This window comes from Neopsephotus bourkii, unplaced genomic scaffold (assembly GCF_033783945.1).
Source record: "Neopsephotus bourkii isolate Nb327-2 ecotype Australia unplaced genomic scaffold, CSIRO-AGI_Nbou_v1 NB_256, whole genome shotgun sequence".
Lineage (NCBI taxonomy): Eukaryota > Metazoa > Chordata > Aves > Psittaciformes > Psittacidae > Neopsephotus > Neopsephotus bourkii.
The window spans coordinates 508,474-580,562 of record NW_026900765.1 but is presented as its reverse complement, the minus strand read 5'-3'; positions in this window follow the sequence as shown (position 1 = coordinate 580,562).

The window sequence follows — 72,089 nt, the reverse complement described above, 5'->3', positions numbered from 1 at the left end:
AGGACTGACTCTGAACTGTGCTCAAAGAATTCTGCCCACCAGTGCATCGACTGCTTCAGAGACAAAGGAGCTGTTCCTTCACCCCAGCTTCATCTGTGCCCTTGCAACCATCTGTACCATGCTGTGCTATTGTGCAACATCAAGAGGTGCCGATTCCAATAAAGGTCATGTTGTTAATGGGGGCGGGAAGTGCGCTCTCTGCAAAAACTGCATATTAAACCTGTGATGTTTAATCTGATCCTGCTAAACTTGAGCTGCCAGGGGCAGTCCCAAATGCCATGCAATGTGGGACTTAATGCCATTAGGAGAAAATAGCAATCGAACCTCCACCCCAACACCTCTGCAAAGAACAAAACCCAGGGCATAAGCCACTTGAGTGCCAACTCCTTGCAGCAGTTCCTGTGAGCCAGCATGTTATAATACAAAAATGGGTGCTGAAATGTTTCTGTCATATAAGAAGGTGTAAGAGTACTTCTAGCTGAAATAAAACAAAGCCAAAAGAGACCTTTGAAAAGGCACGTAGCTACATGGGAACACCCCTTACTATCTGTTCAGATCTTGGTTCTTGCTGAAGGAAAGGGAAGCTACAGTAGGTGTAGGTGTGGTACAACACCCTGGAAACCTCTGGTGCCATGCTGATTTACATCTGCTGGGGATTCAATATATGCAAACTCCATTTTAAATTTACCTAACACTCAAAATGATGGTATTTAAATAAATAAAAACTTACCCTCCAGCCAGCTGAATTCCCGAACTTATCTGTAGAAGTTAAAACCATAGTAAACCTGTGGATCTGTTGTCAGCAGGCTGTTTAGACTAAACCTGCTCCCTGTAAACATAAAGTAGCTGATATGTTTGTTGTGCAAGTAACAAGGTCACTGACTGTTCAGCTGTAGGAACAAACTCAATTAAGACTTGTGATAATCTTTTGAAGGATAGTAATTTATCTCCATTTGAAGAGTATTATCTTTGTTCTACAACTATCAGAGAATAAGGTTAACAGATATACCATGATAAATTTTTGAAAGCTGTAGTCAGATCTTGTACATTTAAGCCTTTCTAAACAGCTGTCAAAGGCAAGGAAACAAAGTGTCAAATTTTTACACAGACTTACTTAATGGCCTTTATCTCAGAAAGTGATTTATGATTTATACAGTCTCTACCTTTACTTAAACAATTTCTCTTTTGCTTCGCAGTGGAGGCAATCTGCTAGCATTACTCACATGGGAGAGATTAGCCCTAAAGACTAATCTTACTGAAAGAAGAGATTCAAAACATACAGAGACAGGGTGCAAACTGTATAATCAGCTTTTATTACTAATTGCTTGTGAATTGTCAGTTGACTTTGTTTGGTTATAAAAGCTTTTAAGTGTGTTCTGTATTGAAAGCAATTCTACTTATAAAATGTTTTCTCCTTAACTTTCAAGTAAACTGTCACCTTCAGTGACATTGTATAAATCTGAAAAGAAGTGCATCTATTCTATCCTTGAAATAACACTAGCAGCATAGGTAGGTAAGAGTTCCACATCACATACAAATTCATGGAGCTCCTACTTTCAAGACAAAGACAGAAGAAATGACTCCTGTGTATGCATAGTATGTATATTTTTTTAGAGAATTGGTTCTTGTATTCTTTTTCTGGGGGTCTTTTGCTACACATAGGATAGCTAGCTAGATAACAGAAATAAGTCACATATCTATTTATGCATATAAATTGTGGGTATGGGCATCGGTATAGGCATGTATATATACACACACATGATATATGCCATAATATATATCATATGATATGCATCCATATCTTTATCTGCAGACATGGTGTTTATTTAATTATAAGGCCTTTAATTTTAGGAATACATCATAATGGAAATGTAGAACAAATGGGTCAAGACTATTTGTTTCTTTTCACATATTCATACTGGTGAAATTCCTGTGCAATTTTTCTGTGATTGAATGCTCTCAGCTGGCTAGGTCATGTGATAGATTCTACTGGCTTGGGTGAAAAATATTTTGGGACTACTTAGGCATAAAGATAAAATTTTAACCATACATTCTAAATTGAGAGTTTGCACCTGAAATTTAAACAAGAGCCTTGATAAGTTAGTGCCAGCTGATCTGAGAAGTTGTACTCTTCTGTTTTTCTCAGGACCTAGCTGTGAGAATGTTGATAACAAGTTTTTAGCTATGTCAACTGCCTAACTGTCTTTCTCTTGAGCTCTATTGCCAGCTGTTTCAGCAGCTTTGCAGTTGGTATTTGGTCTGAAAATTAGCAGTGTTGAAAGTGTGCCAAGGCCACCTTGTAATTTAAGACAATGTTTTCATCTGGCTCTTGTTTGGTTGTCAGTTCTATTGCAGATATCTCATGGAATTGCTAGAGACGGTTATAGACATGAGGAAAAATATTAGTGACCTACAGTAAAAATCAGGAGAAGAAAACAGGACTGAGCCAGCCAGACCTGTAGCAGGGGATATGGGACACTTCCCAGAACTTGCGAATTGCAGGAATGCATAAATATGTGGTTTGGACAATATTTATAGCCAGCCTTCTGTAACAGGATGCACCATACCTACAAGATAGATGACCAATCACTGAAAAAAAATCATGTGAAGACAGGCACAGTGAGGCACTTACCATGCATGCAGCCTCTAATCTATTAGAGAAATGTCCAAAACTGACAGTTAGAGGATGACAAATGAGAATTTTGGCCAAGGGAAGCACTACAACAGCTTTTCAAATCTGAACCTCATGATAGCTCAAGCTAAAAATCATATAATCTGAATGTCAGGACATTAAATAAGTACACAGTTCATTGTTTTAAGTGCTCACACCCCCATGCTCCCTGAACATGGAGTAATATACCAGTGAGTGTCTAGGAAAGGAAAAAAAAAAGTTATAACACAATTTTCCATTTCCATACCTTTATAAAGTTTTGCTTGATTAAGGCCCCGTCCAACCTGTCCTATATTTGTGATGCAGCTTTTTTTTTTTTTTTCTGGGTACTTCGGGGCATTCCTGGGCATACATTATTCATTAGCATATTGATTGATGGCTTGGCTTCATGAGCGAAGACTTTGGAAGAGCTTTACCCACGCTTACTACAAGCACAATGACCAAGGGCATGTGGGATATGCAAATTTGGTTGGAAGAAAAGAGTGCTTAGGCAACCAGGAAGTGTCCGACCAGGACTCTCAACTGCTGGGGCAATCTTGAGCGACTCATGTGCTGGTCTGCCTGCATGCAAGGTTGGATCTGCAGCTTCCCATGCACCTTGTCACCTACCATTTTGACCCTCGCCTGTCCATACAGACAAGTGAGAGTAAGCCCTTCCAGCCTGCACAGTGGATTTTTTAGGTGAGGCACAGTTTGCATGGAATTGGCCCCACCCTTTACACCTGAGGTTTAACCACCACAGCCTAGTTAGCTAGGATGGTGACAGCAAAGTCCACAGGTCATAGGTTTTGTAAGTGTCCTTCTTTGATGGAAGACCTTACCAGGCTAGATGAGCCCCATCAGCCCGGGTTTGAAGATAGGAGTTTTCCTTCTCCTATGAGGAAGGCCTGTCTTCACAGAAGGGCTTTAATCCACGCATTCTGAACAAGGTTGTCATCGCCTGGATCGATCTCGAGTGACCGATGATGCAACAGCACAACATTGTTCACCCAGTAATAGGGAGTGTGAGCTGGGTTTAGACCGTCTTGAGAGAGGTTAGTTTTACCCTACTGATGATGTGTTGTTGCAATAGTAATCCTGCTCAGTACAAGAGGAACCACAGATTCAGACCCCTGGCTCGTGCGCTTGGCTGAGGAGCCACTGGCGCAAGGCTCCCATCTGCGGGCTTATTACTGAATGCCTCTAAGTCAGAATCCCGCCTAGACGCATCAGCATATAAGGTTCACAGAAATATCAGGAAAGAGCAGCCTCGCTACTGGACCATGCTGAAGTGAACTGAACCAAATTTCATGCAATCTTGTTGCACAGAGATGTCACGGGTGCCCATCCCTGGCAGTGTTCAAGGTCAGGTTGGATGGGGCTTGTATCAACCTGGTCTAGTGGAAGGTGCCCCTGTCCATGGCAGGAGAGTTGAAGCTGGATAAGCTTTAAGGTCCCTTCCTACCCAAACTATTCTCGTATTCTATGATTCTGTGTTTCAATCTCTGGATTATTTATTTGTGGGAGTACTCATATGGGTTTATCTGTTGTACGGACTTCTTATGACATGTAAGACACTTTGTTGTTAATAACTGTATTTTCCAATAACACGAGCTATCAACATTCAGTGCTAAACGAAAATAGATTTTCTGAAGTGTTTGCTGTTCACACTCATGTAGTGGTATTTTGAGGCATCAAAATATAGAAGAGTTAATCTGGGAACAATGGAGTCATTCGTTATTAAAATTATATTCTGTTTGGCTTCCTTTTTCCTTCTTTATCCAATAAAACCGTCCTCTCTACTGTCATCTACTAATTCTGATCTTATGTTTTTTATTCTATAGTCTAGAAGGCTGGAACAGGAAGAGACCCATTTTGTGTATTTAGAGAATCCTACAGCATCCATTATCAATCTAATTCCCATTAAACAAGAATGGTTGGAGAAGTCTGGTCACCACTACTCCAAAATAAACATGGAAGTCCCCTGTAAGAATCAGCCATGGCTGTTTCAAGGAATGGCACTTTGTAACTCACCTTCTACACAGCCAGTGGAAACTGGTTATAGTACAAGAAATAAGACATCTTAAACACTGTTTGAGAGGCTAGACTTTTTTAACTTAACTAAAACATCTAGAAACAATGGAAAATGAAACTAATATGTCAGTGTTGTCAAGAAATATCAGCCCTGGCAAAATAAATTCCTCCTTCACCTATTTTATCTTATTTACAGCCTTTTCTGTTGCTTTCATCTCCAAATTACCTACAGCCTTCATAGACACCAGTAAGTTTAGCGTCAAGACAGCACCTGGGAGACCAGAAAGATTAGTGTCTTCATTTTTCAGATTAGAAAATGGAGTTAAACCTTGCAGAAGTGGTTTCTTCCAGATCACAGAGGACACAAGCTGAATAGAAATTGATCACCATGGCAATATGAGTTGAATTTCAGGTGCTCTACTTCTCAATTCAAAACCTTCATCTTAGCATTCTCTTTTTTTGGAGGTGGTTGACACATACAGCCAACATAAATTGATTTGGTTCAACAGCATTTGAAATAGGTGTAGCAAATATATAAAACCCTGCTAACAGCGAGGAGAAAAAGTAAAAGAAAGCAATGTAACATGTATTTTAATATTTTTAGAAATGTAGTACAAAAATTAACATTTATATTCTCTGTTTAGTGTTCCATGACAGAAGTTAGTAGTTCCAAATTGCTCAAATGTGAATTAAACAGACTCTTAATCTCTACCTATTTTGAAGCATCCATTATAACACATTTATCATGATGCTTCCATTTTCTTTCTCTATTTTTGTGGTAAACTTAGATCTTATTTATTCTCTGCTACTCTGAACTTATTCTACTGTGGACTATGCTTTTTTAATAAGATGAAAGGAAACTAATGACCTGAAATTTTAAATATGTGTATGTAAGGCCTAACCAATAGCTCTAGTCAAACAAATTCCTCTGGCTTTATAAAATGCCTATGAAAAGGAGAGAATTAAAAATTATCCATCATTATTTAGATGAGGAGAAAGACAAATAATAAATTAGTGTTAACTATTTTGCTTATGACATACAAGCTTCGTTCCATGTCACCCAGCAAATACAGTAATCCCGGCAAATTATTCATTAGGAATTAATCAGTGCCATTGTTGGGAGGCAAGATTTTAATGGCCAGTTGGTTTAAAGAAGGATTCTCTGAAAGGAATTGGTCAGCTGCCAGAAGCTGTTTGCAATGACAAATTGCTTACAATGAATTGTTTAGAGAGAAAACACTACTTTTTTCTTTATGAAACAAATCTGCATGCCCGTCAGTGGAGCTTGGATGTGAAGGATGTTTGGTATAAGGTCATGAATGCAACATTGGTTTGCTTTTCTTAGTATGTGCTGTTTATTTCTCTTGAAGCTGTAACTGCTAAATATCAGTAAAAAGTAGTTAGCAGCTCCAGAACTGGGTCCATTATCATAATGGAGAAAGGCTGCCTGGCAGTCTTTTCATATCCATTTCTTTTCCTCATTGCCAATCCTCCTGTGTTCAAGGAGGATCTGGAAATATCTGTGTTCAGTGACTTGTGGACATTTTCAGTAATTCTAATGATTGTGCTGGATTGTTTAAATTCAGTAACCTATCTATCTTCCAAAGCTGCAAAGCCTCTCTGAGTGTTTCATTCAAATCATCTAGGCCCTGTGAAGAAGCAATAGGATTGCCAGTGCTCCCTTAGAACTGCTACGAAGTAACCATTAAAATTTGCTTTCAACAGTATTTCTTACAGCACAGTAATCTAATAAGATACATGTTGTTTGCAGACATTGCAGAGGTTGATTGTACACTAGCCAGTAAGTACAATCAGATTAATGGTTTTACAGCAAATGTTATTGTAAATGTACTCAGAAGACTGCAATCAATTTTCTGCACAGCATAGAACACAGCCTATGTCCACAATACTGTGTGACATTCTCCTCTTGCCTACACAGAAAAAATTTCCAAAAGACCACACTGCATATCTGGTGCCTTTATCTTTAGACTAGTCTAAACATAATGTAAACCTGACTATTCTTTAAATACAATACTTTCATGTAAGGAATAGCCTTTGTGCAAGTAAGTTGCTATGGAAATCAAAGATTGCATTTTCTGGCTAAAAAACTTTCTAGATAGCTCCGTGTCATTTCAAACTTTGCATTTCATGCAGTAGCTGCCTACAGTGTGTTAATACATATCTGGTAGGTAAAAGGGATATTTAGCAGAAAAATCAGCTGTCTACTTTTCAGCAGAAAGAAAAAATACTTTCTGCAATCAGTGGGCAGCCTTTCACCAAATGGAATCCTAAACCATGTGCTAGACAGACAAGGGAAATGGAACTCTAATGCAGTCACATGCCTTATGCTACATGAAAAAGAGAAAGACCATCCACTGCTGCTTTGATGGTTGTGATGTGAAACTGTGAGGGCTCTCTCTGCATTTAGCTTTACTGAGCCTGAAGATAGAGCACTATAGCTTTCTAAGCTGTTCCTCTCCCCACAGTCTGGACAGTGATGTGAGCTGAATATTCGTGTATTTGCCAGGCAGTGGGTCTGATCAAGCATTACAAAAAGGTGGAATAAGCAGTCAATTAGCGTAATCAATTCAGCACAAAAGCAGACCAAATCAGTCAGATATTAATCTGCTGTTATCAGTAAGCCAACTATAGAGGTAACTACCGATCAGGAATTGAGTACTTCAGCAAAGAATCCACTGACATTCTGTTTGAAAAGTGTCCAGTCTGCTGTACATCAGAGCAAAAATTACTAGAATTGGTTTAGACATTTGCCTCTCAAATGAAGTCTTTTTATCTTGATATTTACATTTTTAAATACCAGTATACATAAAATTGAGTGTGTATGGAACACAAATCGGTGAAATTCACAAACTGTCATGTTTGCAAGCTTGCAATTCCTATTGCACAAGTTTCTTCATCAGTGAGAGCACCAGGGCAATGACCTGTTTATTTTTACATTTTGTTATACATTTTATATTTTGCTTCCAAGTCAGTCATGTACATTAGTTACCACTACAGGTGCAATTTGATATTTTCAAAAAAAGCACTGATGTAAAGGCAGATCAGACTTAAGAAGATGTTATTTCTCAGTTTTCACCTCTACTCAGCTCCTTGATCCTACTGAAGATAACTAATCAAATGCGTCAGTTCAGTTGTTTGCTCAACCATGTTTTAAGATACAATTGTCCGATAAATATATTTCAGTTAACTATCTTAATTTCATAGAATTAGCATAGGGCACAGTCAAAAAAATAGTTCCTCAATACATTTCAGGTAGTGTAATGGTACAGGTGTGTACTAATCTGGTCTAGACAGTAAAAGACAAAAAAAATCCCTGAAACCCTAAATGGTCAGCCATATTTTGCCATAATTTTTTTTTTCTGATTTAGTTTACACTACTACCTGGAGGCAGTGATGGAAGATGTAGAAGATCCCCCACAAGGAGGCTATTTCTGAGTCCCTTGTGTCATGCAAAACCACTTGTAATTGAAGAAAACCCTCCAAGAACTTAAGACAATTCTCTAGTTTTGTCCACAATAATAATCAGCTTTTAAGTCTTTTGAAAACAGGACTCAAAGCTAGTATCATTTCCTGTGTCACTGGAGAGTAAATACTTTATTTTTTAACTTGTCTGTTATCTTATTCCTTATAAAATATACATCTTGTGCCAAGTTTCAACTGAAAACTACTTGTTTGGTGGTGAGCTCTGACATCTCTAATTTTTATTTCGTTAGAAAGCTTACAGATAATTTTAAAATAGTTGCAGTGTGAACAAACGAAATGGGAAGGCTTCTTTGGTCTTTGAAGTGAAATACCTCCTGAGAGCTTTAGGGTATTTGTCACTGATTATTCTGAACACACATACAATGTATAATAGAGAAAAAAATCATGTGCTTATTTACACATGTAAAGTAATGCTACTGGAGTCAGCAAATCTTCTAAGATCATGACTCTCTTTAATGTTGGGACCCTGTTGCAAACAGAATTAGTACTGAAAATCTGAAACATCATGCAGCTGTGCTGTGACACATTAAAAATATTTATGGAATAAGAGCAAGATCACGTAGAACCCAATAGTGGACAAAAATGATGTGCTGTGAAATGTCCTAATTTTAATCACGATCATTGTATCTGAAGCAGCGTGCAGACAGGAATACCTCTCTTTTTCTGTTTCCTTTCTGGGTTTCACAGGCTTTGTTTGTTTCCCCTCTCCACACCCCCCCCCCCCCCGCAAAAAAAAACAACACAACAACCCAAACCAAACCAAACCAAACCAAAACCGACCAGAGAACTATTCCTTTGCTAGGGAAAAGGAACAAAGACTCCTGCAAGAGTGAACCTGTGCCTGCAAGTATGGACAGCATTTGGAAGAGACCCTTAATTTTGTGAAGCATTGCATTGCCTTGTCAAGTTGAAGTCTGTAGTGACTGTAGAAGTTGAAGAGCTGTGGCTTTCCATTTCAGGTGGTTTTTTTTTTTTCAGGGATTACTAAGTGAGCTGCTTTGTTTTCCCTTCAAGTACTAATCTTTCCCGCAACTAATGGCACAGGAGGAACAGTAAAATGACCTATGTATCTATCCCTGACATAGGCAAATATTAATTGTGCCTTTTTTTAATACTGCTTTTGACATACTCAGTTGTAAACAGTTTTCTGCAGGCTTTCTAATTTAGTCCATCACAACTTCTCAGGAAGTCAAACAGATCTCTGTGACTAGGATACATAAGTATGACAGAGAAAGGGTGTCTATAAACAGAGGCAGGAAAAAACTCAAGTTCACATCTGGGTCAGTGAACAATCGCTCATGTTTGAGAAACAACGTCAGTGAACAGCAACATTTAACACTGCTTTAAAAAATAAAGTGCTCATGATCTGAGCTAACTCTTATTGGAATCAGAGGAAATCATTATCCTGATTATAATGGGAAGTGGAGAGAAATGTAGTCCAAATACCAAGATGATTACATCCTTAATGTATTCCACAAATCTAGCTGTTCATTAGAAACATGGAAAGCTACATAAATCATCATCTGGAAATCAGAGTGCCTTTGGAAAAAATCAAACCAACCAAACAAAAACAAAGGGAAAATGAGGAAAACCAATTTGTCATTGGCAGAATAGCTGAGTGAACTTATTAGTAATCTGTTTATGAGCAGTTGAAGAAACGTTCTAGGGATTCATCTGTTCCTAATTTGCATTAAAATAATTGTATGCAAATTAAAAATAGAACCACACATATACACCAGGGTTTTGAGGTCATTGTAAAGGATAGTTTTGCAATGGCACATAGCTATGAGCACTGAACTGGCAAATATAAGTAAACATTTAAAACTTGCTCATAAAAGTCCTTGTTTGTACCTGGTGGGTGTGTACAAGTGCAGGGCTTTGTAGATGCACTGCCTCTCCTGTTACAGCAGATTTTGGATATAAGGTCTTGTTTCCAAATTTTGAACCACCTTTCAAGGTAAAAGCAGATGAAAATGCTGATTTCACAGGACCATAGAATCATAGAATAGTTAGGGACCTTAAGATCATCAAGTTCCAACCCCCGTGCCATGGGCAGGGACACCTCGCTCTAAACCCTATCACCAAAGGCCTCGTCCAACCTGGCCTTGGACACTGCCAGGGAGGGAGCATTCACAGCCTCCCTGGGGAACCTATTCCAGTGCCTCACCACCCTAACAGGAAAGAATTTCCTCCTTATATCCAAGCTAAACTTCCCCTGTTTAAGTTTTAACCCATTACCCCTTGTCCTATTACTACAGTACCTAATGAAGAGTCCCTCCCCAGCATCCCTATAAGCCCCCTTCAGATACTGGAAGGCTGCTATGAGGTCTCCACGCAGCCTTCTCTTCTCCAGGCTGAACAGCCCCAACTTTCTCAGCCTATCTGCATATGGGAGGTGCTCCAGTCCCCTGATCATTCTCGTGGCCCTCCTCTGGACTTGTTCCAACAGTTCCATGTCCTTTTTATGTTGAGGACAGCAGAACTGCACACAATACTCCAAGTGAGGTCTCACGAGAACAGAATAGAGGGGCAGGATCACCTCCTTCAACCTGCTGGTCACACTCCTTTTAATGCAGCCCAGGATACGGTTGGCTTTCTGGGCTGTGAGTGCACACTGCTGGCTCATGTTTTCTCATCAACCAGCACGCCCCAGTTCTTCTCCAGAGGGCTGCTCTGAATCTCTTCTCTGCCCAATCTGTAGCTGTGCCTGGGATTGCTCCGACCCAGGTGTAGGACCTTGCATTTGGCATGGTTAAACTTCATGAGGTTGGCACCAGCCCACCTCACAAGTGTGTCAAGGTCCCTCTGGATGGCATTCCTTCCCTCCAGCGGATCAACCGAACCACACAGCTTGGTGTAATCGGCAAACTTGCTGAGGGCGCACTCAATCCCACTGTCCATGTCAGCGATGAAGATGTTAAACAAAACCGGTCACAACACTGATCCCTGAGGCACACCACTCGTTACTGGTTTCCAGCTGGACATTGAGCCATTGACCACAACTCTTTGTGTGCGGCCATCCAGCCAGTTCTTTATCCACCAAGTGGTCCACCTATCAAATTGCCATCTCTCCAATTCAGAGACAAGGATGTCGTGTGGGACAATGTCGAACGCTTTACACAAGTCCAGGTAGATGACATCAACTGCTCTACCGCTGTCCATCAGTTCTATAGCCCCATCATAGAAGGCTACCAAATTGGTCAGGCAGGATTTCCCCTTAGTGAAGCCCTGCTGGCTGTCACCAAGCACCTTCTTGATTTTCATGCGCCTTAGCATGCCTTCCAGGAGAATCTGCTCCAAGATTTTGCCAGGCACAGAGGTGAGACTGACTGGTCTGTAATTCCCTGGGTCATCCGTTTTCCCCTTCTTGAAAATGGGGGTTATATTTCCCTTTTTCCAGTCGTTGGGAACTTCACCTGGCTGCCATGATTTTTCAAATATGATGGCCAGCAGCTTAGCACCTTCATTTGCCAGGTCCTTCAGGACCTGTGGATGGATTTCATCAGGTCCCATGGACTTGTGCACGTTCAGATTTTTAAGATGGTCTCAAACCAATTCCTCTCCTACAGTGGGCCCAAGGTGTTCATTCTCACAGTCCCTGCATCTGCCTTCCAAGACTTGGGTGGTGCGGTCAGAGCCTTTGCCAGTGAAGACTGAGGCAAAGAAGTAATTCAGAACTTCAGCCTGCTCCAAACCCAGGGTAGCCAGTTCTCCTGATAGCTTCCTGAGGGGGCCTACATTCTCCCTAGTCTGTTTTTTATTTGCTATGTACCTGTAGAATCCCTTCCTGTTATCCTTAACATTCCTAGCCAAGTTTAATTCTAACTGGGCCTTAGCTTTCCTCACCTGGAACTTAGCTTCCTGGACAACATCCCTGTAGTCTTCTGCCTATAGAGTGCTTCATCCGCAGATTCCTCTTGATCAGGCGGTCTGTAACAGATCCCCACAGTAATGTCTCCCATCGCTGTTTTCCCTTTAACCCTGACCCACAAGCTCTCTGTTATCTGCTCACCTGTCCCCAGACAGAGTTCCATACTCTCCAGCCTATCCCTAACATAAAGGGCAACTCCCCCTCCGCCCCTGCCAGGCCTGTCTCTTCTAAAGAGCCTGTAACCTCCCATTCCAACACTCCAGTCATAGGAGCCTTCCCACCATGTTTCTGCGATGTCTATTATATCAGAGCCACGCAGACGAGCACACATCTCTAATTCCTCGTTTGCTACCCATGCTATGGGCATTTGTGTAGAGGCATTTGAGCCAAGCTCCAAATGAAGCCGGCTCATTGGCTGGAGCAGCTGGAATATCTCTGCACTGCTCCAAGCATTTATTATAGATGCTGGCAACTGACTGGGTGTGTTGGGATGGAATGATGCCCCCATCCCCCAACACATCTAGTTTAAAGACTCCTTGACCAGTCTGGCAAGCCTCCTACCAAAACTGCTAAGACCAGCTCCACCAGCCCCCACTAGACCTGGCCTACAAACTTGGGTCCCATGTTCAAGACACCCAAACCCCTGACTATGACACCACCCTTTTAACCATTTATTAACCTGGCTAATCCTCCTAGCTTTTTTTAGGTCCTCCCCTGTATCCTGGAGAATAAACAAAAAGACTATCTGAGCTCCAGAGCCCTTAACCACCTCTCCCAGGGCTCTGTAGCCCTTCTTTATGTTCCCCAGGCTACTACTATCTGTATCCCTAGCACCCACATGTATCACCAGAAGTGGGTAATAGTCCGTGGGGCTTACTAGAGCAGGCAGCCTCTCTGCCACATCCCTGATCCATGCCCCTAATAGGGAACGCACCTGCCTTGAGACCGGGTCAGGCCGACAGACGAGTGCTTCTGTCCTTGTCAAAGTAGAATCCCCTACTACTATGACCCGCTGCTTTTTCCTGGCAGCACCAGTAGAGATCTTCTTTACCAATGCATCAGCCGGCTGTTTCTGGCCCAAGTGTGTTTCCTCATGAGCCCCTGCAGGACAGCAAAGTGGCTCTGCGTGGGGACAACAGATTTAGGAGGAAGTCCCTTGCTTTTAATTGTCCTTTTCCTCCTTTCTTTTCCTTTTTTTTTTTTTTTTTTGGTTTTTTTTTTGTTTTGGTTTTTGGTTTTTTTGTTTTGTCACCAATCCCCAGCTTCGCAGGTTGATGACCTCCTTTTTTTCCTCCATGAGCTAAAGGAAGCTTGAAGACTCTGCACAGTTTAGGCCGGGAGCAAGCATTCCTGCTTTCTCTCAGCTACCCTGACATCTTGCAGCCTATTAATAGCATCTCGCAGCTCAGCCACCTGCTGCAGGAGAACCTCCACCAGGGAGCACCGAGTGTAGCCCTGCCCATTGTGCGCCTTTCCCTCACCAGAGCAGTGCAGGCGCTTTCTGCGCTCCGAGCTCTGCACTGCAGCCTCCCCTCTCACAGGCTCTGTCTGGGTGCCACCCCGGGGCAGCCAGAGCAGAGCTCCCAGACCGAGCCCTGGTCATACGGCGAGTGCTCACCATTTCGCTCGCCTGCCCCTGCAAACTGCCTCGACCCGCTCTGTTTGCCCGCTCTGTTCTCCGCGCTCCCTGGGGCAGGTTTTTACCCAGTTCAGGGCTGGTGCCGCCCCTCCTGGCTCCGCCCCCTGTGAGTCCCTGCTCGCGTCAGCTGAGCTGCCGGCTCCAGGGCAGGTCCTGTCGAGGACTTGGGGCTCCCTCGGTGGCCCTTGGCGCTCTGAGTTGAGGCTCCTGGACGCTGATCTCCCCCCGCTCTGGTGTTCAGGGTGTCCTCTTTCGAGCTACTCACCTCAGCAATGTGAAGGTACTTCTTCAGGATGTGAAGAAGGAGGAGGTAGAAAGTTGACATCACTTTTGGCTGACAGGGGCTTTTCAAAATTTCTTTGCCAAAAAATCTTCATCTATGTTTAATACTGGAGAAGTCTCCTAGAAGTACCTAGAAATAGCAATTCAACCTGCCTTTGAGTCCAGTGACTAAATTGAAGAAAGGGGGACCCTGGTGATAAGGGAACTGCAAAAGTGGGGCTGCTGTTTGCAGATGTAGGCTGTTGACATCTTTCTGCCTGCACCCAATACTGATTGCTCCAGAGTGTCACTGGTTCATAGAATAGAACACATAGAACAGTTTGGGTTGGAAAGGACCTTAAGATCATCTAGTTCCAACCCCCCTGCCAGGGGCAGGGACACCTCACACTAAACCATGTCACCCAAGGCTCTGTCCAACCTGGCCTTGAACACTGCCAAGGATGGAGCATTCACAACTTCCCTGGGCACATTCCAGTGCCTCACCCCCCTTACAGTAAAGAATTTCTTCCTTACATCCAGTCTAAACTTCCCCTGTTTAAGTTTGAACCCGTTACCCCTTGTTCTGTCACTACAGGCCCTAATGAATAGTTCATCCCCAGCACCCCTATAGCCCCCCTCCAGATACTGGAAGGCTGCTATGAGGTCTCCATGCAGCCTTCTCTTCTCCAGTAATATATATATACTCTTCTCCAATAATATATATGTATATAAAATAAATAGATATATGTTCTCCAATAATATATATATTCATCTATAATGGGGATATTGTTAGATGTGTAAGTCAGCACATCCACACAAAAATTGGCCCCTCGTGTTCCCTGTATGAATCATTTCCTCTTGACATCTAGAACATCTGGTAGACATCAGGCTTTCTTTTGGAGGGGACAACTTCACCCATGGTGTGAAGTGCCTTACTGAGTCTCCCATGAACCATTTGGACATTCAGCCAGTCTATTCTCCCCATTTGGCCACAGACAGATGAAAGAAACCTCCTGCAGCTGATTGTACTATACTGATCGTGCTGCTTTTGGTTTTGCTTCCTTGATGCATCCTTAAATCACACAATTAATGAGCAAACTGCACGCACTGCAGCGGTGAGCCATATGCTCTGGAAGATGAGTCTTTGCAACAATTACATCATTGAACTATTTGATGTTTTCCCCATATTCTATTTTTTCCTGTCACTTTGCTGGCACATAAATTATGAAACTAGTCATTGTGTTACTGATCCTTCTGAAGTTTGATTATTTTGGATGGAAAATAAAAAATTCTTACCCCCCAGGATGTAACCAGGAGCAAATACATTGTGGCTGGAGAAAGTGTAATCAAAAGCATCAGAAAGAGGGATGTCCAAAGATTCGGGAGGAAAACACAAGGACTCTGCTATTTCATACAGACACCAACAAGTGGGCAAATAAAAATACCTAACAATTAATTAAGTGCTCAGGGCTTTTCATCTTAGACTTTAGTTTTTGGATACTCATTCTGACATCTGTACATTGCTCAGAGAATTTGTGCTCTCAGCTATGTTGTCCAGGACTTCTGAAAATTTAAAAATATTTGTTGCTGTATAGAATCTTAAGATGACATTTTCTAAGGTCTCTTTTTAGAAGCTGGAAGTGAAATCAGATAGTAATTGAATATTTCATATGTATTTTAGCCATTTAGATTACTTACTGCCTAATAGGTATACAATTTCTGTTAGGTGATATAGCATAATTAAGATGCTTAAAACTTCTCATTACAGCTTCTTGGTGCATTTAAAATGTAATTAAATTATTGTGAATTTGCAGCCTTCATTAGATTTTTTTTTAAAGAAGTGGAAGAGTATTGCCATATAAACAGCGTATATTCCATGGTAGCTGTTTTGTTCTTTCGCTTAATGAAACGGAGATAAAGCCACATGGAAATGTTTTAATACACCACATTGCAGTCTGTTTCAGAAATTTGTTAACACCACCCCCAACACCATTGTTTTATTCCACATACCTAATTCTAATACAGCTCAAAAATCAGAATGGTTATACTAATAATTTTTAAGATGAAATGTAAATATAAAATGGAATCATGTAATTTCCAAAAAATCAGGTACCACTGATTATCAGATGGCTCTGTAGGTACCTCTTTTAAAAGTTGTTTTCAATATAGTTAACTACTAGATCACCTTTATTTGAATATTGTTTCCCCTTTATATTAACCACTTGAATGTTATTTTCTGAAGTTGTAGTTTGTCCAGAATTGTAAAAAACACTGATATGAAATCTTGGCGTAATTGAAAAAAGTTGGACGTGCCTTGTACTTTCAGAGCACAATTTTCATACAACTCAGAGACTTACTGTGGAAAGCCCATCCTGCCCCATGCTGAGGTCAGTCAACTGACTGTAATGTTGAGAAAGATTTACCTGGTGACAGCTTTGGCAAATCAGGAAGTATGAGAGAAAAAGAGAGAGAAAGAGAAAAGGAAAATATTATGGCAACTCAAATCATATAAATATGGAGCTGCATAAGGACTTTATTTTTTTTTATTAGCCCTAGAATTCTGTTTTGTCAGGCAAAGAGCAATGTGTTTACTACTTTGCTGTCTTCTTTTGAGTAAAAAATTTCAACCATGTAAGGTCTTATTGTAGCTGTCCCAAAAATCTTGCATTTTAAATTTACAGAAATTAAGAACTCAATAGACTGATCAGTTTTGTGGTTTTTTTTCCTCAGTAAAGATTTTTTAATTTTCACAGTTCTTTTTTGTTAAAAATTAAACGATGTAACTGTCTAGCAGTGAATGCTGACATACACCTAAGCTGTATTTTTGTCTGGCTAAAAGGGCAGGCTAACCCATTAATAATCACATGAGGAGGGTGAATAGATTTCCAAGGGTCAGAGTAGGGCCATGAGCAAAACCCAGATTCCCCAGTCCCATGCACATGCTAAGCGTAACAACATCAATTTCTAATACACCTAAAATTCATTGCTGTAACACCAGCTTCTAACATGTGCAGAGCCATCACCACCAGTTCTTGTGGCTTTTTGCAAGGTATTGCAGTTGACTTTTCAAGGGTCGACCCTAAATTACAAAAAAAAAAAAAATATATATACACAGGCAGAAATATTCTGGTCAGAAATGCTCAGTGCAATTTTTTGTTTGCTTTTGTTTTATTTGGAAACAGTACTATTCATCTTGCAAGGTAAGTGAAATAGTTCTCCTACAGGATCTCAGTTTTTTCCTTTCAGATTACTCTTCTGGCTTCTAAATTAAAAAGCAACTTTTTCAATCAGGAAGTAATATCTGGCCGAATGTTTCTTCTTGAGGTTTCTCTTCTAATAATACTGTAGTTTTCTGTTATCATCCCCTCCATGTCTGGCTGTTACTATGCAGCAGTAAAAATAACCAAAACAACAACAAAACAACAAACCAAACCCCAAACCCCAAAACACTAGTGAAGCATCTCTGTGTTACATGGCCATGTTCATGTTGTATTATTGTTTGAAACATGCAATTCAAGTTCAAGTGGGGTTTTGTAACCAGATCGAAATCTCAGAACTAGAAATGAACTCTCTCTAACCCAGAATCTTTCTGCCTGTTGGTTTCTCACTCTTTCTCTCCATTAAGCCCAAAGCCAGATAACACTTTCCTGCTGTGAATTTTTTACAGTCACCCAATAGCTCTGGCAAATGAGAGCTGTCACAGTTTTTGGATGAGAAGATCATCTGTAGCTCACACAGATCTATGAGCTGATAAGAGTTATTTGACAGTTTGCAGATTTCATCTCCAGGCAGAGTTAGAGGGAATGGGGGTGGGGAATGGGAGCCCTGTGGGTTTCATTGGGCAGAGATAAGGCAGGTTTTTATTCAGTGCTCATGGAGAGAACATAATTAACCTTTCAGAACCTTTAAGAGTGATCAAATTGTTATTCATTTTTGCAAATGAGAAAAGAGGGCTTTTTTCTCTGCCAGGAAAATACCACAGCAGATTTCAAGGTCATCAGATGATTTCCTTTGACTGAAAAGATGGAAATTTGAAAAAAAAAGAGGAAAATATGAAGGCTGAGAAATATCATGAAATCCTGCATCATTCATCATGTGAAATGAGCACATGTTTTTTTCTAACATAATATACTTCAGCTAACATTTACTGCATGTTCATATTAGCCTTCTGGACTCTACAGGTGTCAAAGGTTTCCATCATTATTGTAAATAAGAAACTTGGTCCTAGCTGCTGTGCTTTACATTGTTGCTGTATTTATTTATTCTTTTTTTTAAGTCTGTTCTTACAGGAGATAATAAACCATTATAAAAAGTCAGTGGCTTGGTTTTCAAGATGTGTAATAGAATATTTTTGAGCAGTGTATATTCGTGGAATGATTTCATGACTACAGAATAGGAGAACTAAGCATCTGTAAATTAAACATGAGTATACTTCAATTCCCTTTAGACAGCATTATAAAAATCCCTAGCTAATAACGAAGAATTATGATGCCCTAGACACACTTTGATGGAAAAAACACCTCTCACCTTTTTGCTTGTTGACTAGGCAATAGCTTTAAGAAGATACAGACTAATAGCCATGTTTCAGTTTCTGTCTTGTTTCACTTTTCTAGAGCACCTGACACAGGGCACAAGATATTTTGCAAAGTTATAACCTCTTTTCTCCTTATATTATTTCTTGCTAATTTCTAGGACAACAAAAAGAACAGTGTATCTCCCCCAGAAGTATAGATCAGGTTTCTTATGTTGCATAGAAGCAACATGGCAGTCAACAATAAGAAACTATGAACACGAATATCAATAAACACATTTTATCAAACTAAGCTGTAGGTTTTATGACACTCCCTTAATTTCAGTCTTGTAGAATGTCCTTTTGTGTCCACCCCTGCATGGTGACTCTCTCTTCTTCTCCCCCTCGTCGCAGCTATTCCAAGTTTCCAGATCCACAGAGTTTAATAAAAACCCAAAGTGTCACATCCCTTTTTCAAAACTGAAGCTACTTAGCAACCTTCAACAAGCCAAGCTACAGACGTTTTTCTGTTACAATAAATGTATGAACTACTGGTTGTGAGAATACCTCCTGATAGATGGGGTCCTGGCCCCTACACTGTAGCTAATTGCTGTAGGATGCACTCTCTGCCTCTGTTATTTTTTTTCCTGGATGGAGACATGAGTGCCAAATTGTGGAAACTTTTGATGTACGCTTCTAATAAAAACCTTGTAAATAAGTTTACTGCTTAAAGAAATCAGCTTAGGGAATGAGGGATCACAGACTTTGGAAAGAGATTTTAAAAAGTACTTTCCTTTAGCTCACAAAGATTATCTTATCTTGTTTTGCTTAAAGTAAATCCTTATTATTACAGTACATGAGGAAAAGATTGTTTTGGCTCCCTAAAACTCACATATGAGGACAAGACATTCTCGACATGATTTCTATTTATGTTACCTGCTCTTTATTGTGTGTTGTTGTTTTTTGTTTGTTTGTTTTGTTTGTTTGATTTTTTGTTTGGGTTTTTTTTTTTTTTTTTTTTTTTTTTTTTTTGTTTTGTTTTTCTTTCTGAAATGCTATTGTCCCTTTGAATTAGGCAGGCTGGACGGTAAACTGATACCTTTGGTAACTCAAAATGCTGAGACTGTGGCTGTCTTGAGCTACTTCTTCATCCTTAAAACATGATTAAATATGGTAGGATAAAGGACTCACAAATAATTGTTCCTTCTCTTTTGTGGTATGGTCATTACTGTCCTATTGCCTTATTGACAAATAATGCAGAGGGTTAAGCTATGAAAACCTGTTTTTTTCAAGTTTCAGTGATCCAAAATTCATGGCTCTATTCTTCACCCTAGTGAATAGAAAAGCTTTTCTCACTTTACCTTAAAAATCTCTGTACTTTGCATTCCAGTTAGGCACAAACTCTTTCCTAAAATATAAAGCAAGTCATCTTACTGACATGTCAGAGCCTCTGTTAACGGGTGAAAATCATGATGCTCAACCAAGACAAATGTGAGTAGCTTTTCAGCCTGAGTGGCAGTTGAGTCTGTAAGAGGATAATACTTCCGATGAGACTTTAGAACGCTTTTCAGATAAATTATTTCATTGCCATGAATTATTAATACTCAGATCATGGGTACCTGTAAAGAGGAAGACTTTGTGGGTAATATGACACTGCCAGACAGTTCAATGTTTGACTATCTGTTTTAGCCTAAAACTCTGTTTTACAAAAAGTGTCTGTCATATTGGTTTCAAAAAACTAATAATAAGATAGCTTATATTTTTAAACTCGCAGCAAGCCTTTAGGTTTTTCATTCTGAAAAACTTATTTAGTTTTTACAATATGAAAATTATAGACTTTGTGACATTTAAACCTTTGCTTTTCATAGCATTTCACACTTACACCATTTTAAAAGACAGCTATTAACATTTACAAAAATCTTTCAGAAACCAAATGTTCTAACATGCAGAATTCCAATTATACTGTGTGAGAGGTTTATCGACTATTCTTCTACAAGAATACTTTGAAGTGCTTGGTATTAAACCCAGAGCTAAAATGCCGGCTGCACATAGACAATAAATTAAGGTTTATAAAACTGTGAAGATTAATTTAATATTACAATTTTGACCTTTAAACTGCCTTAACTATAGCTTGCTTAAATTTTCCTATCTCTTGCCTTGCTTCTTTATCTGCCTAATCTTACTTGAATGCTAAATAAATATTGTGTTGCCAGTTATGCAAAGTAATGTAAACCATTCATAGTATTAATACTTTTCTCCAACTGTTGTGACACAGTTTCATAAACCATGTTTCATTCTTCAGCTGAGATGTTTTCTGAATTGATCAAGGAGTTCAAAGGGCAGTATTTCCATGGCTGCCAAGACAGAGCTGTTTAATTTTCAGTTTCTTAGTATGAATACCCAAAACTTTCAATGAATTACAAAACTTAAAATACAAATGTAAGTCAGCTCTCATATCCTGTCAGCTGACACTGCACAGGCAAAGTCAAAAGAGAGGTGGCAATAACAGGGACAGAACAGGAACTCAGTGTTGAAGTTAAAAATAATTCTTGCAGAAGACAGGTCTAAGTGAATGCTGTTTTGCAACACATTTCTGCTCACAGTTAAGTAAAATACTACTCTAATAAGGTAGAGAATGAGTTAACCTGACTTTTTTTTGCTAGATTCACACTTAGGAGACTCCCTCTCCCCAGACAAAGAAGCTCCTATGTCAGAAGTTAAGTATCTGAACTATTTTTGTCATTTCCTATATAAGTGGTATTATTGATTAAGAATGACCAGAAAAGTCAGGGAATCAATTAGGGAAGAAAATAAATGCTGAACAAATCATCTTAGCAGCCACCTACCACTGAGAAAGCATGTACTAAAAGGTATAGTAATTGAGTACACCAGTCAAGACTGAGAAATGATCAGAGACCATACATGGAAATTAGAAACTCAGACTAATGCTTTTTTCTTCTCAGAGAAACATGATAGAGCAGAGTTCATACAGAAAACATGCCAGACTTTCACACGTCATGAAAGAAACAGAGGAAGGAAATGTGAAAAAATGCACTGAATCTCTCTATTCTAGATAATATTCTTCTATGAGCTGAGCTGTGAGGCCCAGATGACTGAAAGGGCACACAAAGTGCCAGTACAGAGTCGCCACCTGGGAGTTTTCTTTTTCTTCAGATGTCTCAACTACAGAGATAAGGTTAAAATGTTGAGATTGGCTGGACAAAGATCAGAAAGTAAATTCAACTCCATGTTCATTTCATTTTATCCAGACTGTAGTTTAAAGATACAAAGAGGTCACGGTTATTTTCTGAAATTTGAAGAAAGTCCTTGAGATCAAAATGTTCACTATGTCACAGCATGCTTCTTTCTCTGAAGTTGAGAGGTAAGATGCACTATAAGAGAACACTACATTTCCTAACTCTACCTGACAGCAGCATAACATTTCAGCTTGACCAAAGCCACAACATTGTTTTTGCTAGCTCACCTTGAAAGCAAGGATTTCAAGACAACTTGTTCGGATTTCTTCTAGTTTTCACTGCAGCTGAGTATTGGAATAACTACACAGAACAAGCTAATGCTGCTACAAGATAAAGTATTTTTCCTCCAGTGTGTATGGCAAACTTGAATTACTACTCTTTGTTTTTTTCCTGGTGAGAGCACGCATGACTGCTAGCAGCTGTCTTTCCTCAAAAGCAACACACAACAAAAATCAAATTCTCTGCTCTACTTTGATCTCTGTGAGGAGACTGCTCAGATAGAGCAATCTTGCAGCCTTGAAATCGCGTACCAAATCCTTCTTTTCTAAAACTTACCATCTTCTCAAATTCTTTGTCTCTTTTTTCACCTTCTTTCTCCACTTTTGTGGCTATCCAAGAGAAGGCAGAGCTCAAGCATCACATACGAGTTGTGTTACCTTCTCCCACAAATCTTTCCTTGGCCCACACAAGTCTCTTTTTTAATTTGCTGGCTCACATTCATTTCTGGCTTTCAGCAGGCTGCAGCCTACAGAAAGGTCCCTTTCCTTTCCTCTCCTCTGCAATCCACAGCGGCTGCATTGTTCTACTATCAGATGAATAAATAGCCATCCTGTCAAAAGAAATCTTATATCACTGCAAAGGTTTAGGAATTTGTCCATACAACTGAAGATTTTTTTGTATAACTTTGTGTTCAGGCATTCCCTTATCGTTCTTATCTGTCTCAGTGAGCCCTCCTGTGCAAGCTTTTTGTAATTTGAGGTGAAGCATTCCTAATGTTATGTAAAGTAAAATTAAGACGCAGATCACAAAAATGATCTGAACGAAATAGCTTTCGTAAATTCCATGAAGAGTAATTTTATTCAGCTTGGCACTAAAATTGGTAGCAATTATTTGCAGGATTGAGGTCCTGGAGAGCAATCACCTCAGAACAATACAGTGGTCAACTTTTCCCAGAACAGTGTAGCACCCAGCAGAGAAGCAATATTAGGGAGCTGAAGGAGAGGCAAGAAAGTGAAGAGGTTTATTTTATTGATTGCAGAAAAGAAGCCTCCAGTCACATATCAAATCAATCAGCCACTCTATTTCAATTTAGTACATTATTCATTTGCTACATTATAGTGCCTTTAATTGTTTTGAGCACAGTGAGATTTGCAGACTTCTTGAGAATATCCACAAGATTAAATGTGGAGATCTGAAGGTTAAGTCTTTGTTATCTCCAGTTTTGTGGTTGTGATGTGGTGTTTTTCCTTTTTACTTTTTTTTTTTTCTTTTAATATGGTTTCTCTCTCTCTCCTCCCTCTCCCCCTCCCTTGACAAGTACTATATGAAGGGGGTGAGGGCACTCAATCAACTTTATTGAGCCACAGCAGTTTCCATACATCTCAAGTGTTTGGATTTTATTGGGAAGTCCTCCACTTACAGGGATTTGAATTATGGGCTATGCAGTGTTTTCATGCGTTGTTCCAATTTTTGCTCTGTGGCCACTGAAAATGCAAGCAGATAACTTTAAGGTCCTAAGAAATGTAGTCAAATTCCTGTGATAAAGACCCCGCAGTACATTCCAGAATGGTAGAAATATAACACCAAATGCATAAGAATTGGGATTTAAATACACTGACTTATGGAATGAGTACTACTACTGAGGGTTGTGGGATAAAAGAACTTGAGGATCTTAGTGTCACTTGACATGCATGGTTATTACATGCATTTTAGGATTTTCTCTCATTTACCCTGGTATGCTTAGCTGCATACTGAGCTAAATAAATAAGTGAAAGAAACCATTTTCATCTGAGACATAACTTTCCATTTGCTATGTGCTTCATTGTTTGACATTAAAGGACAGCTCTGTTTCCTGGATACTAATGAGGGTATTGTTTGTTTTAAATGGCACTGCAGTCAGAGATCCTTACAGTTACCATATTCTTAAGACTTTCCTTGTATAATTCCTAAGACTGCAACTCACCAAAACCAGCCAGTAGTACTCCCTATGTCTTTTCAAACTGTATTTGGAATACCTGTACATTACTAGCTAGAAATGTGGGTTGTAAATTAGTTCTAATTCAGATACATAAATTTTTGGCAAAATTCAGTCAGGATTTTCTTGCAGTGATATACAGAGGATGAGGTTAAGTAAATAGAATGAAGGTAGAGTGAAGAAAGTTACGTCAGCAAAAGGCAATTTGTGAGGAGGGAAGTTTCTCTTCATTAGTGTAATAGGTAATCACCAGGTCACAGGTAATTGGTGTTTTTTTGATTGTTAGAATCTTATTTTCTTAGCCTGTGCATAAGAATTGCACCTGCTGTGCAAGTGCAATTGAAGTGGTTTTATATATGAATAAAATAAGTGCTTAAGCAGTTGTGTTCACATTTTGAGTACAGACATTGGCTTTGTGTCCTTGAATTGACAGACAACCCACTGTCTGTAAGGACTGCTCCTTCTATTGTCTACTTGATCAGATAAAAAGGGAAACCATGTCACAACAACATGTAACTATTTGGACCTAATCTTGGGAATATTAGTGAATACTCTCTGTAATATTAGGCTCTAGCCCTGCACACAAAATTAAGAACGTGGCATTTGAAGAAGTTGCAGGGTAAATGCAGTCAGGGCAAAAGTAATTCCTTTCCAGCTAGTCCTTAGTGCCTGCTATAAGACACAACGTGAGTGAACTTTATGTACAGGTTGCCCTGTAATTCATCATGTCACCAGATGACAGGCAGATGGGCAGCCTTTAGAAGACATGGCTACTTGCTATGCCCTAAGCTAAGTAATCCCTCCAGAAGAGTCTGAAGAGAATCTGGTGGGAAGGGGATGCAAAGCCAAGTGTGTGCTTCTGACACCAGTGTTGGGAATACTTGGAGGTGAGCCCCAACATGAAATACATAGAGGAGGAGTTGCAGAGGTTGTTGCCCATGGAGAATGGGCAGGAAAGTGGAGGGTAAGGAGCAAAGGACATGTAAGATGAGAAGCAGTGGTGGCACCAAGAAGATGGTCAAGGAGTGGTAGGGATAAGCGAAGAAAATAAGACCATGTGGTTGAGCAAGAGGCTTTGAGGGAGTTAATACGGGGAAGCAGGAGAGTAAATGGAGAGGGTGAGAAAACAGTAAAAAAGAAAAAAGCAAAGAAGGAAGAACTTTTCCTCCAGGACATAGGACAGAAGGAGAATAATGCTGTTCCAGACACTCTTGTGTGGCTTTTGAATAATAAAAGGATTTAATATGCAGCCTGTTAATTAAAGGGGAGGAAAAAAAATTACCTGAAAGTGAAGAAAAAAAAGAATAAAACCTTCACTGACAAGACACTTGCTATATAGCTATATAGCAGCTAAGCTATGAATAGACTCTGTTATGGCTGTTACAAGGTTTTTCACTGTGCTTAACTTGGAGTTATGCCAGGCACTGACTATGCAGTCCCACATTGTTCGAATAACTAAGGCGACTTTAATGATTATGCATGATTGGAAGATCAGGTTTCTATCCAACACAAATGATATAGTAACAACAGGTATGAGAGGATGATAAAAGCTGAACTCCACTTACCTTTTTTTTTTCAGAAGCTGTGGTTTCTTTAGGATTTCTTGTCCTCTGCTTTTTATTATTTGGGTTTTTTTTTAAACAAAGGCAAAAACATGAACAAAAAGTTAACTGCCGGTACTCAGAAATAAAACCACGATGCTATCTCCTGCTTGTCTGTCTTCATTCTAATGTAATTTATCTAAAAAAGCATCACTGTACATATGGGAAGCTAGAAAGAGATCCTTTCAGTGCTTTTCAAGTGCAATGTAATTGTACATTTTCTGCTGTAAAAGCCTAACAAAATTGGACACAGTGCATAAACCAGATCTTTTAATTTTTGTTTTTCCTTCTGCATAACCACCTACTTTCAGGACTGGAAACTGAATAAACAAGATAGAATGAAATGAAAATCACTTAACATCAGATTTGTGCATTCTGCTTTAGGAGCAGCATTTTCAGCTTATGTTTGTACTTATAGAACTACCAGTGGGCCAGACCCTTTACTGAGCTGTAGCTGAGAGCAGATTCAAGAGGAACATCAAGCACTTTTAAAAAATTCAACCCAGTAACCAAAATTATTTGATCTTTTATTGGCAGAGTGTGGCTGTTGCAAAAAGAAATTAAATACAATGACCAGTGAATGCCAAATAACTGTACATTAATCCAACCTAAACTGGGTTCAGATAACTCTTGGAGTATGTTCTGCATTACAATCAACCTAGAATCAGACAAATAAATGTGCATACATGTGCATTCATGAGCTCACGGTATTTTGCATTTTCCTCCCCCCGTTTTTTTTTATAATCCTCTTAAAAGGATCCTTTTAATTTCTAACAAGTGCACTTATATTCTTGTGCAGATAGTTTTTTCAGGAATGGTTATTTCTGGAAGATTCTTCTATTTTACATGCAACCAAATAAATAGTATGCAAATAACACACACATATGCCTCCTTCCTAACTGGAAGAAGGTGTTTTCTTCTAAACCTGATTTAGTTTGATAAATGTGAGCATATACTGCAACAAGATACTTCAGGCTATGCAAAATACTGGACTGGAGCTACATTTAGTCATGGCATGGCAAATCCACTTATGAGTCCCCTGAGACAATCTGCTGGGCTAGAATAACAGCTCCATTATTTGGAGCTTCATGTCTGTCACCCTACTTATTAACATAGTTTTGAGATAAACCAACAGTGTTAGTTTTCTGTGTTCATCCTACTACTTACGCATTATCAAATTACTTTACAATGTTTATTTAGACTGCTAGCATCTAGATCAAGCATACCAGGTCCTAAAAATGTGAGTTCCTCAGTATCAAGATGATTTTTAATAAACTAATTTAGCATCTAACTTTAGCATGGAACTGGAATCACTTTAGAAACAGGTTTTGAAAGCAATTTTTAGAGTATGAAATATTGAGCTTGATGAACTGGGAATAGTGGAAAGTCTTTCAATGTTTTCAATGGGTTTTGAATCAAGATTAAGGTCTTCTTTTTGAAAGTACTTAAGTATGTGCATACATATTTCCCTATTCAACAAAAGCATTTAAGAACATAAGCCTCTGGATTTTGTTTCATAATTTGAGGTTGCGTAGACTTATAAGTCTATCTGATCTTGTGCTGATCAAGTAGATTTCACTATTTGTAAAATTTTCTAATTTAAAACATCACTGCTATTTCTTGCCCCTGTGTTTGCCTATGTCCACCAACAAATGGCTTAGGAAAAGTCTGAGCTGAACTAACTTAATTCATTCCTGTGTTCAAACTGAGCTACAGATGAGCAGCATTTGATGGTGTTTCCAAGGCTTGTGTGCAAAGCTACAAACAATGGGAAATTACAGATTTTTTTATTTTTCTATTTTAAAATAATGAATAAACAATAATGAAGATCCTGTCAGCTGTCATTTCCCACTGGTACATTTTACTGAAATTATTAATTAAAAAAAACTTGTCTTGCATTGTAAATTACAAGGTTATTTAAGTTCTGAAGATGTACTACATTCCTGCTTTGAAGATTTTGAAGAAATTATTTATCTGTTTACACTGAAGCTCAAGTCTGCCAGAGATAAACTATACTACGTTTTAAAGTGATGTGTATGCAATGCATTTCGATTTCTCTCTTTGGCATCTCTGCACATTATTTTCTTAAGTTGTATATATATATATATATATATATATATATCCATAAAAAGAGGAACTCTTCAGCACCAACCTAATGTTTCTATAAAATGGATTGCATGGCAATCAGAATATATCATGATGCATCCATTTAACATGCAGCATTACCAGAAGTACAAATTTGATGTGTTACACTTCTCTAACCTTATGTTTTCAGTACAACACTGTGCCTTTTTAGGACTGACTAGAAAATCAGATTGAATATGCCTGGGAATACAATTTCACATTGTGTATAATCCTCGTTCTGGCACTGAAGAAAATCAATGAGGGTGAAGCATTGATCTTTCAGAGTGCAAATGCAGTTACCTCTGAAATACACTGCTGGGGATTTTGTTATTCAAGTCATTCGATCACTCAATGTGTTTGCTAACCACGTTCTTATCATGCAGCACCTCACTAGCCTGAGCTTGGCTTCAGTTATGTATATAGAGAAAAAAGGTCCCTTTTGGAAGAAGAAAAAGCCTTTACAGATGCACAATTCTTCTACTATGTATATGTTTGCTCAAAGCTAAACTGAAATGCCTTTTCTTCGGTGGCGTTTCACAATGTCACCAAATATATAAAAGTCATCACAGAAAGATGTATGGATATGAACCACTCCAGGAAAATATTTTTATTTTTATGATGTATTTTATTTTTGTTTGTGCTGGTTAGTTAATTTGTGTTCTTTTCTTAGAGATGGAAATTTGATTATTTCTTGATATTGCCAAAATACATTCTCGCACATAGATACCTACATAACTACAGGTATGACGAATGCATGCACACACACATACCCATACTCCTGAAACAGAGAGATGTACATACTTTTTTATTTATATGTGAACTATATTTCATTTTTGTCAGCAAAAATATTTTCCTAACTTACAGCCTTCCAACTGCAGACAATAAATCAACTATTTTAAAAGTGATTGCAAGTGATTTATTTAGTGCTGTCATCATACAGTGTTTTCTTTAATGAAAATTTATACAATTCACCCTGGGATAAAACTTACTTAAATAAATTTGTAATGCAAGATGCAAGAGAACTGATGCATTTTTTGGTAAACACTGGCTGATGCTTGACAATAGGCAGGACTCTGACATGCTGGAGTACTCTAATGTCACTTAATGCATTTACTCTAAGTTAGGATTTTCTATAGTATTGCCGTTATACAAACATATGTATCTGAACCAGGTGGCATTTGTATTAAGACATAATGCTCACAGACCAACATTAAACTGCAACTATATAAAACAGTCCTCAGAATATTAGCAAGATTAGGATAATGTATTTTACTTCAAATCACAGTAAGAGCAGACAGCAGGTCTGGTAGTTGAAAGGAAAAAAAACACACTCCAATTTTATTGTTGTTTGAATATTCAATATTTAGAAAGTTTGACTGAACTATTACAAGAAGTATAGTAGATTAAAAAGGTGCAATGCAAACAAGTGTTACCTGACAGTCTAATATATGTTTTTTTGTTTGTGGTTTTTTTTTTTTTTTTTTATTAGGGCCATACATTTGGCATAATTACACTGAAAAAATAAACCAAACAGCAGTATTTCACGATACTTTTCCTCTGGCCATTCAGTGTTACACCAGGGGCAGCTGAGGTTCACAAGACAGCAAGGCCCCCTACACTTAAGCAAAGAGCTGCTTTATATCAAAGCAATTACAATATATCACCAAAAGCATCATGCGAAGCTCAATTGGGGGTGAAACATTCAATACCAATTAAGCAGCAATATAAAATTAATAGCTGAGCTTTGCATCTGCCTGTTATATCAGTGGATTAAATCCACTCAATTAAAAATGTGAATATTTTGAGAAATGTTGATATTGCATAATTAGGTACTTTATTGCAATGGGGTGTGTATATATAATAAATATAATATCTCTCATGAGTTTAACACTGCCTTCAAAGCACATACAACAAAATATAAAGAGTTACAATAGAAATTAATAAAGCACCCTGACTCAGGGTGAAAAAGAAGCTCTTAAAGACCCTTACAAGCAACCTGATTAAATAATTATTTTCTTTTATGCTCGCTGACTTAATTGTGTGCATCCAGTTATTCAAAAGTTGACCTCACACAATGCACAATGGTAGCACCTTCTGAAATGAAAGAGTAACAGATACAGATAGTCCAAATTCTTTCAACTGTGTGACATCCACGCCTATGTCTTTATCTCTTTGTGCTCTTGAATGTCTAGCTGTGACTTCAAGTAACAGGGAAGCTACAAACTAGGATAATCTCACATGGCAAAGTAAAGCACCTCATAATCTTTTCACTCTCCCTTGTCTGTTACTGCAGGTCACTCAATTATTCATTGCTCTTCCTTTCCTTTGGACTTCTAAATTATGAGTTTAATTTCTTTTTTCCTTAGATTGGTGGATACAATTGCAAGAAGCCACTAGGTATACTGTTACAATGTCTAAAATCCATTAATTGTATTTCTACAAGCAAAACTTGCATGCAGATTGCTATTATCTTTCCCTGTGAATGCTAAATTTCCAGAGAGGAGAATTAATACTTCCTCATTATTTGCATTTCACTCAAAAAGAGCTTGGTGTTTCTGTTACCCAGATCAAAATACATCCCTACATTGAAACTCTTGAACTTTTTCTCCAAGAACAACTTACCTTTTATTTTCATTTCTGTTAGTGTCTTTTTCCAACTTCCTGTAAATCCCTTTTCTTGTGTGTCTACTATTCTTGTTTATATGCCAACAGAAAAAGATTGTCATGAACTCTGGGAAGCAGGCCACAGTCATGCTCTTATTTTCCCTTTCTTTTCCCACATAGTCTCCTGGATAAAGCATGTTTCTTCCATAGATGTGGAAAACACAGTTTGCTTCTTTGAGAAATGTATGAAACACTAGCAATAAAGGTACATCAAAATGACATGAAAATAGGCCTATCCCTTTTACTCACTTTCCCTCAATAAACTCCTGAAAGAATTATCTGAAGCTAACAAAAAAGTTCCATGGAAATTCTGGCAATACCAGAATACTCCTATTTACTCTATTTCACCCTTTTAAGCTCTGAAGCTGAAATTTAAGTCAAAGCAAGTGTCTTCATCAGAATTGCTTTGCTCTTCCAGTTTTTATCCATATTTCTACCAACTCACCTCAAAATTAAACAGGACAATGTGGGTTTTTAGTCATTTTGGTTTGTTTTTTGCTTTGATTTTTTTTTCAATATAAAATGAAACCACTGGAAAACATGCTATCTTTATATTCTCAGTGTCCTTACAAGAGCTAGCTTAATTATTAATTGTGAGTGAAACATCTGATGGCTCCAGCTTTTTTCCTGTATGCGATTCATTTGTAAACTAATCCTGATTTCCACAAAATCTTTTATGCATCTGTGCTGAATAGTTTATGTAAACAAATATTAGCCTATGGCTTGTTTGCAAACTGCTGATTTAATATGTTTGTTATTCATGGCAGATGACTTATCAAAGAGTTAACACTTTATTGATTTAGTGTTCTGGTAGTCTTTAAATTTTAAAAGAATGACAATAGATTCTGAGCTGTATGGGGAATGGTTTCAGTGGGTAGGAGGAAAGGAAGCATGGATAACCAAGATAAAAATGAAGCAAGGATAAAATTACATGTTTGAAATTAGCTTACAGGATCATAGTACATGTCACTTTGAGAATAAAGGTAAATAAACATTTAAGGAAGTTTTAAATGTAATTATGTTCGTCAAAAAACCTATGACATAGTTAATCCACAACCCTGTGTGCCAGAATATGAAGTTAATTATATTTCCAGTACAGATTTTCAAGTGACTTTCTTATATCCACTAAAATACTAAAATTCTTTGGTTTTGGAATCAGAAGTTTTCATTACAGAACTGGTGATTATTCAGTTAATCACAACCAATGATTAACACAAATAGTTTTTACCAATGAGATGAACACACACTAGTAAATGCAAGAAAATAACTATCCCATAACATTCTTTAATAACTGTTAATGCCAGTATTAAGAAACCAATTAACTTTCAATGTAACGCTACAGAACTATTCACTTACACAAAAGTTTACTCACCAGCCGTGTTAATGAAACTCATACATACATTTTAAGTTCCGTAATGCTGTGTTATGCAACACTGAGAGCACAATTAGCTTTCAAAATTATGAAAATACAAACAGGAAAACAAATCCAAGGTTTGTTAATTATTTTGTAAAATAGAACACATTTTCACAGAAAAAAAATCAAAAAACACAGAAGCATTTGACAATAAGGCAACAGTGCCCAAACCTAAAGACCTGGCATTCACTTACTGCCTCCTTCAGAAGCAGACTGACTCTCCAGGCTCAACCTCTTGCCATGTCTTATTGAGAAACCTTTAGAAAAAAATGTGTGGATACAAGGTTTTGTAATTTAGACCTTTCAAATGAGTATATGTTAGTCACATCGTCTTTGTACATAAAGAAAGTGGTCATAATCTTCAGTGACATCTTCAGCTCCTTCCTTTCTTGAGACACAGGTGACCATTACTGGAATGAAATACTGTTGTGTAGAAATGAGATCCTGCAAGTTGATCACGAGGAATTTTAACATAATAACAATATGAGTTGATCATGAGGAATTTTAACATAATAACAATAGTGTCTGTGGCTAGGGAGAGGAAGAACTGGCAAAGAATAGGTTTTCAAGCATTAAGGCCAGAAACCAATGAGTGCAAGTTTCAGTGAGTGTTTGTCTGAAGCAGCATCAAAGTATGTAAACATTTTGCATGCTGGTGAATTACTAATGAAAGTTGATGTATTTATGTTATTGTTTTGTATACAGCATAGCAAGTGATTGTTTACATTCTTAATATTTACAGAAATAAATGTATCATTTTTGTCTTCCAGATAAAACCAGAGCTTTGTGGTAAAGAGCACAGTGCCCTTGCTAGAATTCAGTTAATGTCAAATACTTAATCTAGACTTGAACTTCATATCTGTGCAGTCACCTGTAGTAGATGCTTAGAGACATAATAGTATTACAGGTCTAAATCTTATATATTGGTAGTTTTTAAATCTTCAAGGTGTTATCAAGACATAAATATGCATTTTTGAATGAACTCTCTGCCACAGCAGCCTTCCTTAGCACACAGATTTTATGTGAGTCTGTGGTTCTTTGCTGAGATATGCATTACATCATTGTCTATTTTTAGCTTGTTACATTAATCAAAACCTGTCCCATTTATTAAACTGCTTCCTGCAGCTCAGGCATTTGAAATTCAGAGTGCCTGCAAGCAGCTGCCATGCACCGTGAAAGAAAGAGGTGGGAGAGATTTGACTAATGTACAAATTGAATTTCAAGTGACTGAGCAGCCTCTTTATCTCTTAGTGACACAGCCAGTGATTGTAACAGTATTCTTGAAGGAAATGAAACCTGGAACAACAGTTCAATCACTGGGTAGTTACTATAGCCCTTCCCAGCAGTCCTTACAGAACTAGTGGTGAATGTGACCTTTGCAAAAATGCACAAACCCTTCGTTTCTGCACAGTTTACCTTTATAAGCTGGAACCCTCCTGTGGAACCTAACCATAAGTATGGAATAAAAACACAGACATACATATTTTATGGAAGAGGAAATATAAAAAAAAAATAAAAGAAGGCGAAAAAATAATGAAGGGAGAAAGAAAGAGTTTTGGATAGACACATTGAACAGTTTTCCAAATAGTCAGTTACCTACATCTCTGTTCTGATCAGTACTTTCCATGCATCTCATATTCCACAGGTCAATCTAGAAGCCTAGCATCAAAGCTTTTTCTCAGAAATATTCTCTGTGCTTTAGAAGTCGCTTAGCCAAGAAGGTGACAAACAGAAATTCAATACAATCTTAACATCAGCTGTTCCACCAAAATCATAGTGGATATAGGTGCCACACCCAAGTGGCCAGCAGAGTCCCACCTCTCTATCAGTGTTCCTTCCCTGCACACCTGCTACCCATGAGAGATTCCAGGCACCCAGATTTTGTGTGTGAGTGTCATAGAATCATAAAATGGCTTGGGTTGGAAAGGATGCTAAGGTAGAATCTTAAGATAGATGTTAAGATAGAATCTATGGTGATGTCTCACCTTAGACCATGTTGCCCAAGGCTCTGTGTAACCTGGCCTTGAGCACCACCAGGGATGGAGCATTCGCAGCTTCCCTGGGCAGCCCACTCCAGTGCCTCACCACCCTCACAGTAAAGAACTTTTTCCTTGTTTCTAATCTAAACTTCCCTGGTTTGAGTTTGAACCCACTGCTTTTTGTCCTATCACAACAATCCCTGATGAAAAGTTCCTCTCCAGCATCCTTATAGGCCCCCTTCAGATACTGAAAGACTGCTGTGAGGTATTCATGAAGGTTCTCTTCTCCAGGCTGAGCAGCCCCAACTTTCCCAACCTGTCTTCATATGGGAGGTGCTTCAGCCCCTTGATCATCGCTGTGGCCCTCCTCTGGACTTGTTCCCACAGTTGCAAGGCCTTCTTATGCTGAGGACACCAGAACTGCACTGATCAAGCTCCTTTTGATGCAGCCCAGGATATGGTTGGTTTTTTGGGCCATTAGCACACACTGAAGCTGGCTCATGTTCTGTTTCTCATCAACCAACACCCCAAAACTCTTCTCCACAGGGCTGCTCTGAATCTCATCTCTGCCCAACCTCCCTGACCCAGGAGTAGGACCTTGAACTCGACTTAGTTCAAATTCATGAGGTTGGCAATGGCCCACCTCTCAAGCATGTCAGGATCCCTCTGGACAGGATGAATAACCATCAGAAGAGATTTTAGGAAGGGTGAGTTACCATTCTCCCATCATTACGGTTCAGAACTTGAACTTAGCTGTGAGCATTATTTTCTTGAGCATTCAGGAAACCATGTTGCCTCAGCCAGGGATGTGTGTTTCTAGTATTACTTCAGGGCTGCTTAAAAAAGCAAAACCCCATAATTTTCTTACCAAAATGTCACCCAGTGCAAGCAAAATTGTTGGTAACCTTTTCAGATGCTGTTGCAGCAGGTAAAATATGGTGCAACTGGTGGAATGCTTTGTAAAGATCTCTCATATAGAAATCTTGATAAAATCTTACTCCTCTTCCAGGCTTTTTCTTATTATCTTTGATGATACTGAGATCTATTTGAAAAGCTTTAAGTATCTTAGAGCAATGTGAGAGCAAAGTAATATTCCTTTATGCTTGTTCAATTTGGTGTCTTGAGCATATGTCTTTGTGGAAATAATCTTTGGAGTAAGTTCTTTGGAAAAATTACTTTTTCAAAACCAAATTGTTACAGTGTAAACTCTGCATTCATAGATTTGCTTGCATAACTTTTAGTCTGGTGTGTAGAAGTCTTCTCTCTCACATGTGCTGTCCCAGTGTCTATCCTTGTCATACTGGTAGCACAAAATTCTTGTATTTTTTTCTCAGTCAGGCCAAGATATCAACTAAAGCATTTAACATAGAAAAAGGATGAATAATATTAAAACAGAATAAAGATTAAATGAGAAAAGAATGTGTCACTAAAATAGTATTAACTGAATAAGTAACTCTCAGGCAAAAGTATTTTACCTTTAATAGCAAATTAGAAGCTTCATCTTGGGAGACCATATATTAATTGTTACAATTTTTGTTTCCTTGGATAAAACAAAAACATATCACAGTTTTTTTTTCAATGAACTCTATAAAATGACATCTGCAAGATACATGGGCAAGAACAACTTCTCTGTAACCTTAAAAGTGAAGCCATATGCTTAGACCTCCACAGGAAAATGACTTTAATTCATTCTAGATGACCTTTGCATTGAAAAGCAAACCCCTGACCTTAGGCTATTTAGAAAGGTTAGGTGTACCTTTTTCCTTTTACTATTGTGAGACATATATTTATTAGTGCTCTCTAGTGTTTTTTTTCACACCAACTCCAGTTAGCTCTTAGAAATACCAAACACCTCCGAACTTCATCCTATGCTTCTCACTTTTGTAGATCAACTACTTCCAGACTTATGCTTTTGAGTGTAAAAAAAAATTAATTAAAAAAAAAAAAAAGGCAAAAGAATCACAGAATCATAGGATCATAGAATAGTTAGGGTTGGAAAGGGCCTTAAGATCATCAAGTTCCAAACACCCTGTCATGGGCAGGGAACCCCCATACTACACCATATCACCCAAGGCTGTCTAGCTTGGCATTGAACATCACCAGGGATGGAGCATTCACAACTTTCTCTGGCAGCCCATTCCAGTGCCTCACCACCCTCACAGTATAGAACTTCCTCCTTATATCCAACCTAAATTTCCCCTGTTTAAGTTTGAACCCATTACCCCTTGTCCTATCACTACAGTCCCCAATGAAGAGTCCCTCCTCAGCATCCCTATAGCTCCCCTTCAGATACTGGAAGGCTGCTATGAGGTCTCCACGCAGCCTTCTCTTCTCCAGGCTGAACAGCCCCGACTTTCTCAGCCTATCTTCATATGGGAGGTGCTCCAGTCCCCTGATCTTCCTTGTGGCCCACTTCTGGACTTGGTCCAACAGTTCCATGTCCTTTTTATGTTGAGGACACCAGAACTGCACACAATACTCCAAGTGAGGTCTCACGAGAACAGAATAAAGGGGCAGGATCACCTCCTTCGACCTGCTGGTCATGCTCCTTTTGATGCAGCCCAGGATACATTGGCTTTCTGGGCTGCAAGCGCACACTGCTGGCTCATGTTCATTTTCTCATTGACCAGCACCCCCAAGTCCTTCTCCGCAGGGCTTCTCTGAATCTCTTCTCTGGCCAACCTCTAGCTGTGCCTGGGATTGCTCTGACCCAGGTGTAGGACCTTGCACTTGGCATGGTCAAACTCCATAAGGTTGGTATCAGCCCACCTCACACGTGTGTCAAGGTCTCTCTCTGGATCCTGTCCCTTCCCTCCAGCGTATCAACTGAACCACACAGCTTGGTGTCATCAGGAAACTTGCTGAGGGCGTAGTCAAATCCCTCTGTCCATGTTGCTGACAAAGATGTTGAACAAGACTGGTCCCAACACTGATCCCTAAAGAACACCACTGGTCTCCAGCTGGACATTGAGCCATTGATCATGACTCTGTGTGTGGCCATCCAGACAATTCTTTATCCACTGAGTGGTCCCTCTATCAAATTGATGTCTCTCCAATTTAGATAAGGATGTTCTATGGGACAGTGTGAAACACAAATCAATAGTATAATAGATATTATTCAGCAAAAAAATAGGTCATTAAATAGTCAGACTTTCTATTCTTTAAAACTTGTTTCAGTTGCTTTAAATGGCCAATTTAAAAGACAAAGTCTGTACTGAAATGGTATTAAACTTACCACATTTCATCTCTGCCAATAAGGATTTTGGTATTGATACCTGGAGTCAGCATGCAGGGCACAATGCTCATTACCAAGAGAGAAAATAATGTTCTGTATGCAGATTGGTGAAAACTCTTTATTAACTGCTAAGAAACAGTTAATTTGTCATTAGTCGGAACACTGAACTAGGGGCTGCTGCCTATGAACCATTGATTAAAGTTTTTGGTAGCAAAAACCTCACTGAAAAACACTTGTTAGCACACTTAATTACCCTATTTTAAGCAATTAATCTTCCTTTACATGTTATCTAACTAAATGTGTGTAAGGTATTTGTAACAACCAATACCACCAACATATTCAGACATTTGGAACATCAAAGAAACTTCTTAATATATAGTCTATAGCAACTTGTGTATTAATAGCAACAAATGTGAAAGGGCCTCCATTCCAAACAGACACAGCATGATATTGTTAATAAAAAAGTATCATTTAGCTTTTAACTAGCACACTTCCTTAGATAGAGCACGTATACTGTACAGCAGTAGAGTGCCATAGCCCATAGCCCCCTTCCACAGAATTAGTAAGAGATAGGGGAATGTGTAAGTGCATGAGAGATCCTTATGATGGACCAGGATCAGGGGTAGTGTCCACTGTGACATTAACTTCCAGATCAAAGTTGTAAGCATTACATTGCACACCTTCACGATGGTGACAAGGTGAACAGTTCCTCTACTTTGCCTACCATAAAGTGACAGACCTGCTCTGCCTGAAAGGCTAGTTTCCATTTCCATAAGGAGTAGCAGGCAAATGATGTATCAGTCATTGCAAATACAAAGGATACTAAAACTAAATAGTAGTTTACTCTAGTGATAATGTCCTAATCAAGATCATCTCTGCCAAATGCAAGCCCACACATCCATTCTTTAGTCTTCTACTGAAGCACCCGAACTCCTTTGTTTTTCCCTCACTGCAGATTTCATGGTGTCCACTAGTATGACAAGTCTAAGGTACAGACCAAAATGCTTGTGTGGGTAATTCCTTTTGCTGGGATTTGTACTTAATTCCTTGCACTCTTGGAAAAAACCAGATGGAGGATGTATTTATTTTGAAACCAGTCCAGTAATATTTCATGAGGAGTACTTCTGGAGTATGAGTGTGCCCCACATTACTGCCTATTTGATTAGATTAGTGTATAGCTTGTACTTATTCTAGATGTCTGTAGTCACTGGGCCAGTGCCCAAAGTTAGAAGCAATTCTATTATTGGAAATCCTATTTGAAGGTTACAAACCATTCCAGGATGCTCTTTCTGGGCAAATTCCCCTGTGCTATGACTTTTTTTTGTTTGCTATGGCAAACAAAGCCCAAGAACCTGAGGTGGACCACTGATGTTTTTATGAATCCATTTTTGCTTGGTTTAGCATGCACAACGGCATGTTCCTAAGAATGCATCATTGTTAGCATTGTTAGGCTTGAGGTAAAGAACTAAGAAAAGCTAAGATAGCCTTAGCTGCAAATAAGCTTCTGCCAGCTTCCACTGAATTTAACTAATGCAGCTTTACTATATACAGCACCTCTGAAATCTCAGTAATGAAATGACCCATCTTTAATAATTCTCCAAGTCACAGTAATACAATAACATTTGTGACCCAATCACTTTAGATAGTTACTCTTGAGTAGCAAAATAACAAAGAAGGAACATGTGAGGTGGCTAGATCAATAGAGACAATGATGACACAAACAGTTGCAAACTAAGGCACTCTACTACTAGTGCAGCAAGTACTTACAGCCAAAGACAGCAGCTAGTACAAATTCAATTGCTCTCAGTCATTTGCTTTTCTGATGGCTATTTCATAATTATGGGAAATTTCATATACATGTTAATTCTTCAAATATTCTTGGCCAGCTTCCATCCATTAAACAAGCTTTGCTATTATCTGAGTATTTAACTCAGCCGAGCTCTCAATAATAATTTCATGACTGGATTTCTTATTGCTTTGGGAGTACTTCTTAAATGAATAGCTGCACTGAGAAGCCACAATAAAATATTCTTGTAACCATCTTGGATGTTAGGACTTTTTCTCTTTTTGAGGGCTGTAGCAGCTGTTTTACTATACTTATTACAATACTGGGGGGGGGGGGAGGGGAAAAGAAAAAAGACAAAAAAAAAAAACCAAAATACCAAATCAAAACCAAAAACAAAACCCCCCCAAAACCTCCAAAAAATCAACAACGACAACAACAACATACAAAGAAAACCCCAAAACAACCCAACCCAAAAGAGTTGTTCCTTCTACACAATGCCAAAATTCAGCAGAAAAATTACTTTTGAGATAAAACTCATCTAAAATGGTGATTTTCCTGAAATAATACGTTAAAAGAAAATCATGTATTGGCTTAAAGTGCATATTCCCACAGTCTTATGAATTTTGTGCTATGGCTCCTTAGTGAAATAGTACTTAAGAATATTTGACTTTCAGTAAGGAGCTCAGGCCTGAAAATGATTAGGAAGTGTTTGAACCCCAAATAGCATGTGGATGATAAGCATGAAAAATCCACTAACATATTTTCAATGTCATAGTCTATGATGATACTCATAGCATGATTTCTTTACATGCACATGCTGTGCTATCAATGGCTTATGTACGGCTACTGTCCTGGACAGGAGAAAAAGACTGTATGAATACATTTCCTTGCATTAGGTAGGGAAAAATTACACAAGCAGATGCACCATTGTTTGACAGATGCAAGAGAAGTATGGCACAAGGACTAACTAATGCCAGTGCTACTAGACAGGTAAAATATTATATGGCAGTTGTGCAGTTAAATCTGTGCCTCACTGAGGCCTTACTGTTTAGCTCTTAATGAGCTTTGATGCTCTTCTTCCTGAAAACCCTTTTATGCTTTCTGTTGATTCCATGTGGTACTCTGGCGAGTTCACACTTCTTAAGTACTTCTGTATCAAAAAACAAGAACAAAGCTGAAACAAAGTGAGTCATCTGTTTTAGTCTTTGCTTTCACTGCATGAGATAATGTGGAGGTGTTAATTACAAGACTTCACTGAGTCTTGACTAATAACAGTGTGCAAACAAATGTATGTCAAACTCAGCTACAAAAAGCTTCTAATAGTAAGTTAGAGCCAGCAATTAGAACTGACAATGAAGTCATACTTTTCCTTGAATATTTGCTTATGAAGTTGTTGTCTGGAGACTTGCTTCTATTTTCTTAAGGAAAAGTAATAGGAACTCCTAGTCATTCATTAAAAATTACTTAAATATCATTTGGTGAGTGAGCACACTGGATTAATTCTCCTTTGTACTAATCCACTGACCCTTTGCATCAAAGGCAGAGAAGTAATGTTCTCTGCGATTCCCCAATCTGAGACCTTGTCATAATAGGAACAAATTGAATTCCCAGAAGAAGAAAAATGACATTGACCATATAAAATCACTAACTGTGTGTCTGAAGCACCATTCATTTAATTTAAATTCTACAGTGGATCTCCTTTGGTTACAAGAACAACAAATACGATTATCACAATAAACTTCATCCTGTCATTTGGTCTGGGGCATTTTTTCCCTCTCTTTACAAAGCAATTTTGACATGCTTCTTTAAATACACAAGCTTTGCGTTCCCATGCTGAATGAATGCATACCAGAAGGAAGCAGATTGAACATTTAATCTCTTTATGTGCATGAATCCACAACTAAAAACAATCACAAGCTCAAACTCCGCCATGATGTCTAATTCCATATCAATGGGTTGATTATTCCCTTAAAACCATTTAATGATTATTCCAAAATCTATTACATGAAATACAAAAAAATTCAGTGGATTTTTTAAATAACATTTGTAGTGGAAATTAGAAAGTACCATTCTGGAAAACCATTCCCTGGAAAAGATTTCACATGTAGCTGACAAATTGAGGACATTAATTGAGGACATGTAAAAAAAAAAAGTGAAACAATATAAAATTATTCGGTTTGGAAAGATCCTTGATTACCAATCTTCATTTTCTCCCTAGATTATAATGTAAACCATTTCAGTATTAGCATATAGTGGCTATACACCACTGCTAAGAGTTGCTGAAACTGCGGAATATAATGCCACTCTGGTGCATCTTTCCTCATGGAGATATCTGTGTGAATAATAGTATGGCTGTATATAATTTGATCTATTCCCAAATACATGTCTGTCTTTTACATATATCTATGTAGCTATGGAAATCTGTAGGGATATCTGTATCAGTATCTACACGTGCATATTGACACACATTATCAGTCTTCAGTCCTTTGGCTCAACAGTTGTTTTCCAGACCAAACTCAAGGTTTTTGTTGGCCAACTGCTCTGGGAAGGAGAAGATGGGAGGACTGAAACTATGACAAGCCACTGCATGCTCTCATTTCTTCTTCCATTTGTACATTGACACTACTGATAACAACAGACAGGACTGATAAGCATAAACCTGCAAACCTAAAGCAGAGACCTGGAGTGCGTTCTATTCTGTGCATAGCTGAAGAGTGGAAGAGCTAAAACTTTGGTAGCTGGAGCCTCTACGTTAATTCAAAATATGCCTACAGAGAAGAAGATATTGTAACAATGCTGCTACTTTCACATCCCAAATCACACTGATATGAAAACTTCATTTAATGTTGCATTTCTTTTTTTGGTAATTAAGGAAATATATTTGAAAATAAATAGGAATAAAGTTAATGAATTCAAGATGAGATTTGCAGATAGAGGTTGTAGACTTTCTTAGTTCAATCCAGTTGGAAAATCAGCACTTTATTTGGTTATGACATTAAATAAATTTTTGAAAAAATTATCACATTCTTAGGTACAGTTCAAAGTGCGGATCATGCCATTACACATTTAATAGGTGAAAGTAGTGGTTTACACATGGTTATTTTATTTGTAAGTTTATGACTACTTGCAGGCACTTCAAACACAGAGGCTTCCTCTGCTTTAGCAGTGCAAAATCCACTATATGCATCTGCTGCAAAAGAGTCAAAACCAAATAGTTTAAAGGGAACAAAATCAGGAGAAAAACTTTTGCTTTCAGTGAAAGAGAATTTCATAAGGAAGTATTTCTGTTAATTATTTCTTGCAGCAGGTATTGGCTGTCAAGGTAATGCATTACTACACTGTTTCAAAAAAACTACAGTTCTAATGAGATGAGCAAATAAATGTTCATTTCAATTTATTAATATAGCTTCAGGCCTTGTTGCAATTTATCTCTCGTTTCTGAGACCAGTGCATTGCAGGCTGGAAATCATTGTGGTGAAGTAACTGGCTTTAATAATGGATACAGGAAGTGAATTATTCATGTAGAGGGGAGCAAGCCTTGATGCTTTCCACTCACTCCTTTAATTAACTGTGAGATGATGATGAGCCCTATAGTGTGTCTAAGCTTTCTAAGTTTATCTTCCCTGTAAATGTGAATTGTCTTGTAGCTGAAAAAATATTCTGTTTATAAAAAGCTGAATCCAAAAATACAATCCTGAAAAAATAGCTGCTTTATCACTGTTTTTTTGTGGTTTTGTTTTTTGTTATTTTGTTTTGTTTTGTTGTCGGTTTTTGTTTGTTTGTTTGTTGTTGGGTTTTTTGCTTTCATGTCAGCACCATTTCTATAACTGAAATCTTCAATTTCAGTGCTTAAGTTAGCACAGCTCTTCTCTGCAAAAGTTATACAGCTTACCAGTTCTGGAAGAGAGAGATTGCCTTACAACTTTGATATGCAGTGCTTTCTCCCCTATAAGTGATGGGTAGGGAATGCGCTAGTGGAAAATGTTCTACAATCAAGGCATGTCCTCAGATCCCACAGCAACACAGGGTAACTTTGCAGTGATCCTTCCTTATTTTTTATTTTATATTTTTTATTGCTCACCAACATGGAGGGGCTGTTTGGAAATGTGACACTCCAGGGCAGCCTTTGCTATAGTGATCATGAGATGGTTGAGTCTGAGATCCTCAGGACAGTGAAAAGAGTGTGCAGCAAGCTCACTGCCCTGGACTTCAAGAAAGCAGACTTTGGCATCTTTAGGGACCTGCTTAGTAAGGTTCCGTGGAATATAGCCCCAGAGGGCAGGGGGACCCAAGACTGTTGGTTGATATTCAAGGATGATCTGCTACAAGCTCAGAAGTGTTGCATCTTGACTAGAAGGAAGTGCAGCTGGAAGGCCAGGAGACCTCCTTGGATGGATAAGGAGCTGCTGAAGAAACTTAGAGGGAAAAAAGAGGATTATAAAAGGTGGAAGCAAGGACAGGTGGCATGGGAAGAATACAGGGATGTTATCCCGTAAGCAAGGGACCAGGTTAGGAAAGTTAAGGCCTAGTTAGAATTAAACTTGGCTAAGGATGTTAAGGATAACAGGATGGGATTCTATAGGTACATTGCAAATAAAAGACAGACTAGGGACAATGTAGGTCCCCTCTGGAAACTATCTGGAGAACTGGCTAGCTTGGATTTGGAGAAGGCTGAGGTTCTTAATGACTTCTTTGCCTCAGTCTTCACTGGCAAATGCTCTGACCATACAGTCCAAGTCTTGGAAGGCAGACGCATGAACTGTGAAAAAGAAGACCCTAGGCCCACTGTAGGAAAGGATCCGATTTGAGACCGTCTTAAGAACATGAATGACACAAGTCCATGGGTCCCGATGAAATCCAGCCGCAGGTCCTGAAGGAGCTGACAGATGAAGTTGCTAAGACACTGTTCATCATATTTGAAAAATCATGGCAGTCAGGTGAAGTTCCTGATGGCTGGTTATATTACCCTTTTTCAAGAAGGAAAAAATCGATGACAGGGAACTACAGACCAGTCAGTCTCACCTATGTGCCTGGCAAAATCTTGGAGCAGATTCTCCTGAAAAGCACGCTAAGGCACATGAAAAACAATGAGGTGGCTGATTCCCTAAAGGCAAACCTGATGTGATCATTTTGGTGGCCTTCTATGATGGGTCTAAAGAACTGATGGACAGCGTTAGAGCAGTTGATGTCATCTACCTGGACTTGTGCAAAGCATTTGACACTGTCCCACATGACATCCTTGTCTCTAAATTGGAGAAACACCAATTAGATGGATGGACCACTCCGTGGATGAAGAATTGGCTGGATGGCCACATGCAAAGGGTTGTGGCCAATGCTTCAGTGTCCAGCTGGAGACCAGTAATGAGTGGTATCTCTCAGGGATCAGTTTTAGGACCAGTCTTGTTCAACATCTTTGTCAACAACAGGGACAGTGGGATTGAGTGCGCCCTCAGCAAGTTTGCTGATGACACCAAGCTGTGTGGTTCGGTTGATACGCTGGAGGCAAAGGATGAGATCCAGAGGGACCCTGACACGCTTGTGAGGTGGGCTGATGCCAACCTCATGAAGTTTAACCATGCCAAGTGCAAGGTCCTACACCTGGGTCAGAGCAATCCCAGGCACAGCTACAGGTTGGCCAGAGAAGAGATTCATAGCAGCCCTGCGGAGAAGGACTTGGGGGTGCTGGTCGATGAGAAAATGAACATGAGCCAGCAGTGTGCGCTTGCAGCCCAGAAAGCCAACAGTATCCTGGGCTGCATCAAAAGGAGTGTGACCAGCAGGTCGAAGGAGGTGATACTGCCCCTGTACTCTGCTCTCGTGAGACCTCACTTGGAGTATTGTGTGCAGTTCTGGTGTCCTCAACATAAAAAGGACATGGAACTGTTGGACCAAGTCCAGAAGTGGGCCACAAGGATGATCAGGGGACTGGAGCACCTCCTGTATGAAGATAGGCTGAGAAAGTCGGGGCTGTTCAGCCTGGAGAAGAGAAGGGTGTGTGGAGACCTCATAGCAGCCTTCCAGTATCTGAAGGGGAGCTATAGGGATGCTGAGGATGGACTCTTCATTGGGGACTGTAGTGATAGGACAAGGGGTAATGGGTTCAAACTTAAACAGGGGTAGTTTAGCTTGGGTATAAGGAAGAAGTTCTTTACTGTGAGGGTGATAAGGCACTGGAATGAGGTACTCAATGAAGTTGTGAATGCTCCATCCGTGGTGGTGTTCAAGGTGGGGTTGGACAGAGCCTTGGTTGACACATTTAGTGTGAGGTTTCCGTGCCCCTGGCAGGGTGTTTGGAACTTGATGATCTGAAGGTCCTTTCCAACCCCAACTATAATGATTCTATGGTTCTATTCTAATGGTTGCAAAAGGATTGTGGGCTAACAGTGGCAATGGTGAGGAGAAATTCCTACCCATTATGAGGCCGAAGTGATAAGTCAAAGTAAGATATTTCAAACTCCTGCACAAGAAACGATATAGTTTTGATTACATTTCATGCAACAGATCTGTTTCTGTGAGCCCAGTTACATATATGCATGACAGTTTGTTGCATCTGGCTCCAAACTAGGAAAAATCTGAAAGAGCATAGTTCAGGAGAAGTTTACTAAGACACATGAAGTAATTGAGATTTCCTCTCAGTAATGGGAACTAAACTTTTGTTTAAAACTATTAGTTTGTAGCTGCTTAAATTTAATGAGCTACAGAAGACATTTTTAAGCCTCTATTTGGTGTAGCATCAAACAAACATTACAAACTTATACCAAATGCAAGTGCTGCAATTATTTGTATGGGGATTTGTAAGCTATTTATGTGGGTTTTCCAAAGTGTTTAAATAGTTTCCTGTAGGGGATCAGTGATTACAGTTTCTAAATGAAAAAAAAAAAAAAAAAAGTAAAAGAAAAACCCTTCATAAATTTTTCCTCCATTTTTTATTTAAAAGTTCCTTAATTACATGTATGCTGTAGAGCAAGAGAAATGCACTGCACAGACACTTTTTGCGGAGATATAATTCAGTCATTTTGCTGCAGTCACATTAGTGATATGCTTAGGTAATTGATTGTCCCTTATCTGACAGATCTACACTGCTATTAGTAAGCAAGCAAAACACACAGTATTGAACATTTATTGAGCAGTTTTTATATTGCAATGGCAGACTTCAAGTTTCAGCAATTCTGAGCTAAAGAAAGAATCTGAGGGAGGTCTTTTCCTACCACTTCTTTGTAGAAATTGAATCACTATTTCTATAAATCAAATACCATGTTAAAAGCTCAGTGAAGTAAACAATGATGTATGTGAATTAGCAGCACAACTTTAGTCAATAAAAATCAAAGTGGCTTTATGAAGTTATTGATGTTTTCAGCTGTTGGGAAGGTTGAATACATTTAAGCATTTACCCCGGAGATTCAGTTGATCCAACTGAATCTATTCACTTTGAAACCAGATCATGGTCATGGCAGCAAATAAGCTTATATATACCAAACTAAATGTAGCACTTATATTAACTATGGTAACTGTTATGTTCACAGCAACACAAACACTGTTTTTAATGCAGCAAAATAGGGTTGAAAACAAGTACTTGATTGAAGTATACAGACTGCGTTTTAATTAAATTTTCCATTTATTTTTGTAATTGCAGGTAAAGGGAGTGTCAGTAGAATGCAATTATAACTTTTTCACAGATTCCACACAAAAAGACGAGAATTGATAGTGATAACAGAGCTGTTATTTTCTCATTTTCCTTAAAGTAATGACTGCTTTAAAATGAAACTGTATTTTGTTTTTATACAAGCATTACTCAGGATGTGCCAAATCTACTCCTGATTACATCTGTGTAAACCTAGAGAAACTACAGCAAAGCCTTCCCTGCAACACTATTGTTTCCAACAGAATTACTTGATATTGATGATGACGTGCCAGCTCTAGCTGACCCTGTGTTGAACATTGTTAGCATGGAAGCAGTGTCTGCTGGAGGTGGTTTTTATTTCTACAGAAATGACTGTGTGAAAAATGATACCTTATTCCCGTTTGAATAATATAATGAAAATGGCTAGTCTTCACTGGATTAGCTGCAGGACAGAGAACCTCATGATTGTTATCATACAATGAGTGGGAAATACTGCAGAATGCCTCAGCTGATAAAGAAATCTACACCCTTTGGCTCAAGTACAGAATACATTCTGTAAGCCTTCATCTGTCAATTTAAAGCCTTTTTCTGTCTCTACACTGTTCTGAAGAAGTTGACTGATACTCATAGACTTAAAAGGTAGCATATTGTCTGAGCGTGCAAAAGGACAAATCTCCTTTAAATCCCCTTGCACTTTCCTTCAAGACAATAAAAAATATCTCTGCATCATCATGATTAATAAATGTCATCTAACCAGAGGGTACTTGCAAAAGTAAAACATATATTTGAGGAACCTCACAAAACTAAAAACCAAAATCCCTGTGTGCAGTTGGAAGCAATAGATCTTTTTTAAGCACATATGAAAAAGAATTGTAAATAAAAATGTCCTCCACAATGTTTTTTTTTGTAAGCCTCTCCTTCTCTAAAGAATAGCACAGCATTCAGGTGTGGGAATGTTTCTTTTAAACATGTGTAAATCACACATTTCACCTTGCAGGCTGTGGCAGAACCATAGCGGGGGGGGGGGGGGGGCCCCCCCGAGATGAAATACTGGTCAAGCAGTGTGTTAATGAAACATTTACACAAGCACTTTATGTGGTACTAATGAAAAAGTCTTCTTTCATCCCATCCTTTCATTACTTAGCACAATCTTTAAGAGGATTAGTTGGAAAAAAAATGGTGCGGGGGGGGGGGAGGGGGGGAGTGTGGAGGGGAATGTGCTTATCAGGTGATTCTCAGGATTGGTGGTGCTGAGTTCTTAATAGATTGCCCTTGGATTTGGGATTAATGCAGAGCAAGCTCTTTCAGGAGTTGCTACAGAACAGAAAGCTGTTTGTTTTTGCAGCATTCTCACCCTTGGATGAAGAGAGCTATTGACTTTGTGGTGAAATGACACGGGACTCTAAGTTGCTGCAGACTGATCCCTTCTGTTGCCCCATCTTTCCCTTAAACAAGAAAATACATATTCATGATGATTTCTTTAGAGTGGGTGATGCAGATTGCATACAGACAAACACTAATTCATCAGCTAATATGATTAAAAGCTGCTGACACTGCAAGTTAAGCACAGCAAACAGCAGGCTCAGGAAATCCCTGAGCTGGGATTCACTTCTGAAGGCAATTTACCCTGAAGCAAACTGGTTACAGCGCCTTGTGCAAATGTAGACATTTTAGTTCTGTTTGGATCAGGAATAATTTTGTACTAAAGCAGATTATGCTGGGTGATGTATGCACATGTGTCTCTCACTTCCATTGTGGACAGTGCTGCCCTGCCAGGCAGATCTGAGCTCACTGCCATCACACACCACCAATTTGACCTCTTGTATGTACATACTCCAGCATCATTTAGGGGCACTCATGGAAGTCCCACCTGTGCCAGACATGCTTAGAAATAAATCAGAGAATCATGGAATGATTTGAGCTGGAAGGAACCTTAAAGCTCATCTAGTTCCAACTTCCTGCTGCAGGCAGGGACACCTTCCACTAGAGCAGGTTGCTCCAAGCCCCATTCAACCTGGCCTTGGACACTGCCAGGGATGGGGCAGCTACAACCTCTCTGGGCAACCTGTGCCAGTGCCTCACCACTATCACAATAAAGAATTCCTTCCTGTTGTCCAGTCTAAATTTTCTCTCTCTCAGTTTAAAACCATTACCCCTTGTCCTGTCACTACATGCCCTCATAAAAAGTCTATCTCCAGATCTCCGGGCCCCCTTTAGGTACTGAAACACTGTTATAAGGTCTCCCTGGAGCCTTCCCTTCTCAAGGGTGAACAAACCCAGCTGTTTCAGCTTGTCTTCATAGGAGAGGTGCTCCAGCCCTTACAGAGGAATCTTTGTGGCTCTCCTCTGGACTTGCCGAAGCAGGTCCACATCCCTCTAGTGTTGGAGACCTCAAAGCTGAATGCAGGACTGCAGATGGGGTCTTGTGAGAGCAGAGTAGAGGGGGAGAATCACCTCCTTCAACTTGCTAGTCAAACTCCTTTTGATGCAGCCCAACATAAGGTTGATTTCTGGGCTGCGAGTGCACACTGAAGCCAGCTCATGTTGAGCTTCTTGTCAACCAACAACCCAAGTCCTTCTCCTCAGGGCTGCTCTCAATCCAGTCTTCACTCAGCCTGTGTTTGTGCTTGGGATTGTCCCAACCCAGGTGCAGGAGCTTGCACTTGGCTTTGTTGAACTTCATGAGGCTGGCAATGGCCCACCACTCAAGCGCATCAAGAGTCCCTCTGGATGGCATCCATTTCCTCCAGCTACACAACACAGCTTGGTGTCATGGGCAGACTTGCTGTGGGAGCAGTCAAATTCCATTGTCCATGTCACTGACAAAGATGTTGAATAGTGTTGGTTCCAACACCAGCTCCTGAGGATCAACACTTGTCAGCAATCTCCACTTGGACATTGAGCCATTGACTGCAACTCTGAGTGTGAACATGCCTGAGTGAAACCAACCAGCCAATTCATTATCCACTGAGTGGTCCACCTGGAAAATCTATGCCTCTACAATTTAGAGACAAGGATGTCATGCAGAATAGTGTCAGATGCCTTGCACAAGTCCATGTAGATAACATCAATCCACCAATACCTTGGCCCTATTGTAGCAGGCCACCAAATTTGTCAGGTGTGTTTTTCCCTTAGTGAAGCCACGTTGGCTGTCACCAGTCATGCCTTTATTATCCATGTGTCTTGTCATAGTTTCCAGGAGGAGCTGTTCCATGACCTTGCTGAGCACTGAGGTGAGACTGACTGGTCTGTAGTTTGCTGGTTTTTCCTTTGGACAATTCCCTAAAGATGTGCCCAACTCAAATGAGAAAAAACATGTACTTCACTCATACAGCTCTTATAATCATGCAACTCCAGATCTGAAGCTGCCACAGACTGCTGAGTTCCCAGGACCACAGCAGCACACCATGAACATGTGTTGACCACACATGCTGGCCAAAGCAACACCTAACAGAATTCAGCAGGAAGGTAATGAAGCAGTGAGATCCTGCCATGTAACACAGACTGAACAGAAAGAGCTGCCCCTAACTGTCCTGATGGGTGCTATTGCTTACCTGTTCCTGCCTTTGATTAGTTTGCATGTGATAAATGAAGATATATATTTGATGGTACTTATGAGATCTCTTTGTCTACTGGCTCTAGCACTGGTGATGGCTTCTCAGCATTGTCAACCTGTTTCAAACCTCTGCTTTCCCTCCGGCTCAAGGAAATAAACTAATGAGAGAAAAATGGGCAAAACCAGCACACTGAGAGTTCACAAAATTAATTTCCAACAAAATTAAAACAAAAAATAGAGGTGACAAATGATGATCAATCTGATGTCGTGGTGTTTTTGAATGAGCAGCCTCATCCTCCCCATACCTCATTCTTTCTTTTGTTGCAATGTGCATGAGCAAGTTCATCTTATTAAATCTGCAGAAAATTAGCTAAACTAGCTTATTGGGATGTCCTGGAGTGGGCGTATGAGAGTGCCTGGGATTGCACAGCCAGATGCAGAGAGGTGAAAGGAAATGAAAGCGGGGTGGGAGAATGAAACCTGCCCATTCCAATAGTAATGAGATGTTAAATGAACTCAGCTGCCTCAGAATCAGCATTACTGAAAAAAAGACATCTTAAATGTACGTGTTGCCAAAAGCTTGTTTTAATATGAGGTCTTTCTTTCAAAAATGATAATCCAGAAGTTTCATTGTTTTTCACCTATTGATACACAGACTCTGTGTTTCTTTGAGCATTTCCTATACACAACTTCCAAGTGCGATTTTGTTATAGTAGTATTTACTGTTTGCTACCCTGAAACACCATACACCTCTGTCTGACGCACTAGTCTTGTAAAAACTGTCGCATTTGATTTGCTCTGTGTGCTGTTGGGTTTTGAAACACTTCAGTCTCTGTCCTTGGAGAGTTTCAAACCCTGACTGGACAAAACCCTGAACTCAGAGCCGATCCTGCTGTGAACATCACATTGGTCCAGAGACTTTCTGAGGTCCCTCCTGACATGAAGTATCCTATACTCCTAAATTGTCTCATGTGACTTAAACCTAAGCAAGTGCAGAAGTCTTTTTAAGGATTGGGACATGAAAGTTCAGAAACAGTGACATGAGATCCTAAAAAGTGAATGATATGGGACCACATAATCAAGAACATACATGGAAACATGAAAAGGCAATAAAAGGAAATAGTATTGCTAGAAATAGAAAGAGAGGCATAAATGGTCAAAATGAACACAATCTGAAAAGGCAAAATCCATAGTAGGTCAAAAAATAATAAAAAGGTTTTGTAGGAGCTCCTGATTTTGTGTGATAAGCTCTGTTTCTGCACACACTAGTAGAAAGGATCATTGAGGAATTCTTGACAGACCATAGAGGAAACACAGAATTGGTCTACTTTGCTACTTTAAATGCAGACCAGATGAATGAAGGAAATAGCAACAGTTTATTCCATGTGGCTGTATCTATAGCCACAGAAAGATATGTGTGTAAATAAACTAAGCTGAAGTTTTCAATCTAAAATTTAATCAGTCAATTTAGGAATAAATTTAGGAAATTAGAGACAAGAGATATGGAAAACATATGACAGTCACCATCTCAAGAAGGGTTTAAAATAATAGAGGAACTGGGATATAAAATTAATTTTTAAAACAGCTCAAAATCCATTACAGAGCGAACCCCAAACCTTTCTCTGTTGCTCTTATATGCAAGCAAAAGTCTCACACAACTTTGCTGATAAATTCAGTTCAGATTTACCTCACTGAGGATTCACATAATTCCCTGGTTGTCCAGACCTTTTCACAAATTAAGAAATTATAGAACAGTTCCATTTACCTCAGGAAAAAGGAATAGCAAAATTTCCCAGTGTCATCACAGCACAGACAAAGAGCACTTTAACCAGGCTGTGGGGGTGTCTACTGCTTGACTAGACTGAATTGACTTGGGTCCTTTGACAATGACCATAGCCATAAATTTGCTTTGTGTTGTACATAGGTCTTGTAAGAGAGCAAGGCAAACATGCTTCGTATTTCTAATCTATATTATCCATCTACTCCAAACTTGAGTAGCAGGAGATATATAACATGATCAAGACCCTTTACTGTGTGATGGAGCCGCACAATAGCCTTCTACCCCCTATTCTCTCCATGCAAAGATGCAAGAAAGTTCATATCAATATCTACCTAAACCAAACTTTTTTCTTACTGTGCTTAAGAAATAAGGTTGAAGTTCCCTCCTGCAAACACAGTTAAGCTTTAGAAAATAAAAGTCTGTGATGCTCCCTTGTCATTGTAATTCGTATTTAAAGGTCAAAAGATTCCCAAACTTGAATCCAGTTCATGCTTAGCATTGCAGATGCCTCACTTTTGTACTAAGAGCTGACACAGAAAGGAGGTGAATAAAAAACTCCAGCGACACCTTTCGTTGTCATATTATTCCTCCTGATCACTTTGGATGCATATGTCAAACAGTTAATTCACCATGACATTAAAAGACTGCGACTAATTCAAAAGAAAGTACAGCGAGCGTATTGAACGTGAAGACCTTTTTTCACCATGCTTTCTTTCCTTCTTTTCTTTCCAGCCTCTTTTTTTTTTTTTTTTTTTTTTGGGGGGGGGGAGCCTAAATAATTTCTACTCAGAACATGTCCTGCTAACTTTATTTTCCACTGGTAAAACCAATTTAGAATAATGCTTTTGTTCTGTGGGCATTCCCATCCAGAGGTAGCTTTCCCTTCTCCTTTTGTTCCTACAATATAATTCTACACTGGCAATGATTTGCAATAGCTTTGTTATGTTTAGTAATAACAGCAAATAAGCACAGCTGACTTGATTTGTGTGGACATGAAGTATGTTGTTAACCATTCTGTAGCTTAGTTTCCTTGTTAGTAAAATGTTTTTGCAAGATTACTGCAAGGGTTCATTGGCTAGCATTTGAATGGTACTTTGAGATTTTTGAATGGTCTGAACTATGTATATATCTTATATAAACAAGTATGTGATATACGATGATATATATGTATCTATGTGTATGTGTAGCTATCTGTATGAATATATGTATCTACATATGTATACATATGTATCACAATTAAATTGCTCTTTTATTGATGACATCTTTCTCTGTCTTAAAAACTGCTTGTAATGTGCTTTCCCTGCATAGTATGAATAAGGATTTCTCCTCACTTAAAATCACCCTTAATTCCTTTTTGCCCCTTTATAACCCCTGCATGCCCCCAGGAACCCACAGCAGAATGTTTTGCCTTGACATTGTTTTAGCTTATGAATTAGGAAATAGATTTCTTCTGTGCTCCCAAACTTGCCCATTCCAGAGCTTATTATTATCCGTTCTTGGCTAGGATTGCCTTTCTTAACCAGACTTAGAACACTTTTATAGCCATTGATGTCTTCCACATGACACAATGCTCTACTTTTCACAACTGCGTTGTTAACAGGCTAACATCTCATGCAAAATTTCAACTTATAATTTCTTAAGAAAACAAATACACTGAGAACACAAAATAAAATAGTTAAAGAATTAAGATTTCAAAGGTTCAATCATTAATGCATTTAGACAAAGCCTGTTACCAGTAAATATTTTCAGTACAATAGTAATTTTTGTATAAAAATAAAGATTAGATGGGAAAGAAAAGTCGTAGGAGAGATCCATCTTCTAGAGGCACTGATGCATTTTCAGTGATATGAAACACTAAGTCAACAGAGTTAAGAGTGTTAAAGAAATGGCTTCATGTGTAAGAAGTATGGGGGACAAATTACAGCCTTTAACACCTGGTAGTAACAGAGAAATGCCTACAAGTTCCTTATGCTTATGACAAACAGGAAATTTTTCATATATGCAAGATAGAATTCTGTTTGGGAAAAAAGATAGAGCAAAAATCCCTGTTACCAATGTAGCGGGGAGATCGTCACATACTGCCAAAAAGGGAGGGCAAAGTAACACATCATGGATAAGTGCTGTAATGAACAGCTTCTAGATACCTTAAAATTAATTTCAGAACTCAGTTTTTTTATAAAACGGACTCAATTTTCTTTAAAATCTTCCAACAGACACACCCCATATAAAAGTATAAGCCTTTCTCTTTGTATTAGTTTGATTCATTATGACAATACTGTCACATCACAGTCACAAGCAATGTAGAAATCCCCAAGTATGTGCTACATTTTATACCATCCAGCGAACAAACAATAATGGAAAGAAAAGAAGATGCAAATAGATAAGAGATACCACCCCCACATACTTGCTGATTTTCTAGAAAGTGAAAACATTAAGAAGCATAAAAGAGAAACACACAAATTCATCTCCCACAGAATGAGTAGCTGTTCAAAGACAAATGTCAAGACATAAAATAGCATCCATAAAAGCAATGGATCATCTAACTCTACAAGAATTTACCAGCATCATGCAGTTGAAAAGTTAATTTGGTGTTGTTGATCATCTAAGGTAATTTCTAGAAAAACATCAAACAATTCATAGGTGCATTAGGATCTTAATGGGTGTTTTCTTCTGCTGACAAGTACTTGGAAAAATTTCTTGAAAGGCATTAGAGAAGAATGTGCTAATTTACACCTGCCTCTTTTCTTCTGTAGTGCTCTGTTCCTTGGCCTTTAAAGACTAACATAAAATCCTGAGAAATCAATGGAGTCACTCATTTCAGTGGGATTTAAAACATATCCTAAAGAAAGTTTTATAGGATGGTTCAGTTAGAGGAAGACACAGAGCAGTATTTATTCAGCTCTCAGAGCTGTGAATTAACAATATGAAATTATGCTACTATCATTACCCACGCATACAACGCAATGATAAAACATACACTTCACCTCTTGGCAGTTCCTTACAGTGTGTTAGAAGAACAATTAAAGCAACAGTTGAAAAGCTAGCACTGCAGTATAAATTTCTCCACTGCTCTTCGCTAGCAAAAGGAACAAAGCAAAGCCAAGGTATGGTATTTATTGGCATGATGGGAGGCAGCTTGGAGTCCAAGATGACTATATATCCCTTTAGCAATTGAATTGCTTCATAGAATAACAGAATCATAGAATAGTTTGGGTTGGAAAGGACTTAAAGATCATCTAGTTCCAACCCCTTTGCATAATGCAGTGACACTTACCACTAGACCAGGTTGCTCAAAGGCCCATCCAACTTCTAAACACTTCCAGGGATGGGGCATCCACAACTTCTCAGGGCAACCTCTGCCAGTATCTCACCATTGGCATAGTAAAGAATTTCTTCCTAATGCCTAAAAAGCCCAACACGCTCAGACTGTCTCCATAGCAGAGGTGCTTCAGACCTCTGACTATCTTTGTGGCCTCCTCTAGACTTACTCAATCAGGTCCACATCCCTTCTGTGTTGGGGTACTCACAGCTGAATGCAGGACTGCAGGTGGTGTCCCATGAGATCAGAAGAGCAGGATCACTTCCTTTGCCCTGCTGGTCATGCTCTTTTGAAGGCAGCCCAACATAAGGCTGGTTTCTGGGCTACAAGCTCACACTGAAGCCTGCTTATGTTTTGCTTCTCATCAAGCAATACCTCAAGTCCTTCTCCTTAGGGCTGCTCTCAATCCATTCTCTGCCCAGCACATAGCTGTGCTTATGTACCTAGCTGTGCACCTGACCCAGGTGCAGGACCTTGCACTTCACTTTGTTGAACTTCATGAGGTTGTCACTGGCCCACATCTCAGGAGTGTCAAGGTCACTCTGGATGCCATCCCTTCTCTTCAGTGTGTTGACTGCACAACACTGCTTGGTGTCATCAGCAAACTTGCTGAGGGTGCATCAATCCCACTGTCCGTGTCATTGACAAAGATGTGGAGCAGCAACAATCCCAGTATCAACCCCTTAGAAACACCACTCATCAGCAGTGTGCACTTCAACATTGAGCCATTGACCACAACTCTGAGTGTAGATGCCCAGCCAATTCTTTATCCACGGAGTAGTCCATTATCAATTCCATGACTCTCCAATTTAGAGACAAGGGTGTCATGCAGGACAGCTTCAAATGCTTTCTATACGTCCAGGTAGATGGTGTCAGTCACTCTTCTTTTACTCACCAACACTGTGGCCCCATCATAGAAGGCCACCATATTGGTCAGGCAGGATTTGCCCTTAGTGAAGCCATATTGGCTGTCACTAATCACACCCTCATTGTTTGATCAAGAACAATTTATTGCAAGGGAATATTGTTTAAGATATGTCTAAAGGGCAAATAGAATCATAGAATCAGAATTGTTAAGATTTAAAGGGACCTTCAAAGATCATGTAGTACAATCGAAAGCTATCCTCACCCAGTTTAAAAAAAATAATATTTTTTTATTAAAAATCATTATTATATCAAGAATTGTGTTTATCCAGAAGCAGAACAGATCTCCAGAGGATCTATGCCTACATACAGATTGCTGAAAGCATGTCACATAGGCAGCCACGACACCAGAATTCGATATGTTTCAATAACAGTGGATACAAGTTTCCATGAAGTCTACTATTGTCAAGCGATATCCTGCTGAGAGTCCTGCTCTTCTCTGACAAGAATGACCTAGCTCAAACTACTATCTTGCAGCTAATGCCACCACTGTGGGTGTCAAAGAAGACACTTACAGTGTCTTAACAGCACATTATAAATACTTAAAAAAGCCAAAACAAAGACAGTGCAATAACATTGTGTATGCAAAGAAGTCTTAGCAGCCTGACAAACCTGCTGGTTTTCCTCTTTCACGTTAACAGTTCTTAGATGTTCTTTGCTTTGGGGAATTGCTCTCTTATACACATTATTTACATTCTATTCTTTACATGGTATGCTGAAATACTTGTTAAATGCTATATCTTTATACAGTGATCTTCTGGAAGGGCTAATTCTATTTTAAAGGCAGAACTATATGATTGAAGGCCCAGATTCTCTAAGGCCTCCATTTTCCTTCTGAAGGTCACTTAGCCACACATGAACAGTTCATGTGCACATGAAAACTTCTACGATTCCTTCTGTGAAATCAGATCAGTTTCTGTGTTTGTAATGACATTTAAGACAGCCTGACTGGCAAGATTTCCAAAACTGTTATTGAATGTTTTAAACCTCACAGAAATTTCTGGAGTTGTCTTTGAATAACAGAGAAGAAAAATTAAGTACAAGAGACCACCCTGAGTTTTTACAATTAAACTATTCAGGAGTGTACAAAACATATGCAGAGATAAATGAAGTTCAATTTAGACGGTATCTGTGGTATCTTAAATTTCTGCAACGTGGCAGAAGTGATTCATAAGATAAAATATATTCTAATATCATCAGATGACAGACTTTTTACTTCATCATCATTACATATATGAAAGATCAGACTAGTAATACTGCTTCAAAACTAATGTGAAATTCCACAACTTATTCAGAGCTTTGTGTCAACACTTGACAGGGTTACATCTCTGAGGATTTTAACGTTATGGGGGGCTCATGAAAGCCCATCGAATTCATGACTCCTGTAAAAGAAGTCCCCATTTTAAAGGAAACTAATTATTCTCTGGGACTGAATTTCATCTTTCTCTGCAAGTAACTCACATGAGGCCTCCACATCCCTCGAGTTCCAATGAGATCCTTAGAGGAAAGCAGAAGTGGTGCTAAATGATGTCAAAAAGATGGCACAAAAGCACTAAAAAGAAGAGGATTTTATTCCCTGTGAACATTATAGCTGGAGACTGAGGAAGCTGATCTAACCAAACATGTTTTTGTCACAAGAATTTGTATACTCAGGAACATTCAAGTGAAGATATAAGGACATGGACAGTGGGATTGAGTGCCCCCTCAGCAAGTTTGACAATGACACCAAGCTGTGTGGTTCGGGCTGGAGGGAAGGAATGTCATCCAGAGGGACCTTGACATGCTTGTGAGGTGGGCTGATGCCAACCTCATGAAGTTTAACCATGCCAAGTGCAAGGTCCTACACCTGGGTCGGAGCAATCCCAGGCACAACTACAGGTTGGGCAGAGAAGAGATTCAGAGCAGCCCTGCAGAGAAGGACTTGGGGGTGCTGGTTGATGAGAAAATGCACATGAGCCAGCAGTGTACGCTTGCAGCCCAGAAAGCCAACAGTATCCTGGGCTGCATCAAAAGAAGCGTGAACAGCAGGACAAAGGAGGTGATCCTGCCCCTTTATTCTGTTCTCGTGAGACCTCACTTGGAGTATTGTGTGCAGTTCTGGTGTCCTCAACATAAAAAGGACATGGAACTGTTGGACCAAGTCCAGAGGTGGGCCACAAGGATGAGCCAGCAGTGTGCACTTGCAGCCCAGAAAGCCAACTGTGTCCCGGGCTGCCTCAAAAGATGTGTCACCAGCAGGACAAAGGAGGTGATCCTGCCCCTCTACTCTGCTCTTGTGGGACCTCACTTGGAGTATTGTGTGCAGTTCTGGTGTCCTCAACATAAAAAGAACATGGAGCTGTTGAAGCAAGACCAGAGGAGGGCAATGAGAATAATCAGGGGACTGGAGCACCTCCCGTACGAAGACAAGCTGAAGAAGTTGGGACTGTTCAGCCTGGAGAAGAGAAGGCTGCATGAAGACCTCATAGCAGCCTTCCAGATGTACTCTTAATTAGGGACTCTTCATTAGTGGTAGGACAAGGGGTAATGGGTTCAAACTTAAATAGGGGAAGTTCGGGATACATATAAGGAAGAATTTCTTTACTGGGAGGGTGATGAGGTACTGGAACGAGTTGCTCAAGGAAGTTGTGAATGCTCCATCCCTGGCAGTGTTCAAGGTGGGGTTGGACAGCCTTGGGTGACATGGTTTAGTGTGAGGTGTCCCTGCCCATGGCAGGGGGGTTGGAACTTCATGATCTTAAGGTCCTTTCCAACCCTGACTATTTATTCTATGATTCTATGATTCTATGTTTTAACAGGAGCAAACAAGAGTTGTAATGAGCGGCCATGCTGGGTCTGTGGTGATGAAATACAGAAGTTAATTCTATGTGGAGAGAAAAAAAGCCCTCTCCAAATGTTTTTGAAAGATTAAAGGCTGGAACATTTTCATTGACATGTGCATAACCTAATTAACTCCTGTGAATAGATTTCTAATGTTCAAAGTATGATTTAGTGGAGAAATGTTATTCTTTCTTTCATATTGTTTCCATTATTCAAGAGGTGGAGAGATATCAGTGCCCACCTGATGTCTGGTTTCTCAGTGTTACACAAATAGAGCACTGATTTGAAAACTTAGTATAAGGGTAAATTTTAAACACTGACTGTATTACATGCAAGTAATCACTAAAGTGATTGCATATTCTTCATTTATTAACAGAATTTCTAGAGATGTGTCGTGTAAGAAAATTACTGTCCTTATCAGAAAGGATCTGAAAGTCAGAGCCCTCTATAGTGACTCCTGTTCAGCTGTCTCAGATACTCAATCCAGCAAGTTACTAGCCTGCCAGAAAGCCATCAAAAGACATTTGTTGCTGGATCAAAATCAAATATGTATCCTGTCTGTTAAGAAAGGGTTTGTTGGAATAAATGAATGTACCGTTTTAGACAGTGCTGCAAGTTGAATGATGACACTGTTTGTCCAATTTTCACCTTTGGAGCAGTATTACAAAGATGTGGCTCTCTCCGAGCCTGATGTTGTGAATATCAAATACATCATTCCTTCTGCTACGAGTCTTAGTAATGGTCCATGTTTCCTGCTCTCCCTCCAAAGAAGAAGATTAACATGGTATGGGTGTAATTTATCTTGGGGAGGGGATTGCTGTATAGAAGTATACTTGTTGGTGTTAGATGGGTTAATTGCTTAATCACAGAGAACACTTAACAAGTGCATGTCTCTGACAGAATAAGGGCACGGGCATACATTTTTAAGCCTAAGCAAATGAACTGTTCCACCCTTTCATCATTCTTTAGATGTGAAAGCTATCAGTGAACAACCTGCCTTCAATTAGCCATATATTGTTTCACTTAATCCAAAGCCCCTGCCTCCTGTCATTGTTCTGTGGCACTCTATTACTAAATGTAAGCATAATTTTACAAGAGAATCCAGAAAATAAGGCTTTATGAGGGCTTTTTGCCCCATACATACATTAGAAGACTGCTGAATAAACAACACAGTTGTTGATGCTTCAAAAAGCATCAGCTTTTTGAAAATCTGAATTTAACAATTCAGTCTCTGTGCAGTGGTTTTTCTCCAGGGTTGTATCCTGAGCCACGCCCCAATGTTTCCGTTTGGCCCAGTAATGACTTTACATTCAACTTCCAACTTCATGATTTTCTTTTCACACAATACTGAGCTCCTTGCTCCCTCCTGCTGCTCATAGCAGAGGCAGTTGAACTTGGAGGTCAGCGTGAGGAGGAAAGAGCATACCAAAGAGTCCAAATGTTTTGTAAAATCATGGGGAATCTTGTCAGGAAGAGCCATTGAAGTTCCTGGGAGATTCAGCACTTTCCCAAAAGAAACTGGAAAACTGAATTCCAAAAGACAGGTGTTCCTTACCAGTTACGTGCTGAGAGATATAAAATGTGCCTATTTTTCCTATTTTTGTCATGCATCTTATCTCTCCTTTCTTCTTTTTAATTTCTTTGTATTCCTTTCTGATCTGCCTAAAGTACAAACTATAGCTGGAGAACTAACTAAACTGTTCTTAATTTGTGGAATGGTTTTGTCTGTCCTTGTAGTTATGAAAAATTAATGAAATTATCACAGACTTCTTAGACTTCCATTACAAAAAAGTGCAGGAAGTACAACAGCCCTTCTTCTAGGCATAGTCCTTCAACAGTTGAAATGTTTGACATGTTTTCTTCAATATTATACTGTTGCATGGCACAATATCTAACAGAACTTGTGAATTGTGAGTGTGAAAAACCTTTATGAAATACGCAGTTAAGCATCAGCTTTTTGAAAATCTGAATTTAACAATCTGTTTTTATCATGTCAACAGAAGCAACATATAAAGGAATGAAAATGTGGGTGAGTAAATCTGAGTTAACAGATGACCAATGACCAGACTTACGACATCACAGAAAATAATTTCTACATCATGCAATTTTTAAGTGATTAAAACAAAAAAACTTTAGTACCTTTTGCTTTCATGCTTATGACCCCCCCCCCCCCCCCCTTTCCCCACTACCAGAGGGATGGGGAGGAGAATTGAAAGAGTGCAACTCCCACGGGTCGAGATAAGAACAGTCCAGTAATTAAGGTATAACACAAACCACTACTGCTACCACCAATGATAATAATGATAAGGGAAAATAACAAGGGAAGAGAATACGATACCAGCTGCCAAAACAAGTCAGATCCAGAAGAACCCGTGTCCTTCCGGGTAACTCCCAGTTACCTCCCTGGGCATGATGTGCTGTGGTATGGAATACCTCTTTGGCTAGCCTGGGTCAGGTGTCCTGTCTCTGCTTCCTCCCAGCTTCCCCTCCTCCCTGGCAGAGCATGAGACTCACAAAGTCCTTGGTCAGAGTAAAACATTACTGAGCAGCAACTAAAAACACTGGTGTTATCAGCATTGTTCTCAGGCTGAAAGTCAAAACACAATGGTGCATTAGCTACAAGAAGGAGAAAAATGGACTGCTACTGCTAAACCCTGGACAATGTGATAAAACCTGTATCTGAAAAATTTTGTATTTCTTTCACACTCAAGTCTCCAGACCTAAAAAAAGATATTTTTTGAGGCTTCTTTTCTGAAATAATGCTTAAACTGGTTAGACGTCCTTAGGAGGCCTCAATCCGGTTTCTGCTCCCATCTTTAGAAATTAATTTCTTGTTTGGTCTGATGAGTCTTCAGTAGAACACCTGAATAGCTCAGTGTATGAAAACTAAACAAAAGCATAAAAACCTGAGGAATTTCTTTGTCTTGAAACAACATACCATACCAATGGAAGTGTTTGCTTTCCTAAAAATGTGTGCTAGGAATTTCTTGTATGGGTGTAAAAGCTATCATAGAAGAAAATTAAAAAGCTGCAGAGGTAACAATGAGAACTCAGGTGTCTTTCTTCACCTTATTGAACATGGAGCCACTTTATCTTCCTGACCCCAATACTCAGATCAAGTAAATTCAACTTTACATTGTTTATTCCAGTAACAAATGAATCAATGGCAATCTCATGTCTGTAACAGATCATTCTGTCAAGCTCAAATTTCACTCATTTCACTGACAAGACAGAGTTGTCCCTTTCAAGGGGAAACATAACTGAATCACATTATCCACCTAACAAGCCATTCCTCACCAAGGGGTAGATTTGCTGTGTATACTACAAGCACAGTAGTGTCTACTGCATGTGTTTGAATATCTCTTTGCACTAAAATGTCCTTGTAGTAGCCTTTGTTTCTGACATTTGGTTACCATAAAAAGCTACTGGCTAAATTACATTCTTCATCAGTTTTCAGCTGTTGATAAGTTGGGCAATTCTGCCCGCAATGATTCTGGGTATGGAAGGATGCATCATTAGATTTTCTATGTAATGTAGATATGACAACTTTTCAAATAGGTGCAGCCCCGACATATTTTAATAGAATTTAAGTCTCTCATTTCAAGCATTGTAATTAGAATATATTAAAACATTTCAGTGATCCTGAATATGAAAGTGCACAATACTAACGTATTTCTTACCCTCATGTTATCAAGTCTGTAATATTTTAGCAGAAAAGAAGATGTAAATTTCTATTCTCTTTGTATAATATTTATGCAATAAAGAATGAGTTGAGTATACAATTTTTCATTTCTGTCTAGCTAGAAATAGTAATGCATGAGCTGCAGAAGAAAGCACTATCTCTCAAGATGCTAAGAAATGAAATGTCATAGTGACTTGTTCTTCACAGGTGCTTTCCCAGCACTGATTTTTTTTTTCATTTACAAGATTCTTCATGAAAATAAAAGATTATACTTCTGATAATATTAGGTTACAGCAAAGCCAAATCTTTCTTACACTGATTTAGTGTATTTGAAGTATGATGTTCTTACATATAATTACTTTCTCCTCATGGATGAGTAATTCTAAATTACTTTGGAGTTCCCAGGGGATAGTGTTGGTCAAGAAGAAGACAGCTCTGACAGCTGTTGCATTTATTTTGTTACATCACATCAAGGCTAAATTCTAAACAGTGCTGCTTTTCTTTTTTCCTGTGTTTTTATTTCAAACTTGCAAAAACAGTTGTATGATGTTTTGGCTGATTGGCAAGCATGAATACAGACATACAATCATAAAATCATAGAATGCTTTGGTTTGGAAAGGACATTAAGATCATCTAGTTTGAATCCCCCTGCCAGGAGGAGGGACACCTCACACTAGACCATATCACCCAAGTTATGCTCCTTCCAAACTGGCCTTGAACACTGACAGGGACGGAGCATTCATAACTTCCTTGGGCAAGCCATTACAGTGCCTTCTCACCCTCACAGTAAAGAACTTCTTCCTTATATGTATCCCAAACTTCCCCTGTTTGAACCCATTACCCCTTATCCTATCACTACAGTCCCTAATGAAGGTACCTGTCCAGCACCATTGTAGGCCCCCTTCAGATACTAGAAGGCTGCTATGAGTTCTCTATGCAGCCTTCTCTTCTCCAGGCTGAACAGCCCCAACTTTCTCAGCCTATCTTCATATGGGAGGTGCTCCAGCCCCCTGACCATCCTTGTGGCCCTCCTTTGGACTTGCTCCAACAGCTCCATGTTCTTTTTATGTTGAGGACACCAGAACTGCAGACAGTACACCAAGTACTCCAAGTACTTGCAAGAGCAGAGTAGAGGGGCAGGTTCACCTCCTTCGACCTGCTGGTCAAGTTCCTTTTGATGCAGCCCAGGATAAGTTTGGCTTTCTGGGCTGCAAGCGCACACTGAGGCTGGTTCATATTAAGTTTCTCAACAACCAGCATCCCCACGTCCTTCTCTGTGGGGCTGCTTTGAATCTATTCTGTGCCCAACCTGTAACTGTGCCTGGGATTGCCTCCACCCAAGTGTAGGACGTAGCACTTGGCTTGGTTGAACTTCATGAAGTTGGCATTAGCCCATTTCACAAGCGTGTCAAGGTCCCTCTGGATGGCATTCCTTCCCTCCAGCATATCAGCTGCACCAAAAAGCTTGGAGTGTCATCAGAAAACTCACTGAGGGTGCATCAATCCCATTGTCCATGTCACTGACAAAGATGTTGAACAAGATTGGTCTCAACACTGACCCCTAAGAGACACCACTCGTTACTGTTTTCCAACCGGATATTGAGCAGTTGACCACAACTCTTTGTGTGCGGCCATCCAGCCAATTATTTATCTGCAGAGTGGTCCATAAACAAAATAATTTGTGCCTTTTTTTCTAGGAAAAAACAAAAACAAAACACGGCATCAGTGAAAGCAGAAAGATAAAATGGGACTAAGAGAGGAGTCCTGCAAATATTTCAGATGGTTTCATGAAAGCTCATATTCTGTTAACTACAGGTCTGTGAAGTTGCCCAGAATATGGCAGAAAACTATGTGAATTTCATTTGCCCATTTACTCAACAGTTTGAAGAGGAATATGTACTTACTGTGGTAATCCATGTGTGACATGGAGACAGAACTTTTTTAAGCACAGATGCTACACATGAGGTATGTGGCTTGTGGATTTGCACACTGCCCTATTCATGAACAGAAAGAATAACACCATCTTGCCCTCAGCGATTTATGTCTTGGAAACCATACTTCTGGAAAAGAACATTATTTATGTCACATATGAATAGTTACAGCTTGTGTGTTTAAGATGTGAATGCCTCTTTTTGGTTGTGCACCCACTGGAACACATAACATATCCTTCCCTTCTTTAATGCTCTGGGAGGGTAGTGTTGGAGTTAATGACTAGCAATGTGGGATAGCCTTGTGAACATCACAAATAGGACTTTTATTCATTTTCTGTAATGAATAGAAAATGTATAAAGCCACTGTACATGCAGACAGGCTTGTGAATTCAAAGAAGTTCAGGAATGGAGTAGTATAACTGGAAGCAGTTGATTAGGTGCTTATGCGTACTAAAACTTATCAGAGAGGTATTTTTAAAGTGGGTACCTTTTTGAATCAGGGGAAAAAACCGTTTACTGAATACATGTTCATGTCCTTTTTACAGCCATACATCCACTTGGGTGGTTGTGTCAATAAACATACACAGAACTGAACTTCAACACTGACCCCATTCGTACTGAGCTGAGCTTATGGTTTCCAAGGAGAGGATTAGTCATAAGAGGAGATATTAGCTAACTCTGTATATGCTTCCTCTTCTCGACCAGCTGTTGATAATTTCTTGTGTCCCTTGAAAACCACCTACTTTTCCCACATAATCACATATAGTCCTTTATTATATGTTTGCCATCTATGGAAAGCAGATAACCATTCCGCCGCTGATCTTACTGTTTATGGATTCCAGTGACTAATCCACCTAGAGAGTTTTTCAAATGTTGTCATGAAGTGACTCCCTCCCATGGAGTCTTGTGGTAAGCAGGAAAATGCAGCTATCTGCTTCCCATCATGGGGACAGGATGGATAAATATGGCAGCAGAGTCTTTAGGAACCAATCATCTAGAAGCTTGAAAGAAATTCGTTGTGAAAGCACCAGTGGTACTCTCCAGGACCTGTCTGACAACAGACCGGATTCACCGGATGCCACATCATCCTAAAAATCTCTAGACATGAAACACTTTCCAAAATGCAGACTGACATGACAGTTGTTCTGAATATGCAGTGTAGTAAACATGCAGATTATAGTCAGCAGGGAGTTATTTAAAACGTACTTTCCTTGGTTTGTTACCATCTGTTTTGTTCAGTATTGGAAGAGTTTTTAGTGCTGTGAAAAATGAGAGGATGCCTTGATCCATCAGAGTGGTGCTATTCATAGAAACGTCCTAACATCACAACAAATAACAATGATATAACCCTGCAATGTGTCTTGCTACCGAGATTACCATTTTGTTTCCACGCTAACCATTTGTTGCAATTTGCTTTAAACCAGGAAATTTACAGAGGACAATGTGGAGATAAGGAGTTTCCCCCACCATCTCATTACTTCAAGAAGTGCCACATACCACTGACAACTTGATTATGTTGCAGTAACAGTTTTTAACCTCTTTCTTAGGAAACAAACAGAATTTAATACCTCAGGAACTTTCCTGGCAAATATGCATTGCTTATGCATAAGCCTGCATATGCTTAGGCAAAGAGGATATCCCCTTTAATTGCTCTGATGGGTATCCTAGAATTGTATCGTTTCTAATGCAGGAAGGCCTGAACAGCTTTCAGGTGGAAACTGAGGCAAAGAGTACTAGAAACAGAGAGGGAACAAGCAAAAAGAGGTAATGGGTGCACACTTGCCTTTCTGATTTACTGGGGTTTTTTGCTCAGCCAAACAGTTTGGTTTATCAGATAAACTATTGTAAATAATTGCCATTTTTCTAATGCAAATGAAAGCACTCAGACTGAGATCCCTACTATCCTAGTTTAACCACCATTTACTTCTATGAATACAACTAACTCTGTCCCAGCTGAAACCAGGACTCTTGCATACTTTCAAAAATACTTCATGCTAAATATTTTTTCTGAAGATATATTCACACAAGAAAGCAAACCCACCTCTTTTATTACCACTTTTCAAGACATAAGAAGAGCCCAACCAAGAGTAGCTGAAGATGTTTTAGAGACCATGTGCATGTAGGTGAAAAATGGTTCAGTAATGAGTAACTGGAGGAGGAAGAGGTGTGAAAGACTTCTAAGGTTACAGTGCTGGCTGGCTTTGATAAATTGGCACAGAGAACAGGCAAGAGTGAATATCAGAATTAAGAGTCTACTGTTTCTCCACGGGCTATGCTAATGACCCTGGAAAAACAGGGTCATTCGCCCCAGCTCCTGCTGGAATCGAACCTCAAAGCTATTAACTTGTTCAGTTGAATGAAAAAATCCTGCCCCAAAGAATATTTTAAATTTTAATAATGTCTACAAGATGGCTAAAAAACACAAACAGCAAAGCCTTTATTTTAACACCCATGGAAAGCTTCTATTTAAGTGGCTGGATGACTAATGCAGTGTGTTGGAGCCTCAGGGGAAAAATATCAAGACTAAATATGGACTCATCGTTTTCTACAATGTAGTCACATTTCCAGAAAAATGTATTCATCACACTCTACTAAAAATTACCTTTTCCCCGTGTTTTTCATGTACAAGCAATAGATGGTTTGTTTAAAAGATGAAAAGATTAATAAGAACATGTAAACAAATTACTTCTTTAACAACTACCCTTTAAATCTCATTAGTTCAAACTGACACTGAAAGAGCCGTGGTATAGAAATTATTTACACTGCACGGATTGTGCAGATTTATGGTTCTTTTATGAAATGAAAAACGTGAAGATGAATTTAATATTTCTCAAATGAGTAGTCATGGGGCTTGAAATCTTCCTTTGACAGAAGTAACTGCATTTTGTTTCAGTGTTAATAAATTCACCTTTGTAAGATCGTGTTGTGTTTTTTTTTCTTAGACTCATTCCTAGTTGCTGCCCATCATTCTCTGTGTAAAACTATCTCCTCCATCAGAAAAAAAAAAAAAAATAGCACAAGCAGCCAAAGAACAAATATATAGGATTAGTACATTATGAAGAATAAATAGCAGCTTTCAGCTCTCTGTCATGGATGGCATTTATCAAATTTCTCTCTATCCAGCTCCCACCAACGCTGAGGAGATAAATAGGCTGGGTTCATTTTTCCTGTATAGTGTGTTTTACAACAAAAGTAATAGTAAGAAGTAATAGTAAGAAGACTGGGAGATGATGCATGTATTTTTATTCTTCTCATTTTTTTTTTTTTTTTTTTAAGAAAAGAAACCAAACCTACAAAAAAGTGGGTTTAGACTTTTCTGTCTGTTATGCTAATATATTCATAGAAAAAGCTGGTACTAAGGGAGGTTCTCCAATTAAGACAAATGAGGCACATTGAATTTCTCCCTCAGGGCACAGCAGGGGTGGTGGCAAAATCTACTTTATTCTTTCTGTCAGGGCTGAACTGGAAACAAAAGCATGAAAATTCAACACATCCACTTACAGAATAATAAAGGCTGTTGTTTAAAGCGTGAAGAGTTTTGGCACCCTTCTGGGGCCTTATGCAAATCATTCTTCCTCTCAACTGCTACCAACCCATCGGTCTTGGAAATTAAAGATGTACTTGGTCGGTTAACAGCTAAAAAGAGAAGAGCAGCCTGAAAGTCAATTAGATTTGTATTCAGCAAATAAATCAGGTCTGACTGATATTGGCTAAACTAAAATGCATTATTATAGTCTGACAGTAATTCTAATTTGATTGACAAATATATTTAGTGTATTATTAAGCTAAATGAAAGATGAGAATAATCCTATTATTTATTTTTTTTTTTTTGGAACCACTTTCAAGAAATAGCCTCCCCCTCCCTCAAAACACAATGAAGGTTACTAATGTGGTATTATCTCCAGTACAGTTAAAAAAACCCAGAAGGGTATTTTGTGAGATATTAACATAATTAAGACAGAGTATAACCTTTAAAAAATGACATTTTTGTACACATTTTTCATGTGTCTTCCTAAATACAGAAATGTATGAGGTTAAGGTAATTTTTTTTGTTTGTTTTTTTATGTCTCCTCCTTACAAAAAACCTATCGTGACAGTGATGGCGGTATATATTGTATGCTAGTAAAAATACTGGCAACTTGCTTGGAGTAGTACTGTTGCCAGCCATAGCACCAACTGTAACAACAGCAGCAAATTTTAGGGGAAAAAAACCCCACTTAGCACATGCGATCCTAAGAAGAACAATGCAGCTAATTAATACTTTTTTTCATTGTTGGAGCAAACAAACCAAGGACCATCACAACTAACAGAAACTGCACAATTAAGAAAAATGCCAAAATCAGGCCTTATAGAAAGGCATTTGCAATGTTATGAGAGAATAATTTGGACAGACAACCATCCTTTAAGCATAAGTAGGGCAGGATTTGCAATGTAAATGACTCTATAGGTGGCCCACTGTGTATGCTTGTGTTCTAACACCGAGTCTGTATGCTCTTGCCAAGAGTTTCCTTTCAGAAACAAGATGTGCAAACATACTTGTGCAGTTGTGGAAGCTCTATCATCCTTTCTATTTCCTGAGCATAAATTATTAATGCTGTACATCGTTTGTTTTTTTTTGTGAAAGGGAAAGATACTATGCTGCACTAATATGGTCAGAACCCAGGATACGCCTGTCAACTTCCAACACAAAACTCAGACAGATCACTGTTAACTTTAAGACTATATACTCAGAAAGTATAAAGGTAACCAGGAAAACACTGGTGGAGTGCTTTATATAACTGGCATGCAATAAGTGCAGTTTGATCACTGTTTGTTTGGCTTAGACTTAATATATTTGAAGGATATCACAAGATTTTAATAACAAAAACATGTCAAATGCCTCTTTGCCTCAAGCTTTTCTGTATTTGTAGTTTTTTGGAATTGTGGTTTTTTAGAGATAACATATGGAAAACAGAAAACCAATGTGAGTAAATAAATGTGGTGGTACAGAGGGAAGAGAAAAAGAATTTTGTAAATACTTTTTAAACTCTGAATTCAAGGCTGGAGCTGACAGAATACTTCAAGAAAGTATTCATAAACATATGCTGGAATTAAAGTATCTACTTTTATGGCCTTCAGAGATGGTTTTATTTGTTTTCCATAAACATTTGTACAAGCTATCCTTTTTGTTTCATTTTGAAGAATGTTAATTGAAAGCAAAGAGCAGGGCAATACCTCTGCAAATCATTGAAGTAAACTTTTTCCCCACACACAAAGTAAACAGGAAACATCCAACAATGTTTGTTGGAAAACCTATCACCCCACCTTTTTCATATGATATGCTTTATTATAGGATACCACTCTTGACTCTTGTAAAATAAATTGGTTTATGATTTTTAAATGCTGACCAAATGTTTGCTTTTCTTCTTCCACCTTCTTATTCATCAGTCTGAGAGTTTTAGAACCACAGAAACAGGGGTTAACCCTGGTAGGAGGAAGATTGAGAGGTACCCCAGAGCTGTCTCTTTCCAGGCTGAACCAGCCCTGGTCCTTCAGCCTCTCTTCACAAGGCAGGTGCTTCATTATTGTACCATTAATTATTTCTAGGGATGATATTTTTCTGACAAAGCTCCCCCCCCCCCCTGAAAAAACCACAGCACAATAATTTCTGTGGATACATGTGAGCAAAACATGTTAATAAATAATGTCACCTAACCACATGTAGTTTGGATACATTTATATAGACAGTGTGCATACACATTAACATTCCAGAAATAATTGTCTTCAAGTACAGTTATTGGTTTTTAGACAGGAGATGTTGGCGGTTAGAAATGAGGATGCAGAAGAGGGAGACTGAGTTCTAAGTGATGCAACAAACCTTTAAAGAAAATTGATATGTTCTTTTGTGATCAGTGTTGCTCTTGAGAATCTGGGTTCCCTGGCATGCACCAGTTTACAAGATGGGAGCAAAGTAAGTGGGACTTTTGCTCTCCCCAGGTGCCAGGTCCTGCTTTCTCGGCTGGTTGCACCTAGTCAGGTAACTTCTGCAGGCTGCTCACTTAGCACAGCCAGAGTTTACTCTCTCTCCTTTGCGTGTCATACCTCAAACCCATGTCAGGTGCTATTTTTTAACAATGTTAGTCCCACATAGGAATCGGAAAAACATTTTTAAAAGTTTTGCTTTTTTTTTCTTTCCATTGTGACGGACCCTCTTCTGGAAAGGAGAGAGGTCAGCTATTTGAACCAAGTATTTAATCTGTAATAAGTACAGGAACAAACCAAAAAGACACCAAAATTAAACAGAAGAACTGAAATCTTTTGGGAATAATGCTCAAAAAAAGTGCAAGACCAAGATTTTCACATTTCTGGGTTTAAAGAAAAGATCAGTACTTTTCACATTATTATTAGCTAATTTAAAAAAAAAAAAAAAACAAACAAAAAAACCCAAAACAAGTCTTGCACAGTGTATTGAGCCACAACCTAATAATTCTTGGCACATCACAGAATCACAGGACTGAGGTCAGAAAGGACCTCTGGATATCACCCAGTTGAAATTGTCTGCTCAAAGTAGGATCAGCTAGATCAAATTGCTAAGGGCTTTGGATATCTCCAGAGATGGAGGTTTCACAACTGCTCTGGGCAACTTGTTTTTATCATGTTTTTATCACTCTTACATATAAAAAAAAAAAAAATCAATGAAATTTTCAAAGTACTTCAGCTTGTGCCCAATTCCTTTTGTCCATTCACTGCCCACCACTGAGAAGAGTCTGGCTCCGTCTTTATTACCTTCCCCTGCCCTCCCAGTATTAATACACATGGATGAGATTCCATGCGTACTAATCTTCCCTTCTGCAGCCTGAACAATCCCAGCTCTCTCAGCCTCTCCTCACATGTCATATACTTCAAGCCCTTAATCAACTTTGCATCCCTTTGTTGGGTTCATTCCATGTGTCCATGTGTCTCATATTAGAAACCCAGAAACTCCAGGTGTTTCTTAATAGCACTGAGCAGCGGAGTATGATCACTTTCCTTGACCTGCTGGCAAGATTTCTTATGCAAGCCAGAAAGTACCACTTGCTGCAGATTTCCAGTTGAGTTAACAGGAGACATGCACAAGCGTTGAATGCTCCACAATGACGTTTGGTAGTCAGCTCTTAAATACAATACGCTAACTCATTGCTTTGTGCAAACTCATGAGCAAAAAGTCAATTTTAATAGAAAGAAGAAAGAAAGTTTCAACAATCCTAGGGGACTACACACTGACCGTTAGTTCACTGTGTACCTTATAGTGAACGACTCATCCAGGATTAAAAGGGGATGGAAGGGACTACATAGCATTTACCACTACTTGCAACTAATCTCACTTGCAGCTGGATCTCACATTGGGATCTAAAGAAGTTTCCACAGTAAGTCTCATTTTCTTCTTTTACTGCTACTTGGACCACTGATATAGGAAAGGGTAGTAAACAGGTCTGCTTCTCATGCTGTGTAATGTGCAGACTCTTCCCCAGCATCTATACCTTTCTAGAAGTGAAACTGGAGACTTCTCAGGCTTATCATCCTCCCCTCTATAGTGAAAAAACAGTATCCCATTTTTCACATAAGCTTTTCTTAAAAAAAAAAAAAAAGAAAAAAAAGTTTCACAAATATTAAGAAGAAAATACCAAAAAGACACAAATAGATTAAATGGCAGACAGTTGGTTTTGCTCTTCTCTCCACAAGGAACCATTTTTTATCACACATGGCAAAAATTA